The sequence below is a fragment of the Leguminivora glycinivorella genome, chromosome 1 (genome assembly GCF_023078275.1).
Source record: "Leguminivora glycinivorella isolate SPB_JAAS2020 chromosome 1, LegGlyc_1.1, whole genome shotgun sequence".
In the NCBI taxonomy this organism is placed as follows: domain Eukaryota; kingdom Metazoa; phylum Arthropoda; class Insecta; order Lepidoptera; family Tortricidae; genus Leguminivora; species Leguminivora glycinivorella.
In genome coordinates this window covers 21,984,158-22,056,246 of record NC_062971.1, presented here as the reverse complement: position 1 = coordinate 22,056,246, position 72,089 = coordinate 21,984,158, and the positions used below count along the sequence as shown (strand labels likewise).

The 72,089-nt window shown below is 37.8% G+C and overlaps 2 protein-coding genes across 2 annotated transcripts; both read right to left on the bottom strand.

Moving 5' to 3' along the window:
- Positions 1-17,672: 17,672 nt before the first annotated feature.
- On the bottom strand, positions 17,673-18,819 carry LOC125229657 (sodium-independent sulfate anion transporter-like). Its single transcript, XM_048134580.1, has one exon. The coding sequence runs from the start codon at positions 18,817-18,819 to the stop codon at positions 17,791-17,793; it is 1,029 nt and encodes a 342-aa protein (XP_047990537.1). The 3' UTR covers positions 17,673-17,790.
- A 20,699-nt stretch (positions 18,820-39,518) lies between these two features.
- LOC125228269 (cadherin-86C-like) lies at positions 39,519-68,344 on the bottom strand. The gene is made up of 12 exons (XM_048132770.1): positions 68,015-68,344; positions 62,288-62,371; positions 60,416-60,541; positions 59,990-60,254; positions 46,082-46,274; positions 45,528-45,771; positions 44,543-45,128; positions 44,095-44,446; positions 43,770-44,013; positions 43,506-43,633; positions 42,776-43,105; positions 39,519-42,399 (listed from the first exon to the last, which is right to left on the bottom strand). The coding sequence occupies exons 1-12, from the start codon at positions 68,252-68,254 to the stop codon at positions 39,921-39,923; spliced, it is 5,271 nt and encodes a 1,756-aa protein (XP_047988727.1). The 5' UTR covers positions 68,255-68,344; the 3' UTR covers positions 39,519-39,920.
- Positions 68,345-72,089: the final 3,745 nt, after the last annotated feature.

Below are 72,089 nucleotides of genomic sequence, written 5' to 3'. Positions count from 1 at the left end.
TAAGTGTTTTGTCAGGCGTTCTAAACCTGGGGTGGGTCGCGATCCGCGAAGGTGTCTCAATCAGCATAAAACAAAAGAAATCAATAGCGGCTCCCCTCACGGGCTGACAAAGAGCAAAGATTTCTTTTCACAATTAACCACCCCTGGCTCCGTGTTGGGTGCTGATAACCACGCCGATTGGGCTTAGCCGTTTGTTACTCTGTTTTTAAATTCTAACGCAGTTATTGTTATTTGTTTTGTGCAATTTGGAAAAGTGCAGCAATCCAAAAGTGTGAAGCCTATATATTATATGCTAAGTTGCATTCCATAAAGGGCCCGATTGGAACAATGCTTATAAAATGTCACACCTATAGGTAGGTATATAGTGTTAAATTGACGTTGTGATAAATTAGTACTATCATATTACATTACATTATATTCATTGTTCGAATCGGGACGTAGATTAAAATTCTTTTTCTACTCCCGTACTGTTATTCGTGAGTTACAAGGTCGTGCATAGAACTTAAAAACCCTACATAAAAGATGTCAGGACAAGTCTATCTAGTCTATACCCTGAAAACATTTAGTAGAAGTAGCACGATATAGCTGTTACAGTTCAGTAAATACATTGCTACCAACTTAACAAACCAATTCGCAGAGTCGAGACTCCTTCGTTTTCTGCTGCGTTCATTGGCGACGCGTCGAATCGCATTCAAATGTATGAGAACTCGATTCAACTCGGCTCGATTCGTCTTAGTGGCCAGGCTTCAAAGAACCATACCATAGACAGTTTTATTTTCATGTTTGCACTCAAACTGCATATTCAAAATGGTAGGCGTTCCACTAGATAACTAAGATGACTGAAAGTAGGTATTTGTTGATTTATAATTTTCTTTCAAAATAAGTGCTTGGTCGTAGAAAAAATATTGTATGCAACGGTGTTGAACTGAGTCAAAAAATGCTCGTGGCGTCTTTATTAACAATTTTCGGCTTCGCCTCAAATTGTTACCCACGCCACTCACCTTTTTTGACCTCTTTTAACCACCAGTTGCATAAAATACTATTATTTTCTCACACTGTCACCAAACTTTTGCAAGAACCTGAAAATATGAATATAACATTAAAATCGTAGGTTTTTGTTAAAATCGAAGCGTAAATAGGTAACGGGTTGATTTGAATACATTCGTGATTATTATTTGTTCATCTCCCTTTATTAATTAAGATCGTATATGCTGTAAACATCGCCCCATTAGTCAAAAGATAAACAAAAGGTCCAAGCGGGCAGTTATTATAATCTCTCGTCAACCCAAAGGGGATGTAAGCTTCTCAATTAGGTGGAATTCCTTTAATACATCTAATCTATTTGAATCATGCACACATGCGTACAAACTTTTAAAACGGAGTACGTTACCACGTTACTGGAAATTATTCTCGTGTAGACGTCTGGCCATTTAAACTTTTCTGAGCCCAGCTCGTTACCGAAGGATTATTAAATATTGAAGCAGTGTTTGCGAGATGAAAGCTTTCTAGACGACCGTGCAAATCCGCGGGAACAAAGGTTTTAACAAGGATCCGTTTCTATCAGTTCTCTTTTCTAATGTGAGTTGTATCTGCAAATTGTTACTCAATATTCAGCGACACGAACTGTCCGGTGTATACGCATTAAGCGTTGATCCCGTGCGCTCTCAGTGATTGAGGGATTAGAAAAGGTTGGGTGAAAAAGAAACATGCTCAGTTCATTAAAAAAAAATACTAACGGTATTCATACACTCAGTGCAAGCGCATGCTACGCGCTACGAGCGTAGCTGATAGCATTGGAAAACCTGTTTGTAGCGAAAAACGACTACGAACTGAGTAGATACCCGCCTTGCATGCTGGCTGTGGATATGTGAGCGACACAGCGCAGCGCTGTATAACAAGTGTATGTATCGATGCCCCACCTGGCCACCGAGATAATTGCGTCAGACGTTATAAAACTTATAACGTATAAGAATTTTTTAAACCACCAATGAACAGTTCGCTGGACTGCAAGGACCGCACAGTTGTTTGGCGCTGTCACTTTTTACTTCTGACAGACTGTTACCTTCCGGCGAACTGATTATCACTATGACCCCATGATTATCCAACCTCACGTAATTCATTACCTACATATCTTAATAAAGTGATTGAATAAAATAAAAATAGTTTCAATTTATTTGATTCACACACAAACCAATGGAATTTGTTGCCGCTGTCTGGCCTTACTAATTGCATATTTGTGGAAAAAGCAAATAAAACTGCTTGATAAGCAAAGGCAAAGTATCGGCAGTGATTAGGAGCCGAGCAGCAGACAGAGGTCAGCAATAAAGTGACCTCTGTCACGCTGCGTCACGTCTGACCGCGTCGACTGGAACCCTCGTTTGCGCGCGAATCACTTTTATTGACTCTTGCGGTTTCTGCACTCCTGGTGACATTTTGTGTATTTGAAAGTGAAAACGATTCGCTGCCGATTGTGGTGTACTGTATACGATACTGTGTACGATTGTATTGCTCATTTATGTGCTAACCATTCTAGACGTTACGAAGTAGAAATCATGAATAGGATAATTATCATTTATCAATTATCTTAATTTTAACCTCGCCTCGGTCTTGTGAGGCTCACTGGGGAATGGGGAATTGGGGATGTTCGTCGTACTTGAAAGTCAAGGATAACTAGTTTTAGGGTACGTAGCCGAATGGCACAAATGCTCACGAAAAGAAACACTCGTAGATATCTATCTCTATCGCTCGTGCGTATTGGCGCGACAGAGCCAGACTACCTTTCGCGGCGGCGGCGGCACAGTACGGCATCAGGTGTCTTGTCTCGAAAGGAGTGTCTAGTGTCCTGTCTCACCGGAGTGTTAAGTGTCTTATCTCACTTTAAATAATATCTTGTCTAACTTTAATAACAATCAATAAATTAAACCGGTCTGGCGGAGTCGGTAGTGAGCCTGTGCCTGCTAAGCCGATGGCTCTGGGTTCGAATCCCGGTAAGGGTATTTATTTGTGTAACAAGATATTTGTTTATGAGTCACGGATGTTTTCCATGTTTACACGTACATAAGTGTGTATTTCGTCGCCTAGGACCCATATAGTACAAGCTTTGCTCAGTTTTGTTGCTAGGTTGATTTGTGTATGTATCGCCAATATTTTTTTATTTACTTAAAAAAAATATCTGAGTTCCTAACTAGGTATGTCACATTTTACGAAAAAAAAGGTCAGGGGTGTCGTCAACAGAAAACATTCTAAATATGAAAAGAGCGTAACATACCAAATAAACAACCTCCTCATCGAGTTCTTCCACCCTCCGTCACGTTAGATGGTTACTAATATCATCCATATTTCAAAGTCGTTTGCATCTGGGCTGGCTGGGCTGGACAACGGCTATTAAGACTTTGGAACTAATTGGATCCTTTTTACTTCGACGTTTAGGTCTGCTCTGCATACATTGGTATGGATTGTTTAGAATAAAATTATAGGCGTACGCCGGTTTGATGGGTCTAACTTTTCTCCGAATATCTGGAATAGGTATATCTAGTAGAAGTAGGGTTAGTAAGCACGTAAGGGCCTCGATGCGCTTTCGATGAAATCGCATCTAATAGTATATGTATATATATTTTTGTTAGAATTTGAACAAATTGTGCATGCACTCAAACAGAGGAAATGATTTATTAATTTAATTCTTTAGTTTAGGTACTGGTTTTTGATCCGGATATATATAACAGCTTAGTCTTCAGTAATTAAAAAAATAAAGTCGTAACAAGGGTGTAGGACTGTCACATTCCCTTACCGCTCCCTTTGTGACGCCCATAAAATACAAATACGGCAATAAAAAGAACACCCCGAAAACATCCTTCCTGGACACTGACTCAATACAATGGCCGCCATTCATACTGGATTATTGTATTTTTCCAGCACTCCAATTTTTAAGAAAGGAATTAATGAATCTGGAAACATCTTCGCTAAAGAATTTTAGACTTTAAATCAGGAATATCTGGGATTTATTTGAAGGTAAGAATGGAAAACTGCGGCCAGATTCGTTTAACAATGAAGGCTCTAATTAGCTGTCACCGCTGCAGACTTGCGCGCAACGTGCGTCCGATGTCGGTCTCTGAAGAACAAATTATTCAAACGATGTTTTCACAGCTTTTTCTTTCGAAACTGACAATGAAAGAAAAAATAATGTTTTGGTTCATTGTCACTAAGCTAGGCGATGCGCAAATGAAGTCAGAGAAATACTAACATTTTTTAATATGATGAATAATAGTAAGATTTCTACTGTTCTCTGCAACATACTATCGATTAAAAAGATTAAAGGTGTTATCTTTTGAGTTTTGACATAAATATTATTTTAGTATTTTAACGGTACTATCAAGGATATATTTTTAAATTGTCTACTTGAATTAAGTAGCTATTCTTAAACTGTTTCATTAATTATTTGTGTCTTCTTCTAACGCTTATTTCAGATAAAATAATGTGTCAAATTGCTGTTTACTGTTTAGTATATTGTAGATAAAGAAGATAATAATAATATTTAAAATGAGTTCAACATAGGTAATTTTTATTACTACCTTATTTTGGTAATTATTGAAGTACAAATTAATAAAATTGGAATATGTAGCAACATTTCGTAATGTTACAACTTTTCGCCAAAATCACAGATAAATCATCCACAACACTAAACTACGGCACGCATTCAAAAACAATTACGAGGGCGCGAAATTTGGGAGCTTGCCTAATTGGTATGAGATTTGCAAGTGTTTCTAATTGCGTTGAAAATTCGCGAATCCGAGGCAATCAGTCAGAACGCCATCCGATTAATTAAACCATTTATCTGGTAAGTGGAAAAATTTCATACTTATTGCACATTTGTTCGCCACTCGTGAGTTATGTCGGTGTGCTTTGTGGAAAATTGTTGGCAAACGTAGATTTCGGAAAACCATTACTTACGACTCAATAAAACTTTAAAGTACGTCCAAAATTTGGTCAGCGTCAAAGTAATGTTCTTGACTTAAACGCTCATGACTGACGGACCTACTCGTAAGTACTTTTGATTGTATTTTCAATAGCCGCTGGGGCTCATTTGTTTCAATACAACATTGGTAACAAACAATCAAGTGGTACAGCTGCTGGTAAGTAACGCCGTGGCTTGCGTGGGCGACGGTCGCGCGATGGTCGCGCGACGGCGATGCGACGCATACGAAATCAAAACTTATCGATATGGAAGTATGAGACGCGACGGCGACGGTCGCGCGACACGACGTAAGCAGTCACTATCGCTTGTGGACGACTGGGCGTAATATGCACCTCTAAGATTATCGCTTGTTACGCGTTGCTGACACTTGAGGCCTATTTCGGTCAGTTCAGTTCAGTCGTCGTGTCATTAAATAAAAGTAAAAATACGCCTGTCATTAACAAAAAAAAACTTAGCAGTAGTACTTAATATTGATATTATTAAAAAAAAGTTATTTTAACTTGACACACTATAAAAAACTTTGATGTAGATGTTTTTGCGAAACTAAGCTTCAGGTCGTCGTAATAAAATTTAACCCTATGTTTATTTTGCCTGCCTAACCTTTGAGTATTTTAATGACTATTGATTTTTTTAAATATATTATTTCTGACATCAAGTATTTTCCCCACGATCAAGATCTTTCGGTCAGCGTACGCGAATACACGACAAGCTCCAGGAATTCGCGTCATTTTTTACAGAAAGGTTCATTTTCATTAACGCCATCAGCTCACATATTTGTCATAACCTGCCCCGGACTTGTTGTGACTGCTTCTTTTTCGTACGAATTTTAATTTGCGTTGTTTCCGTTTTGTTTTTTCACACTTTCTGTGGACGTTTAGCTGCTCAGTGTTTCAATTTATCCGGTTAGGGTGTTATGTTTTGAGGCTGAGCTACTAATGGAATATTTAACGGAAATGACTTATGATACATGTATAATTATTTCCAGTTCTCATGTATGCGTAGATGACAGAAACGGCCCCACTATTTGAGCTCTTTAAATAATCAAATATACGCCGCCGTTCGTCGCACAATGAAAATTTATGTTCGCCCTGCCGCGTCTAGACGATTCGGCACACGGACCCATCCCAGACTCTCTAATTCTCTCGCTATATTCAAAACCCATACTCGAGAATAATCGCGATTGACATTTTTAGATTCATCAATTATTTCAGATGCCGCGATCGATTTCACTACGATCTTTGCACTGCATTTTTTAGTGTTAATCTTCTTTTTCGATAAGTCAGGATGTCCAGGGCTTGCATTAGTTTATTTTTTATGTCTTCCGTATGATTTTTTTTTATAATATCCTATACTTGGCTTGTCAATTAATCTATTGAGAGATGATTGAACCGTATAATTTTATCAGAAATAAACAGCTTCAGTTTAATGAAATTTATTAACGATACGTTATAAAATGTATTTTCTGTAGCGAGCCATCGACGAAATTGCATCCGACCAAGCATAAATATCTATTAAGCCGCGAAGAGCTACATTTTTCAATGGAAGCGTTTCTAAATAAAGCAATTGTTATGTCTGAGGACAAATACAGCTCCTTGGTAAACAAGGGTTGTTTAAGGCGGACTAGTAAATGATAAAATGGAGATTCTGGTTTGTGTTTATCTTCATTAATAAACACCCTTAAGGTTTCTGAATTCTATATAAAGCGAGGCTTTTTTTAAAATTTCATAACACGTTTTTTCGCGTCGTTTTTCAAACCCTTGGGCGACGGTATTGGGAGTACGAGAGGTGCGAGGAAATGATATAGCTCCTAAGGTCCAATGTCAGACAATAGGTAGCATTCATACGGGCCGCGCGCGTCGAATACAAACAGCCTAATTATATAATCGCCAGGAACTCCAAGATGGCGGCGTTGCTTGAAGTTCCGGCTTCAAACTGTACTTTCAGCTCACACTTGAATGGTTTTTGTAACAGTTGTAACGATATAACAAACTTTGCGCAGTCTTTTTTCCAGTATGCGCCTACTTAATTACTATTCTTTTAATATTTTGAATCTTCTAATGATCTAGTCTTTATCTTATTTAAATTGTATGTCTTTTGGTGAAGCCTTTAAGATAAATAAAAAAATGCTATTTAAAGATAAGAAAGAGAAAGTCTAACTATATTATTGTGGTACGAGATGGAGTTCTCGGGCTTATCTAAAACAACCAAGATCAATAAATCGAAAGTAGCATCTTTATCGCGAAGGTAAGAAAGTAAATACGCATTTCCCTAAACTTAGACTCACTTCGAAACTTAATGGCGTTTCATTATATCGTTAGATAGGCCGGTTTCGCGGTGAGTTATGGTTATTTAAATTGTGCGAAACAAAATAAATTTACTGAACGTGCTCTATGCCGTTCTGCTCTTTGCATTTTTGAGTGCTTATTTCGAGTGGGATAAAAGTTTACGTTATTTATGGGACGCCTCTAAGATTTAATGTGAACTCAAACGGCGATAATGTGACTTTCGAATGAATGTTTTTATCGGAACGCGCCCCCGTGTTTAGACTTATGTTAATAAACGTTGGATTTGTATAATAGCGTGTATCGAGAATCTAAATTACAAATGCGAATGTTCATCAAATAACAAGCCTCATTTCCCGGGTCCGTAACATTGCTTTATTGTCCATAAGTAGCCGAATATCCTCTCGCATGTGACTAGGTTACTGCCGTTACTATTTCCTCCCCATCCGCTATCCGGGTTGCGTCCCGTTACCCGAACCATTTAGCGTAATGCGCGGTTTGTCCGGATTGACAGCCCGCTCCGCTCCGCTAACTACCACAGTCTTAACGATAGTTTGAATTTATATCCGAACAATATGCGTATTAATTAAATCAATTTAAATTTATTACTTGAACACCGATTGCTTACATTTAATATTAAACGACGATTGGACTTACGTTTGTTTATTGGTCTTGCAATTTGCATATTACCTTAAATTAATTTACTCTGTCTAAACAGTGTTAAGCTACCCCTTATAAACTACATTTATTTTGGGATAATAACCTTATAACCGGTAACGGAGAACAAGACATGTAGGGTTGGGCTGCTCATGTGTTGCGAAAAGGGCGGATTAAGTCGGCAGTAAAATTTGTTAAAGAGGAGTGTGTGATACGGGTACCTTTCGGCTATACAAGGTGGCCAGGTATAGTTGGTCTCTAATAGAAGAAACGTACGAGGCTTGTGCAGTTACTAAGTGAGAGGTACGGCGGGTCTTTTTAGAGTGGAGACAGGAACATCATACAAGCGGCCACGGACGGACGGCCAGGCTCGCAACTATCTCCCACTTGCAGACACGAACACTATAATCCCCGATAAAGCCCGCACATTTACATTCAATTCTAATTCAGGCCCACTGCTACTTGCTCTGATTGCCCGTTACTTGTCGTCGTTGATTAAAATTTAGTCAGAGATCCTATTTAATGCTACATGATAAACGTGTTTTGCGCATTAGATTGAGCTTGTTTAATTGAGAGGTCACGCATTGGACTAAGCTAAGACGATATTCACTTGTGTGAATTCGTATTTTTATCATTGTATGCTTCTTCCATACGTAATTGTACAAAAAAAGAAATAAAATAAAACAATCACAAAACACTAAATGTCATTCAGAGTAGGTACATAGGTATACGTGAACGGAAAATTAAACATTTCAAAGTCAAAGGGCACTTAATTGAGTTTGTTCAGGACAAAACAAAGAACAAGAACTTTTAAATTGAACGTCCACGAAGTGTTGGCAACATGTTGATCTTTGCCAACTGCGTTGCTTAGGGCTACCTGTGCAGTCCTGAGTTAATATTTTCTTTGCAGAAAGCCTTTTGGACACCTGTTAAAGCATTATATCTGTTGCTAAATTATTGACATTATAATTGCCAGCTGGTTCATTCGTGCTTTGTTTTTCTTCTATTCTATTCTTGCGTTGCTACCTAAAAATGGATTATTAAACATCCGTATCTGTATACTCTAGCAAACCTCAATATTCATATATTATAGTCGTTGTACTCGTTGCATGCTATAAAAAAAAATTAAAACTGTTTATTTCAAAAAGTAATTATTACAAATTCTTAAACCTAGTAATAATCTTTAATATCTAAGATTGTAATAATATTAAATACATATTTACGTGTATCTTTGAAAATCGTTAAATACGCACATATACTTACCTAAAACAAGTGTATGATTTGACTAAATACAATATACAATTCGACCTTAACACGTCAGTTTTTAAATTCACCAATAGAGCTATCAGCTGATATAGAGAACATGACTATCCATACTAATATAATAAATGGGAAAGTGTGTGTGTCTGTTTGTTTGTCCGTCTTTCACGACAAAACGGAGCTACGAATTTTCGTGATTTTTTTAAGTGGAGATAGTTGAAGGGATGGAGAGTGACATAGGCTACTTTTTGTCTCTTTCTAACGCGAGCGAAGCCGCGGGCAAAAGCTTGTGTAGTTATAAATCTGGAAGTGTATATGTATACCTTTTTGTATTATGTGACTTAGGGCCACTTGCACCAACAAAAATGGAGGGTTAACCCGAAGGTTAACCCGAAGGTTAACCCGAAGGTTAACCCACCATTTTATATAGAATTTGACAGATGACAGCCCACTAACCCTGAGTTAAGTGGTTGGTGCAAGTGGGCCTTATAGAAATAATTCAGTTTTATGATACGATTTCATCAATAACAAGCAATATTCATAAAGAACTAACTTTACAAATAACAGTATCCGTGAAACATCAACTTTTTATTGTCGCTTGATATTTCTATTACACCTATGATAAAATGTTATGAGCACAGAAATGAAAGGTAAGGGATGGGGAGCGCCGAGAATATTTTGTTTTCTTTTTATTTACAAAAGTTAAGTTGTGGTATGGGTACCATGTACCTACTATAGTATGTTGGTCATAAAATCAATCACCTATCCCTTTTTATTCCATAAATCGGCATACAACTGACAAGGTAGGCAAATTGAAATGGGAACAGCATTGATTTTGTTAAAAAAATTGGGGGCACGGTTTTCGCTCCAGCAACATCAACAATTTAATTAATTGATTAGCTAAAGGCTCTTTCTAAAACAAGCCTCAAGAAAAGCAAAGTAGCAAAGATTTATTTTACTTTTGGTAGCAATTAGCGTTGAAAGTGAAAAATCTTCGGAAACTTCCCGGCTTTCTTATTGCCGCTTTAAATTGGCAAATTTTTCTTCGCAGAAACTTCCTGATTTACCCCTTTCTTTGGAAACCAAACAATTGCTCCCCACGCACACGTTGACAAAATTTGTATAGATCTAATATCAATTCTGAAGTTAGGTATTACGAGAATTTATAACATAGGTAACACAAAAGCATCTTTTTTATATAAATAAGCCTACCTAAAAGATAACTAAGCTGATATTTTTTACACAAATGACAGATAAATTTAAAAATGACATGTTTGACACACCAAATGAACTTGAAACATCACATTAAAATGTCAAACCTTATCTTAATCTGTGATATTTTATCAAAACCATTTTAATATTACCGATATTGCGTTTAGTGAAGATGTATGTATCCAGTAATAACCTAACCACAAAATTAAAATTTTGAAAAAACCCCCGACTGCGACATAGTAGACCGATTTTCATGAAACATGGCTAAGAACACTCCCGACTAACTCAGCTTTCAGACAAAAAAACTAAATCTAAATCGGTTTATCCGTTCGGGAGCTACGATGCCACAGACAGACACACACACAGACAGACAGACAAACAGACAGACAGTCAGACAGACAGACAGACAGACAGACAGACAGACAGACAGACAGACGGACAGACAGACAGACAGACAGACAGACAGACACGTCAAACTTATAACACCCCTTCGTTTTTGCGTCGGGGGTTAAAAACTAGTTTTCCTTATCGCCGCAGTGAAAACGCGCTTTGGGCCCATTTACACAGTTTTATTAATAGCATGTGATATTTGTATAAGTTACATTGCGGACTGTTGAAATTACGTCTAATTCAGGCGGCTTATCAAATGCCGCATTTTATCGAAACACACATGTGACCTCAGATTTCGTACCTTGTAAAACAGCTCTTATTTAATTAATGCTTAGACTACATAATGAATTCCTGGACATACGATGGGTCACTTCTAAAAATAAAGTTGAAAGACTGATTAAAAACTTGTATTTATTTATTTAATTGTTACAATCAAAGGTAACATCAATAGTATAAATATACAGTGCTCCACAAAATTACGGTATAAGTTTGACTGTTTGATTTTTATTCACATTATTATTAACGAAAACAGCTACTACGAGATCACAAGGGCAATGATGTCCTCGAAAACACTGAAATAATCCCAAAACGATATATGATATTGTACAAATTACTAAGTACTTTAATGATACTAATTACTCATTTGTTTCTTCAAATAAGTTTTACTAAGCAGTAAAATATAAAAATTTTACCTTCCAATAAAATTATTATTATTTTGCCTGGTATATCCGAGGTCTTTATAGAGAGTACGTCGTAGACGTCGCATCGGACCGATAGATGGCGCCATCGTTCGTTGTAAGTCGCTCCGGCGTCACACCGCCGCGATGTTGGTAGTCCCGTTTTCCCCACCTGCAACATAAGGCTCCTCGCGCCCCGACCCGCCACCAGCCACCCTCATTGTTGAGGAGAAGTGCCGACGGTATATTAAGCCTACCAGGAAGGCATCACTCAGACCTCGGATATACCAGGCAAAATAATAATAATTTTATTGGAAGGTAAAATTTTTATATTATTTGTGCCGTTTGTATATCCGAGGTCTTTATAGAGACCTGTTTATTATCTCCTGGTGGCGAGTCAGCTGGCGCGCAAGCCTTTGGTAGCCCTATTGGCATTTTATTTTATTTTATTTTATTGGTATTGGCATAGCATAGAAGAATAAGTGAATCAGTTGTTGAACCGATTTGACAGATGTATCAGTCGAAATCGCCTTCGATCCGCGAATATCTCGGTGCCAGAAACGCCTAAAGAGATTTTCGTGATGACGTTTAGCTTTAGTCAGCGAATAGTTAGAGAAATGACATTATTATACATCGCAGATCAAAACCAAAAAAGATGTAGGCGAGGTTGACTTGAACAAGATACAAAAACTTTAGATACACTATTATTATTAACAGAGACGTTATTTTATCAGGTTATAAACCCAATTTCAGACACAAAGTGTGGAAATTAACTGTAAAAGTAGTGTAACTATCTGTACTGTAGCAGGGTAACGTAATTGATACTGCTTTTGTCAACCCTTCGTAAAAATTATCAAAATCAATATTAAGTAGCTTTGATATGACTATTTAAAGTCCAACGTCTTACATCCATATCAAACACAGAAAAAGGTCATCACTCACGCGCCCAAGGGCTATTTGTTTCAATACTGGTATTTTCGATCAGACTATTTCGCGTCAAGCGAGCACGGCTGCAAGCGAGACTCCTGAACTCTGAACTCTTTTTAGTGAGGGCATTTGAGGATACTGATCGCTCGGTAAAACTAGCCTAGAAGATGAAAAGTACGAGCGCTGTCGATTGCTACTACACTGGACGGAGGTATCAGTCGATTTCTTCAAGTCAGTCATTGACTCTTAGGGTAATCCATTACCTAATCCGAAACCCGATGCGACGGATTTTTACTTCGTGCAATGAAGGTCGACAGCGTAGACTGAGAGGTGACGTCCGTGTCGCATCGCTGGTGGTTGCTGAACACGTCGTGGTAGCAGGTCAAGGGATGAATTAAAACACCGCCACACATGCGCGCTTTGAGAGCGTAGGCGGAGCGCAATAATGGCGGTGCACCGCACAAACGCTGGCGTTGCACCCAGTGGGCGCTAGCGGGAACTAACGAGCGCGGATTGCGAGCGCAACGCGCGCGGGACGCGAGCGGAATGCGCGCGCATTCAGCGCGCTGATAGCGTAGCGTTAGCGAAGCGGAATGCGCTTTATGTGTGGTGGAGGCTTAATACGTACCGTTGTACGGCGTAATGCAGGGCTCTCGCAGACGAAGAGGAACGATGACGGGCGAAGCAGAAGAAGGCGAGGTCACCGAAGGTCACTTGGCTCCCAGGGGGTGCATACTGACCTCGTACGACAGTCTGTTGGAGTCAGCAGTTACTGTCGTAGTTACTCGTAACAGAAGAGATGTAGTCCTGCCATCGTACAGCATAACATAACATACAACCGAACTGTGCATAGCATATAGTGCTATGCGAACCTTAATCCGGCTGCATGTCACTTCAGTCGCCAGCGCCACCGCCTGTTGAAGATTATTTTCCATCGGAAGAGCTTTACTTCGTACAATGTTACGATTATTGAAGGTCTTATCGGGCTGCAGATGCAAGCAAAACAGGAGCGATTGGCCTACAGCTATCGGCAGCTGTACGAGGTAATGCTGGAAACTGCAGCGGTGCAACCTTCCTCTGTAGACTACGAAAGTTGTGAAATTGATGAAATCAGGTTCTACGATCGAATCAAGCACTATTAATTCAGTATAGTCGAGCCAGATGATAATGAAGTCCTCCTGAGTTCCTGGCCCCTTTCGCTTTGAGCTGGAATCTCAAGTTCACTAAGGCGAAGCGGGTTTATTTTTCCCAATTTGTTTATTAGAGGCTCGGCGAACAAGTTCATCTCTCGAATGGACAGGGGGCGCCACAAGCCTCCGGGAAATCTTCGTGTACTTGGAACCCCCGCGGCCAGATTACCGATCAGTTTTGGTGTCCGCCCGGTAAACAGACGCACGCTCAGGATGCAGGATGCTGGCTCGAATTCAGATCTGGACATTCTGAAAGAGATTTTTTTTTTTTTAATTCCGCAAACCTTTACGATGTCTTTGACCTACACAATGAGCGATGTACAGGAACCACAGGGTCGTCTCGCGAGGCGCCTCTCCGATTAGATAGCTCGCGAACATCGTCAGGACACCCTTGCAGCAGTGCGGCTCCTCGTCCGGTTATTGACGTCTTACCTCGTTCAACTAAGGGTGGCCAAGCCACGTTAGGACGTAGCATCTTTAGAATTTATCTGTTCTCACTTCGGCGACGGAGGAGTCCTTGGTCAAAATAGAGTGTAAATACTGTCAAAGTACTTTACGGGAACTGGAAAGAGAAGAGTGGATACCATAGTGTTCGGGATGTCAGCTGATAGCGGCGCCCGGCGTCACATTGGAGGGTAGTATCAGCCTGGTCAGCAACAGAGTCTGCAACGATACCGTAGCAGACGGAGCCTGGATAGTCGTGGTCGTGGCACCATTGTAGCGGAAGACAGTGTTCGCGGTGAGCGTGACATCAGGCGCGACGGCAGCCGCCGACGTCGGCGTGGCGGCCAGCGACACCAAGGGAGCACATCAGCAATCTTACCAGCTTGTCACTGCAGCAGACGGTGTTACGTTCGGCGGTGAGATTGAGACGGCCGTCGTCAGCTCGAAAGGCGTCTTCGATGCCCCTGTCGCGTCACGCAGTATCGTTCTCGGTGGCCCTCTCGAGGTCAGCGCGGGAGGCACCGGCGCCAGCGTGGCAGTCAGCTACATCGGTGAACAGCATCGACAGAGTTCGCGGCGTCGTCACGGCAAACGCGGCAGGAAAATTAGCGACGCCTTCGCGGCAGCCGCAGTATTGCGCTCGGTGGCGCGATGAAGGTCGCCGCGTCTGCAATCTTACCTCGTGCGATCGAGGCGACATCAAGGCGCCAGCATCAGCGTGGCGGCCGACGACACCGGTGGAAAACTTCAAGTAGCTTGCGGCGTTGTCACGGCAGACGCAGCAGAAGGATTGCGACGCCTGTGCAGCGGTTAACAGTATTACGCTCCGCATCACCACTGAGGCGCCAGCATAAGCGTGGCGGCCAGCAATACTGGTGGACAGCTTCGGCAGGGTCGCGGCGTTGTCACGGCAGATGAACGCTCTACATCACCATCGAGGCGTCAGTATAAGCGTGGCGGCCAGCGATACTGGTGGACAGCTTCAGCAGGATCGCGGCGTTGTCACGGCAGATGAGCGCGCTGCATCACCATCGAGGCGCCAGCATAAGCGTGGCGGCCAGCGATACTGGTGGCCAGCGATACTGGTGCACAGCTTCAGCAGGATCGCGGCGTTGTCACGGCAGATGAGCTCGCTGCGTCACCATCGAGGCGCCGGCATAAGCGTGGCGGCCAGCGATACTGGTGGACAGCTTCAGCGGGATCGCGGCGTTGTCACGGCAGACGAACGCTCTGCATCACCATCGAGGCGCCAGCATAAGCGTGGCGGCCAGCGATATTGGTGGACAGCTTCAGCAGGCTCGCGGCGTTGTCAAGGCAGACGCACGCTCTGCATCACCATGGAGGCGCCAGCATAAGCGTGGCGGCCAGCGATACTGGTGGACAGCTTCAGCAGGATCGCGGCGTTGTCACGGCAGACGAACGCTCTGCATCACCATCGAGGCGCCAGCATAAGCGTGGCGGCCAGCGATATTGGTGGACAGCTTCAGCAGGCTCGCGGCGTTGTCAAGGCAGACGCACGCTCTGCATCACCATCGAGGCGCCAGCATAAGCGTGGCGGCCAGCGATACTGGTGGACAGCTTCAGCAGGATCGCGGCGTTGTCACGGCAGACGAACGCTCTGCATCACCATCGAGGCGCCAGCATAAGCGTGGCGGCCAGCTATATTGGTGGACAGCTTCAGCAGGCTCGCGGCGGAGGTGGCCGCGCTGGTAGCCTGCGTATTGACGACTGATCACTAACGGCGCGGCGCTCGCGTCGGGGCAGCAGCAATACTTACAGCGTCGCACGCGACGCCTATGCGGCGGCCACAACGTTATTCGGCGGCACCGCAGAGGTCGTTAACGAGGAAGCAACTTCTACGCAACTTCGGCGGCGCCGATGTGGCGGACAACACTGCCGCGGTCAGTGGCGCTATCGCAGCGCTACCAGTAAGTTTCGGCGCCGACACGTGTCCGTCGTCCTCCGCACCGAATCGGAAACCGAACATGTTCTTTCTAAAATAATATGAAGCTGCTCACCCATTCGTCGGAGAAATTCAAACCTCCTTGGAGCGCGGTATTCCTTCCCCGCGCCCTCCGCCGCCGTCGCCGCAGCCCGCAGGTCGCGCAGCACGCGGTCGCGAAGCATGTGGTCCCCGGCGGAGCAACTTACCTACGTTACCGCTTATATTCTCGCGCGAAACTTTTAATACGCGGATAACACTTCCTACTTTAGTCTCGGAAATGCGAATAGTTTAAAAAAGAAAACTGATTAACGGTAACGATTTTTGCAGCATGGAACTTTCTTACAAAAAAGTGGGTAGAATCATAAAGCACCGCTCGTTCATTTCTATCGTGAGAACCCCGAAAGGCGAATAGTGATCGCTAGCGAGGCATAATATATCTCATTATTCAAGACGAACGAGCGTAAATTAAAAGGGAAGAAAGAATTGACGGATGAAATTGAAATTGAAAAATTTCATAATTCCGAAATGTTATAAGCCACTTTTTAAATAAAAACACGAATAACTCTGGTTTGACCAGAAGTAACGAGGAAATAGACGCTAAAAGATTAATTTCGAGACACCATGCTGTAAAAATGTTCGAACGGAATACGCGACAACCGGTCACTTCGGCGTTCGACGAAACAATGAGGGTGGCTGGTGGCGGGTCGGGGCGCGAGGAGCCTTATGTTGCAGGTGGGGAAAACGGGACTACCAACATCGCGGCGGTGTGACGCCGGAGCGACTTACAACGAACGATGGCGCCATCTATCGGTCCGATGCGACGTCTACGACGTACTCTCTATAAAGACCTCGGATATACAAACGGCACAAATAATATTGTACAAGAACTATATTTGTGACTATCTTCTGGAAATAATGCTTTAGGGGTGTGTGTATCTTGGAGATAAGAAAACTGGTGTATTTTATTCATTATCATCAAGAAATTCATCAACAGAATAATACTAGAATGTACAAAGTTACAATATACAAAATCATTTTGATAAAAGTACCTTGGAATAAAATGGAGATCTTAAACTGTAATTAAGAATCCATTACCTAGGTATGGAATAAATCGTCGTAACACAGGGTTTCCGGACTGGATGATAATATAAATTTATTAATATGTTTTTTGTTTATATCAAGACACAGCTTGACTATTTCGTTGGAAAAATTCAAAAAGTATATTTTTCGAGATGTTTTGTCTATGTCTTCTGCAACTGTCATCAGATTTGAAGCAACCGTCGAGTCCATGTTCCTCAAGTTACTTCCGTCAACGACTATGACGTTGTTAGAATTATTGTAGCTATTTGCAGCTTTCTGAAGTTTTCGTCGAATATGTTCTGCAGTGCAATATGACAATCTACCATTCAAGGGTATTCTGATAATTTGTCCTTTGTCAGTACTGACTGTGTTTATGTCAATTTTTGGCCTGGCTGTAAAGTAAAGCAAAATGGCTGCTTCTATTATTATTCCAACCACTATTCCGTATTCTAATCCAAAAAACATTGCCACTCCCATTGTGACAAGTAAGAAAAACAGTTCTATTCTATTATTTTTCCACAGTCTACCGAATATTCTGAAATCAATCATTGAGAACATGGCAGTCATAATCAAAGCGGCCAAAGAAGCTTTGGGTATAAAGTAAAATGTCGAGGTTAGCAAACTAAGCGCAAGAAGGATGATTAAACATGTAACTATGCCTCCTGCAGGAGTTTGTACGCCAGAAGCGTGGTTCAGTGCCGTTCGTGTAAATGACCCCGTTATTGGCATGCTTCCTACCAGTGAGCCAATTATATTACAAAGTCCAACAGCTATCATTTTGTGTGGCATCAACAGGTTTTCCCCCTGCAAATGCTTTTGATATTGCTACTGTTTCTATAATAGCGACGAAAGGGATGATTATTGATTGGGGCCCATATATCTGTAACATGTCCGCAAATGAGTAAGTTTCATTAGCGACTGTTGTGGTAAACGGTGGAAGTGTAACTTTAGGAATGCCTTTTCCAATTTCACCAATCAAAATTAATGGCTCGGTGTCAGTAACTTCTTTTAAAATGTATGCTATTATCATTCCGATGACGACAGCAATTGCATTACGACTTAAAGAAATTAACCATTTTATTTGTTTAACTGTGTCATCGTTGCGGCCACACCCTTCACTAAATCTTTTCAGAACTATTAGAAAACCAATAGACAAAAAGCCGAGTATGGGGTTCCACAGTTTGATAGTTTTGATATTTAGTACAAAGTTATACACTGAATCTCCAAAGTTATCTCCAGAACGTCCGTCAAGGCCAAACAAAGCTTTTAATTGTGCTGACGCAATCTGAAGAGCTGCTGCAGTTGTAAATCCACTTATAACTGGCATCGAAATAAATTCGATTAAGAATCCAAGGTGCAGTATACCAATAGTCAGTTCCACTGCTCCAGCTATAAAGGCCGCCAAAACAGCAAAATCAGATGAATAATTGTGTACGTATTTGGCAACCATTGCCGCCATAATAGCTGTTGGTCCAACAGTTACGTTCATGCAGCTTCCAAATATAAGGTACATGATTCCACTTGTCAGGCTCGCATACAGTCCATATTCAGGAGTTAAACCAGCTATAACGGCGTAAGCTATGCCTTGCGGGATAGCTGTTAGTGCTACCGTAATTCCAGCGATTGTATCCGGAATTATCTTTGTTTTATTGTATTTCGGTAGCCACTCAACTATTGGAAGTCGCTTCTTCACAGTCTTAGCACTGCACACATATCTCTTGCACTTTGTTCGGTTTCGTACGTGATTTAGATTTTCGCTGTGATTAACTGGTAAACTAGTCATTGTAAGTAATGTGATCTGATCTGAAGCAGGTTGCAAAGTGTACTGCATACATGTTGCTAAATCCTGCATCCGTGTATGAACGCTTATCATTATCTCTCGATACTTGAAAAATGGCACATTTATTTACAGATTACGTTGCATTGCGATGTGATGTCGTAATAACATATTACAACTAAAATGGAATTCATTGAAAACACTATACAAAATGTATTTATGTACCAAAGTTTTTGATTTCATGTTAAAAACTAGACCAATAATAAATTCCCAGGATTATCAGTATATTGTGACCTAATGTCGAATTTCACATATGTTATAATTATGTTAGTGGATAGCATCGAGATGTATGAGTATACAACAAGTTGTACTAGTATTTAATTCCTAACATTTCACACTTACCTACCTATATTTAGGTATAACGTATAGAAATTAGTATTTGAAACAGACATGTGAATCGAATCAAACATATTTTTTAGGAAAACTCCGAATACTTAACTATACTCTTATTTTTGACTTTTTTATTTTCAACCATCATCTTGAAAGTCCAATAGTCCACTATAATGATTAGATTTTTGCAAAAAAAGGACCAATTGAAATTATATATTTTGTTACAAGAGTGTAAGTAGCAAAAGTTTTCTTTAAAAATTCTTAAGAAATTGCCTCCGAGATTAGATAGATAGATAGATAAGTCATTTATTTGGCAGACTGCAAACACACACAATACAATACACAATTTAAAACACACAAATTAGGCGCAACATAAAAAAGAGACAGAACAGTAAAATACAATTGAGACAGTAAAAAAAAAAAACAATAACAAAAAAGAGAAAAGAAAAAGAAAATACAAACTGTGTGCGTTGCAGCAGGACAAAAGGGTCGCGGCTCAGTGATACGCTTCGCTCTTTCGACCGAAGCACTGATTTTCTGCCGGAACCCAGGTCACAATCACAATAGATAAATAATTACTTATATAATAACGATTTCTATAACATTAAAATGGAAACAAGTGTAAAGTGTATAGTGTGAATGTTATCTTATGTGCATATCGTGTGATGTTTTCTGGATAGTGTTAATGTTAAAATCGCAAGTATGTAAGTCTAGTTTGACTACTGTTCCCACCAGATTATATTCTGAAATCTGCAACCAAGTACCCGAATGGAATCCCATTTGTTTGCTTCTTGAGGAGAATATTTTTAAATCGAATCTTAAATGATTTTTTGGATTTTAGGTCTCTTAAAGGCGGGGGATATCATTCCAGCACTTGGTCGCAAGATATCGAAAACAACCTGTAAAGGCAATCGTCCTATGAGGATGTGATTCTAAGATGCAGCGTCGAGTAGATCTAGTGCCGTGTCGATGGTGAAAAGAAGATTGATTTATTTTAGAGTACAAATATTCAGGTGACTTGCAATTTATAACACTGAAGAGAAGACAAGCAAGGTGCAAATGTCTACGTGATGTCATGTTTAGAGTAGAATATTTGTTTAAGTATGGCGTGATATGGCTCCTTGGAGGAATTGTGTAGCAGTATCGATAACAAGCGTTCTGAACTCTTTGTATTAACCTACGAGTTTTCTGCTGCAGGCGGGGTCCGTACACCATACCGATTACCATAATGAAGTAAATTAATGAATTAACGGAATGAACTTCTTTATCTCGTTATTAATTCGTCTAAGGCAGTGGCAGCCAGACATCTTACAAATGAGAGTGCGGCAAATATTTGTGTAAAGCGAACCGATTCACTTAATTCAATCAAGCTAGCTTCGGCATTGTTATACTCTGAACTGAACTTGTAACCAGAATTAATAATCGACTCTCGATATAGCTGAGAGGAAGTTTTGGAATAGCTGAATGCTTTTATTTGAGGCATTGTGGGAAAATATAACAAATGAAAGCTTGTAAAAACTGATCAAATGTGAATAGGACTCGATCATAAGTGCGAGAGTTCTTTTCCGCAATTTATAAAAACGGTAAAAAAAACTTGTCTGTTGTATCGGAACCCCACTAAAATATGTTTTTTAAAAAAATTCAAAAACAGATGGACAGACGGACGGACGTAAGTACAGTAGAGTCAGTAATTTTGTCCCGTTTTACACTATGGGCACGGAACCCTAAAAAAACCACGATTAACACAACATAACGTGGCAAATATAAACCAAAAACTTGCTGAATTGATAACACAATGTACTCGTATATGAATATTAACACACTTAAATACGAGTCTTCAGACGTTAACAAATGTGCAAAGAAAACAGCATCACTCAGGGTCCGGAAGCCGTATGATTTGAATATAAAGGGAGTTCATGAGGTGTGGCCACAGGGTGTGGCTGAGGGCATGTGAGCCCGTCATTAGTCATCACCGAGGATCCTGGACGTGACCTGGATCCCGATGCCGTGCACTTAGGTGGCAATGACGCGCACGTGGCGTTGATGGCTTTTGTTTTTGGGACTGAGAAAAAGTCTTGCGGAGCGTTCGTCTAAGGTGCTGTGGAAGTATGAAAGTTATTTTATGGATTTATGTGAGGTTTTCAATTCTAGATTTAGCCAAAACATTTGGTAGAAAATAATAATATATGGAATGTACTGTATTTCCAGTAAAATGAGCAAAAAACTGAAATGTAGATTATATACCTCAAACGGAGTATTTGTTCAGCAACGAAGTAAGTGGTCAGTTTGAGAGGTAAAGCCTACATTTAATTTATTGCTACATTTAGTGCACCTACATACATATATGCACTCACAATGTATCGTTGCTTTGCAAAATTTCTTTGAAGCATTTGAAAATTATTAATAATTCAAAAAACGTATCACGAGTCTGGACCCCAAAAAAGGAAATATATAAAAAATGGATGTAAAGGAACCCCAATCCAATAACTGGATTACGAAGGTACAGAAAGTGACAATTGAAACATCGCGTAGGACCGGACCAAATTTAAATATACGATGCCCATGCATGAGTGGTCACGAATCTTGGCGGTTATTTAGATGAGCATCAATTTGTCGGATTTGTGTGGACACCTAAGTCCGTGGAGGATTGGGGCTGCCCAGATTTGACATTTGTTATCCTTTTATAATTCGAATCAGTGGTAGCTGAAATAAATAAAAAAAAATACTAAAACATGTTTCTACATTATTTCATCTTTTTATAATTCATTAAGAGTACAACAATGTATGCTGAGCCTAAAGCGATTCGAAGACAAAGCGCTACACGTAATGAAAACAAAGAAATAAAACGGGTCCTAAGTACACGCTGATGCATGGGGCCGTTGAAATAATATTATCGTTACCGTGTACTTATTCCAAAGAAAATCAACATAAAGTGAATAAAAGAAAATTATGAATCGCGCGAAAATAAATTACCCCGTGTTGGCGGCAAAATAACATCACATTTGAATGCCTTTTATGCTTTATGGGACTGTAACTATATGAAATAAGTCCCGGTGCCTCTTTATGGGACATGGGGGCACGTACGCGGCATAATTTTTGAGTTATTTGTTGCGAATACACAGCACTCATAGAAAAGTTGAAGTTAAGACGACTTTATTGCAAATCTATGCAAAGTGAAGGTACACATGCGTATGAGCTTTTATTTTTTTATTTGCCGTTGCGATTTTCTATTTTAAACAAAATGAATATAGATTTTTTTTAAGATCTGCCTGAAAGGTGCGGAATAAATTTCCAATAATTACATTATCGAAAAACCTCACCTCACCGCCAGCAAATTTTTCTCTGTCGCACCGCAAGCCCATAATTCCTAATGACATGCAATAACCGTACCCCCAATTTCCAACATAAACCCGCCATAACAATATCGACATCAGCGAAATTTTTTTAAGGCATTTTTTATTTGAGAATAAGTAACACTTTTCGGTGTAATCAAAATTTGCCCGGCCCCTCCGGCCGGGGTGTTTATCGGCCACTCAATTTGATTTTTACCACCGCACTGATTTCAACTCCTTCCACGGAATGCGTAGGGACTCGCAAGGAATTGTAATGAGGTGATATATGATACTGGTTATTTATTAGTCGTAGCTACTTATGTGCATTTCCATCGTTTTTCTATTGTTATATTTAATCTACTGCTATTTGCAGGCAAGCTTGGGTTAAAGCATGAAATAATTGTATGAAGCAACTTAACTCTGAAGTCTGTACTTACATTCTTCTTTGTAAAATTTAATAACATTAGGTATGGTTTGCAGAGAGTGAGAGAGAATAAAAATCCTACAGATACTTTCAATATGTATCTCAAAGTATTGACACATGTATTCTCCCTAAAGTTCAAGTCGTTCAATACAAAACGTTCCTCGCACGATGCGGGCGAGGGACGTTAAGCCGAATATTATGAGTCGATCGCCGACACAGGTGCCGCTAAACATCTGACTTCCGCTTGCCAAATATTTGTGAGACGTGCTTGACGAGTAATGTGGCAAATTCTAGATGTACGTGGTATTTTAAGAAGACACACTTCTACTGCTTGAACTATAAACTGAAATAAATGTCATATAGAAACATTGACTAAGGCTTCCAGTGTCAAGAGCTGAAATCGAACCGGTAATATTTTGTTTATTGGACAGATAGGATACTAAGATCGTTCGGCTTCGGTCATTAGGTCAAGGCGGCAAGAGTCGAAATTTTCAAGTCTATGACAATTTCCTGAAGCACTCCGGGACCGTGCCGTCCTTGAAACGTCGGAGGTTGGTGTTTAAGACATAGTGCTTAAAACATAGTAATTATTTATTATTATTTATTATTCAAATAAGTTACACAGCATAACAGTAAAACCAAGGCATTGTGAAACTAAAAAATAAAAACAATAGGTATAGCACATAAATAGTAAAAAACAGATTAAAAACAGACGAGAAAAAAAAACAATATTCTATTTAGGCGTCGACGTAACAGCGCAGTAATACGCGATTAAACCCCTTTGTAATTTTAAAAATTTCCTGAAGGCTTGTAGGTGGGTAGATTACAGCTCTGGATACTGCCTCTAGGTTAACCAAGAGAGTGAAAATGTAGGTAGTTACATACATACATTTTATATAGGTAGAAGTGATTTTGGATAATTATCTTATTTATGTTCACAATTTCATCAATTTATTGTGGATATATTTCAGTTGTTTATCTTGCTTTCATCTGGATCAAAATTCAACTGAAACAAAAGCTTAATACAAAGATATATTTCTATCAAAAGGTATGTTTGTCGATCTGATTACAGCGGGCACCGTCGTGGTCAGTTGTCCGAGATAATTCGGACCGGGCCGGACTGAATGCGCTCATTGGTGCATAAAATATTTCGCCCTCCTCCAAAATCATAAACGAGACCTTTATGAATCAGTTATTCGGTCTCGCTCTAGTATAAAGCATCTAAAAGGGACACCAATATAGGACGAAATTTAGTTTTATAAGGAATAAATAGGTTAGGAGTTGGGATGACAAACAAGCGACGTGGAAAGCGCAAACAGGAGAATTTCACGCCATTACACTTCTCACCTGCTGGTCAGTTCTTTAGGAAAAGGAATGGGAGAAAAATAATGCCAATAAAAAAGCTCGTAGTTTAAACGGGTCCTAAATCGCTTAATATTTTTACCGTTTCGATGACAATGAAAATGTGACGTCATCCATTTTCTCTGCTCATTCCATTCCGTTGATAGTTTTCCCATAAACGATCACCTCGGGCTACAGCAATAAAACCTCCTGTTATCTATGGACGGTTTCCAATACACTGGTCAGCGTTAGCCTTTTAGTTCTTTGACCAAAACATCCATACACTGTGATTTGTTATTGTCTCTTTCAGATTGATATAACTGAAGAAGGACAGCGTTATTGCTCACATGAAATTGTTATAGATACAAGTTCCTTTTGCCAACACAGCTAACAATTATCTAAATAGCCATCTACATTCTTACCCCCTTACATTTTATTATTACCGGTCAATTTATCCGATACTATGCGGTGTTCGCAAATCTCAGCAAATCCTTCGGATACATGTTTGCCTAGTAGATTTAACGATAAGAAAGCTGGAAACTGACCAAGGAAATAAAACAGGGGATTTGTGTTTGTAAGTTTAGTAAGTAAGCTGCCGATTTATGATTTCTACAGGCTTACTGATTTACTAACAAAGATCTTTTTTTCATTTAGATGGTTTCTAGTATTGTGTATAACACTAATTGTCGGTTTGGCCTGATGGGTTTACTCTTCTAGTGAGGACATGTTACTGACTGGGTTCAATTTCTAATAATGGCTTTTGTTGGTGTCATGAGAGCGAGTTATATTTTTTTATTCCTGAGTCATGGATTTTTTCTATCTATTTATTTGTCTTTATATAAGTACTCACAAAACGAGCTTTCTTGAACTTACCGTGAGACTTAGTCAATGTGTGTAGGAATGTCTTTATATTTATTTATTTGTGAAATAACTACTGTAATAATTATATAAAAAAGGGCTCTATTGGGGTCCTTGGGGTACGCCACAAATATTATGCTTCTATTGGGCATTACTGAGACACAATAGGTGGCAACTTAAATGGGACACCCCCGCCTGTAGTTAATGTGCTGGACAAGCTTATTTTGAACAAGGATCCGGAAACATTGCAAGGAAGACAGCACAAATTATTAAGATTGAGGTAAATGTTTGAATAAGTTTCCTATTTTCGGTGCTTCAAAATATAACTTAGGTTTTTCTATGTAATTAGAAAAGTAATTTGACTCTTGTTAGTGAATATTTTTTATAAAACGATTGTAACATAACATATGTTTTATTTAGTCCGAAGTTAAAAATTTTCTAAAACCAATTTTCCTCCAAAACCCAAATTTTAAAATGTTCGTACTACAAACAATAAGTGTAGTAAAATCTTCATAATGCAAATTAAATATATCAACAGAACTGTACCTAGCTTGACACAAACGTTCTCTAAGGCATTGGCCGCTGACAGTGCTGACTGCGACCATTCCCACATTGTCTCGCTGCCCCCCGTAGACAAAAGAATCGCATCACTCACTGCCCACAGTCCCCGCCGGTGGACATTCGGCACAATGATCATACCCTATTTATCTTCCGGATTAACTTGCTTATCGACTTTAAGATATTGGTTTCAAAGGACGCTGTTTGGTGGCGACTGGTTTCATTATCTTGGATCTAGTGAATGCTTCAGAATGTACTGCTTCGAAAGGAATATTGTGTTTCAAGTTAATAAGTATCAGGGACTAATTTTATTTATTTAGTGTTCTAATATTATTCATTTTCCAATAAGGGAAAGTAAATGTAACTTAGTCAAAATGGTTTTACAGTAAAACACTTAAATACATACAAATTACTACAATATTATAATTATGCCAGACGTGAAAAACTAAACTAAACCTATCTAAAAAATAAAAATACCTAAAATTCCTAAAAGTCTAAGACCTGGCTTCTCGGTAAGGTGCCCATCATGCAGGCAGCATTAGCATTCTCATGCTGTACCTATTGCAATAGCAATTTTAAACACCTAAATGGTTTTCAAATTATGAAAGTCTCGATATGTGAGTAAGGCACAAGCAAAAGATAAAGCGAAATCACATTACTCGCTCACCTAATGACCATCTTTATCCCCAAACTGTTGATCTAGCAAAAACTATACGCAATTAAGAGGTTAAATTATTCAGCTGACAGTCCCCAAGAGGGTGGACAAATGCCCGCTTTAGCACTTAAATAGTGCGAACGGTCCCCGAGCGGCGGTCAAGGCGCGCGGACAGCCCGGAGGCGGTCCACGAGCATTAGCGACACACGAACCCTCCCCTTCTCGGTAACCACAAATTAGCTTCATAAGAAAACCTACGCCCGATCTTTTCCTACCCCGCCTTCCAAATATTAATATTAGTCTCGCGTGCAAGGGGTAAGCTACGAATTCCAAATTAACATACGCTTGTACCTTTAGCAAACATCGCCGAGACACCGGTCCGTAATACAATGTTTGCTTCCGTGTAAGGGCCTTTCGATGAATCTTAATCTTCCTGAGTCAGGTTACCCTCTAACCCGCATGTGTATAACTTAATCGACACCCCTTCCCCATAACTTGCTTCTAATTGTTTGCTCTCGATATTGTCGACGTTCTCTTGTTATGGTTAAAATATACCTTTTAGCTCTAAGAGGTGTGTACACAATCCAATGCCGGTACCAATTTATGTACTATTCATCAATTTAATTATTCACTCGTGTTGCTAAACTAAACATTGCCAATTAGCAAATCTGCAAAAAATATTTACGCTACAGTTTACTAATAGGTACTCATTGTTTTTCTGTTATACAAATTACTTACACAGTCAGAACTGCATACTATCTCAGCATTCTGACATCTTACTTCTGAATTAAACACATTCTAAGTTAAACAAAATTCTCTCGATTCTCGAGTTTTATTGCATAGCTACATGCTTACGCAGCAGAGGTGTTCCTTTCCTCATTACCCCTCCTGCTCAATTGTCGTGACGAATCGAGTCATAAAGTGCCGTCATCTTCTACACGTCCCACGTCCCGGGTAACTGCTTCTTATAAACTTTTCGCGTAATTAAGAGGAAATACGCTTACGGGTACTTACATTGTTGTACTCTTAAGTTGCAGTAACAAGTTATGTTGCGTGTCATGTCACTTTATTTTACATTACATTAGTATATTGTACAGATAAATACAATTGCACAAAAAGCTCCTCTAGAATGTTTTGTGTATTTTAACGGTTTTAATCGCTGAGGCTGCTTGATAAAAGTTTTTCAGTAGCTTTTACACATTTACCTCGAGTAGCTAGTAGTTAGTATCTCTAAGATGAAGAAACGTAATAAACAACCAACTTATTCGTCTCAAATATACGATTGAAATGTAGCTCGTGTATATTCAGTTCGATCAGGATGTTTTGAATTCATTTGTCTGAACAAGTAGTTGCTCAAGTTGAGTCAGCATTTTCGGGGTTTTTCTAGCCTCCGTCCGTAGCAATTAAAAAGCAAACGGCGCGGCGTCTCGCGTCTCGTCCTGTACCGAAAATAAACACGGAGGCACGTTTGCATGTTTTCCTTTAATTAGCATATCACTGTTGTCTTGTACGCCCGGTTTGTTACATCATTTCCATATGGAAAAATGATTCGAATCTCGCCCTACTTGGAGCTCCCCATCGCAATATGTGCTTGGATGTCGCAAGAAGAGGGGTATGTGAAAATTATACGGCGGTGGAACGCATTAATTTGCCATATTAATTTCGCCGTAAAACTCTGCTCGCGACAAGCCGCCGGGGAGTTGCGGAGCTCGTCCCAGGCGGCCGCTTGTTCACACAATCGCTTGTTCAACACGGCTTTATGGGTCCTATTGAAGGAAATACCTCCGAGATGCCTCGTTACCTATGTTGTTAAACCCTTGCTATATTGTTTCATGTTACAGTGATGTGTAACTTTCAACTATTTAATTTGGTGCTTGTCTTATTAAGAAAGTTATCTTGTTAACATTTAGCTTGTATTATTTCGTTTGGGGTCGGTATGCTCAGTTAGGAGAGTAGTGAAAGAGTGATTTTTCATTTGAGATGCAACGAAGTGATTTATCTAAGTTGATAGAGGGCGACCATTTTGAACGGCATTGTTAAGGTGTCTGCGCCGACCCTCGAGGAAAGCTGGTAATCGAACTATAATTTATGATGGTCAAGAATGGGCTAATGCACTTAGGCACTTCGATTTAGAGATCGTGGGAAGGAGTACTGCCCTTATCGCCATATAAATAGTTAAGGAAATATTTAGTAGCATTTTACAGTACCTAACTCACTTGTTAAAGAAAGAACGAAAGACCGATCTTGCATGGTATTACCTATCTCAGAAAAAAATACGCATTTTTGAGTTTTTATGTGTTTTTGAATAAAGCTCGGGCTCCTAATATCATGGTCATGTATAGGTAGGTATTTAATGAAAAGTAACTGACAACTTGGACTGATCATGACTGTGTTCAGAAATATTACACAGCCTAATATTATGTATGTAGGTAAATAAATACAAAAAATATGCAGTAATTTACGAATTAATTGCTTTCGTTTTATAAAGATTAATATGTAATTTAATTTTTGAACAATATTTACGAATGTTAAAATCAATCATATCACATAAGCAATGTTAGTAGTACTAATCGTTTTTTTTTATGTTCATTTACGAGCATAAAATGTACTTTCTCTTAAGTTTCTCCGAACGTCCTTAGTCTGGGATTGGTCTGAAAACCAGCGCCGCTGAAGCTGAGACTGAAACCCTTTGCCCAGTACAATAAGCAATTTTTTATCATTTTCTTTTTTCTGTATATTTTATACCTAAGTCAATAATGTATTCTGACCTGTAATGGTATTTGATGTAAAGGCAATACACGATTTTTATTTTTATTCTTATAATTATATTTACTCAAAATTATTTACGTGAAATGTGTTTCTGCTTGAGTGCAAAAAGTAGCCAAATTACCAACTTACGAATCTCACGGCAATATGCTGCCCCATAACTCATCCCGTCGATCTTCGGCGCTATCTAAGCCTCGTGATAAGCGTTTTCTCATGACTTGCATATTCGACACCCTGGCATAGGGCTGCTACTGAGGGCCGACTAAAAAATTTGGGAGCAATTTGTTTTCTTGATGATCGATATTTATGTAAAAAAATATTGATCATCAATATTTGACTACTTAATATTAAAAACAGGGAAGTTTACCTCTTTAAACATCATTGTTGTTAATCATCGTCATATACCTACAGACGAAGTCGAGTGGCAAAGCTAGTGAGCATACTTGTGATTCGTTAAACGGAACTCTATATTAAATGCTGAAAAAGTTACATATTACCATGGAGTATTCTAAACATGTTGTAGATAAATACGAACTTTTGTTTATAATATATTATGTTTTCTCGTTGCTTGTACTTACATACAAAAAATTCAAGTAGTCATATTAATGTAATTACCTACAACTTAACAAGCAAATCAACTTTTATAGTTACTTTTTATAATTGAACTGTCGTGATTGACACGAAATATATATTGATGAGTTCTATCTTCGTAATAATTAGCATATTCGTAGATGCCTCTGAGATTAATTCGTCTACGTCGGCAACCCTATATCGGAGGGAGCGCGACCACGCGTGGCTCTAGCAATCGACATGTTTATCGCTTTAATATAAAATAAAGGGAATATAGGGTTAACGTTATATCGATAGATGAAAAACGTCGACATATGATCAGAGGACGGGAAATTGTATTCGTTTTTGCTTCAGTGCTTAGAAATCGGTAAATTTGGTAGGAGATAAAAGCCCAGATTTTTATCAGTTTAGGGATTTTATCGACGCGAGTTAGTAATAATATTATAATAGTTTCTAAATATGATTACGTTGATTTGAGTTTCATTTATCATAGGTTAAGACGTCTGAGGATAAGGTATAAATCGGGATTTTTAACCGTCGCCTCAAATCTCTCAAGAAGGACGGTTCTCAAGTCGTCTGTATGTTCAGAACAGTGACATTTGGTGCAGTGGAACTGCTGATGATGGTCAGAACCAAACTCCTCAAATCTGAACGGCACACTTATAGTGACTTTGGTATTTTTATAAGAACAGCATGCACTTACGTGCAGTGGAACTGCTGATGATGGTCAGAACCGAACTCTTCAAATCTGGATGGCACTGTCATAGTGACTTTTGTATTTTTATAAGAACAGCATGCATTTAAGTTCAGAACAGTGGCATTTATTTAGTTATGTTTGTTAAGCATATTGAGTTTTCAAGTCAAATTTTGTCAAGATTTGATTTCTTATAATCGGATTCATGAGGAATTGAGGAAACTCCTCAAACCTTAACATTATACGTATATTCATTTGTGTTGCCATCAAATAATTAAAGCTTTAAAAGCAGTTTTAAAAAATACCTAACATTTCTACATAATCCAACATTCGCAAGTAGCTTTCACCAGAAATCCAAAGGCGGCGGTTTTTTTTCTTAAAAATTATTAGTGGTACATCCTTAGTAATAATTATAATCATCCTTAGTACTAATAATCTTCTTAAGTGACATGACTGTAAGTGTAAGTGCGTTTTCACATTATCCGATCCGATATCGGATGTAGGACCGATATTCAATATATTTGAGCATTTACATCCAATATCGGATCGGATAATGTGAAAACGCACTTACACTTACAGTCATGTCACTTAAAAAGATTATACAAACTTCTAATAAAAAAAATCAGTCATTTTAAAGAACTTATAGCAATATCGTATAAAATATTGTGGAGAAGCTAATGCATCCAAATCATGACAAGATTCGAACACGTGTCTAAGTTTTTGAGAACAAGTTCATACAAATAAAATAAATACTGTCAGTATACAACAACTCAACACAAGTGTCTTCTCAAATTCGAGAGCAGTAGTATTTGTTTATAATTTTAATAACCCCGCTCTTGTGCCGCGCGAGGGGTGTGCATACATTTTTCACCGTCGTACAATAAGGAATATTGTCACTTTAGAATTTGCGGCGACGCGGGGGTGATATTTTATAGATTATCCAAGATTTTCTACTTGAAATATGCTATGTATGGTTGTAAATATATTTCGTATGCGTCGCTGAAAATAGTGATGTATTTTTGCAGGTTTCTTATTATATGTCACCTTTAAAGATAAGTTAATAAGGCACATAATTTGTACTACAAAATACCGATTTAGTTCGTTTCAAATATTGAGAGCTTAATAATTTAAACAATGAAGTAAATTAGTTCAAACTTGCAAGAATTAAATAAATCAGACAAATTACTATTACTTAGTGTACTTTTGGTGGCTTTGATTCATACCATCGATTTAAACTTCCCTAGATACACTATCGCCTACAAATTCGACACTCAAAAGTGTCCGATCGCTTAGTTGCAAATGTGTGCGTCTAGTTGACAAACGAAAACTTCGCAATGTAGTAAAAACTACTTTAATTTTTTTACAAAAACAACGTTATTTCTTAGTACTTAGAGTTCAATTTCAAATGCAAGCAATTGGCGGTTATGACATTAATGTATGTGATCATCGCGAAAGCCATAAAATTTTATGACCGCAGATCGCAGGTGTGCATATTTTTAAACAAATCTACGTCTTATTGCAACCAACATAAGTTTAATTTCGTTCGCGCTGCAACAATCTAAACGCCATTTTTAAATTGGGAACGAGGATGGACAGAGGCATCATGGGAGTCGCGCTATGAGATGAAAGGCGAGAATGAGGAAATTTGCGGTATTTTTGCGAAAAACTGTTTAAAAAAAAATATATATATATATATATATATATGTGTGTGTGTGTGTGTGTGTGTGTGTGTGTGTGTGTGTATGTATGTTTATAAATAAATAAATAGATATTGGGGACACCTTACACAGATCAACTTAGCCCCAAACTAAGCAAAGCTTGTACTATGGGTACTAAACGACGATATACATACTTAAATAGATAAATACATACTTATATACATAGGATACATCCATGACTCAGGAACAAATATCTGTGCTCATCACACAAATAAATGCCCTTACCGGGATTCGAACCCAGGACCGCGGCTTAGCAGGCAGGGTCACTACCGACTGAGCCAGACCGGTCGTCTAATATATATAAAATATGTGTGTGTGTGCGTGTAGTGAGTGTATGTGTAGCGATTATGTGAAGGTAAACAGTTGAGGGATTGTATGTGGTGTGTGTGAGGGATGGTGCACTTGGAGAATATGAATTAAGTAGCTATTAAAACAAAGAAGAATTGAATGATGACATTAATTTATTATTCTACGTAATTTCTTTCAAAGCTTTGTGTGGGTAAATCTTCTCTCCGCTCCTCAAATATAATCTTGCGCCATTTGTTCATCCTCATCTTTGCCTCATCTTGTTTTGGGAATCTGGAATAAAAACCTTTTTTATTACTTAAAAACGAATTTGCTATTCCCGGGTTGTTTCTTTTTATAATTAAAGTAATTTATAAGATATGTATTAATATTATTGAATTGAAATCATTTATTTCAGACTTATTGGTCCATAATAATAAATAAATACATACACTAATAATATGAAATAGGCTTCTTTTACAAAATATATAAATTAGCGACTCCATCATTCCATTTTTAACTATGTTCCACTTCATCCATCTTTTGTCGCCGTCCGCTCATTACTAGTATAGCGCGAGAGAAAGAGACAAACTACGTAAGACCAAATCAAGGAATTTACTTTAATTATTCTAGAAAATAAATGTTTTTAGTAAGTTAGGAAGCCATTTTGGCCACAAATGCATAACATTATAAAATTATTAACAATTACTTACCGGAAATACGATACGTCATCCTTTTTTAACGTATATAAGGTGTTATTTTTGCACTTTTTTACGGAGCACTTAGGCATGTTGCCGACACGGCGGATGAAGCGCTACTGACCGCCCAATTGTGCTTAGAACATTTTCAAGCACAATTTGCTGCGGACACATTCTAAGCCATGATGGTGCATCTAGGTAGTTTAGATCGATGATTCATACTATTAAAACGATCTATATTATGACATAATCTTAAAATAAAACCTGTTCAAAATTTGGACTTAGGTTCAGTTGGTTATGCTTTCATTTTTTATATAAAAAGAGACCATTTACCAGCGAATACGAAAATGAAATCCATATAAAAAGAACAAAAACCAACTGGCATACATACCATATAGCCATATATACCATAAAACTACACAATGCTCACGAAACGGTTCCGACTTATTTGGTGATAAGTAATATAGCTGGTTAACGCTGGTCTTCCGCCATATTGTACTCTACATAAGTTGGAAAACGAAATATAAATACCTCGATCTTTGATACCAAACAGTGTTTCTAAAGCCAGTTCCTAAGTCAACGCGCGAGATTTGAATCCCAAATTCAAAGTCGTGGTTATTTCCAATTCACCTTTCTGTTTTTCTTCATATTGTTTATCTTCTTTCTTTTATTTTGTTATCGGCGGCACCCGGGTTGAAATGTTTGGTTATGCATATGAGGACGATATTTTTTGTTTTGACATGCAGATATATTTTGAGGTTTATCAAATCAAGGTGGTGCTTGAATTTAATACATGGCCGCTTTCCATTTGTGTGTTTCATACACAAGTTTAACGTATACATAGATACACATAAAGCTAATCTATTTAAACGTATGTATCTTTAAGTGTTATGTAAACAGTAACATTTAGATAATTTTCTTCTTATAATTTTCACCAAAATCCCAAAGGAGCTTCTGAAGGACTTGCGCGAAGACCCTCTACATCGGGAGTGCATAAGTCGAGAACGGTCACCCCTGTTGTCTTAGTAAGCACTAAACGCAGGTCAAGTAAACACCCATAATGGATTCTACCCAACTCGGTAAATTATCATCTCGCCGGATATTGAATATATTACGCCAACATTGCCGTCTGATACAAAATGACATCTATATAATAGCTGTACGTACCCTGTGATGTTATGGTTACCTATGTAAATGAGAATTTCGATAATCATTCGAATTAATTTCATATCATTATCATTTCAGTCAGTTGTGTTGTAATTAGTTGCAAAGGGAAGGTAATTAGTTACGGCAAAATCAAAGTAAAATTCCGAAGATGGCGTCCAAGCAATAATGGCTGAGGAGATGAACCAGACCGGCCGAGCCCTGAATATTAATCGACTTCGGGAAATGGATTAAAAATTCCGTGTCTCGACAACTGCGGCCCCATCACGATCTCTTGTGTTTTCAAACAACTTTTTTTAAACATTCCAATCCTCATTTGCATTATTTTTTTATTTCCCTCGTGAATAATTTGAATCTTAAGAAATATCGCTTTCTTGTGGGGCAAGACGGGATCTTATCGAACTGTAAATATTCATTATACCGAACATTTATTTTTATTTGAGTGTTTTCAAAAAGTCACAAATAGTTATGTGAAATTGTAATGAAAGGTCAATTTTTGTTTCTTAAAAATGATATCAGTCTCACTGTAATTTAAAAGTCAGGGCTCAGATTCATAACGCCCACGGTGTCAGCTTTTTATTTCTGAGTAACCTAAATTGCATTACGCTGAGCGTAACAAAATTTAACGGATATTAAAAAGTTTAACTCGTCTTTGCGGAGTTAATATTGACGGGCGTAGCAGATGGGAAGAAAGGGGTTTCTTCAAAAGAATTCTAACGGTGACAAAAAGGCGTAAAGAATCGCGGGGGAAGGGGTGAAGTAACTTATGCGGCGAAGAAAGGGAATTAACAAAAATAAAAGGTGACGGCCGCGACGCTGTTTACGGGCCGGGGCGGCCCACCCTTAATTAAAGGCTTTCTCGGACTTTTCGCGATGCAATTTGCCTAAAAGACAAGAATTATTTTTATTGAAGTCATCACTAATTTCGACAGAAGGGGCGAAAGACCGCTATTGTTGTGCACAAATGGTGGTCTAATTGCTCGGTTTTTGGGTTCCATTTTGAAATAATAGCCTGTCGCGTGATTATCAATGATTACGAATTAGACTTTTTACTAACGTGGTCCAATTAATTTTAGCATAATAGAAATAGAACTGTCAAAAAGTAAATTCCAGTCGCGTTTATAATAAACTGTACACACATAATAATATATTTTCAGTATAAGTCTTTTATAAATCTATGCAGCTGAAAACATCATTAATATAATAATTAATATAAAACTAATAACTACTTGCAATCAGCGATCTCTGCTTATTCTGCATACCGCGAAATATAGTACAAAAAAAGTTAAAAAAAAAATAATATTCAAACTAATCCAACATTCGCTTTGACTCCCAATGTTTAAAATAAAGCGTTAGGAAAAAATCTAATTAAGTTTGAGAATACCGAAACAAAATTTAAGTAGTATTAATTATCTTTCCTTTTATTAATAAAAGTCGCAAAGTTCCAAAAAAATCCGAGTGGAGACAGTTGTTCGGCAGCCCAGACCCCAACTCGTATCGAAATGAATTCTCATCTGACGAATGAAAATATTTTGTCTCGTTTATTACTTTAGGTGATGATAGAGACGGGTAGAGTTTTTCATAATCCAGGTGGTATTAGAATAGGTGTTCGTTAGAATTAAAATCATAAGAAAATAATTAAAATCCGTAAGGAGGTTTTTGGACAGTCGCTGTGATTAATTGTTCCTGCGGAATAAATCCACCGAAAAGCAATAAGTGTCATTTGAGAGCGTTCGGGAAATTTGTTTTTAAAATTATGTTGTAATGAAAGATAGCGGACTGGCTTTATTGGAACCGACTATTGAATATTTAAACAATATTGGATGTTTGTTATGTTTGTATAAGTTTTTTTGTCGCTTGCCTCGGTGATGTGACAAACACATCGAGTGTCTATCTTAAAATCATTCCGTCTTTTCCTTTTGAGATACGACACTCTTCAAAAGAATAGTCATAAAGATTTTCATAAAACAAATGACCGAAACGAAAAACATTATTAATCAACCCTAAAATATCAAGTTATTAAAACCGCCAAGGACAAATGATACCAATTTAATAATTCAGTTACAGCAATCGCTTCTAATTTGGGGTTCAACTTGACCATTAATAAATGGGAATGATACTTCAAAGTTAACCCTTCAGCGAGGAATAATGGGCGATATCAGCCACCAGTCGTGCAGCTAAGCTGACGGCAACATCGTTCAAGATGCAATTGAAGGGTTATGGAATAATGAGAAGTTGAGCTCTGATTTTACTGTTACTGTCTTGATATTTGGGTCATGTAAATTAAGTACCTATGTTTTTCTTAAAAATGAATGATTTTGTAGTAATTTGACATTCAGAAATTCGGTTATTGTTAATAATGTTGATTTATGATGCGTGAAATTAAGAGCTTCACTAATTCTTCTCTTGCCCATAAGTCCCATAACAGTTATAAGCCCTAAAATACTTACATATTTATTTAATTATACATATAGTGAGTCGCGTAAAGATTGTTCAGTGTCAGTAGCCTAATTGGTCAGTGGTGAGCAATTTTATTGTTTGTTCTGCATAGAAACGCAAAACACTTTTAGTCATGTTACGCACTTAAAACCGCATAAAACATTGCTCGCCCTAACCTTTTTAATGGATTCGCCCCCTCGAGGAAAACAAAGAGCAGAAAAAAGTTTTCCCAAAAAAAGTAGTGTATATATAATATTTATTATTATATTAAAAGCAGATCTAGGGTCGGAACGCCGTCGGCGAGCGGGCGATTACGAGGCCACCGAATTTATGGTCAAACTTCTGTGAGAAGGCGACGGCGCGAGTTTTTATTATGATCAGACCAGTGGACCGTGAAAGCAAGTGCCGCGGGGAAGCGTAATTTCCATACCCACCTCATGTCTGTTCTGTCGCCTTGGTACTTTCTTAATAAAAGTTGACTTTTTGTTTGGATTTGTGGCTGCTCGTCTGGCTTACTACTTACTTGCAATTTAAATTTTATAGGCTATTAACGAAAATGTGCCTTATAACGGTTTTGACATTTATTTTGCTTCTAATCAATTGCTTCATGTCGGGCATACTGTGCAATGTACATAGGCTAGATATTTTTTTAATGGCATAAAATTTAAGACGATAGGTACAGGAGCGAAAATGCTAAAATGGAAAAGAGCCCTTATTTTATTTAGAATTTATAGTTAAATATACTTGTTAACTAGATTTATCGAAAAAAAAATTGTCCATTAAGAACAACTCAGTTAAAAATAGACATTGCGAAAAAATCTTTAAAACCGAGGTTTCGCTCTCGACTGTTTCCTCCTTCAAAACTTAATCAATCGGAACGAAATTTGAGAATCTTAATAACTATGAAACAATCTGTGTCGGTCCGTTTACTTTTTTTGGCTAATTGTTACCAATCTTGAATGCGCTACTCAATTTACCTTTTTTTGCACCATAATGAAAAAAGTCGTTTTTGGAAAATTTTGATTGGATCTAGCGTCTTAAAAATAAAAATATCAAAAAAATCAAAACGGTCCGACACAGATAAAAATAATAACAATCTGTGTTGAAAAAATCATTGCTCTATCTTCAAAAACCAGGGAGGAAATAGTCGAGAGCGTTTGTATAGAGAATTGACCCCTCCTGTATCGTCTTAAATAGCCTACACAAGATCAACGCATTTACCAATAAGTATAAAACTTACATTTTTGTTTTATCTGTTAGTGTATGTTGTTGGTTAATTCATAATAAATGAAATGAAATTTATTATCTTCTATAAAAAGTAAACGTATATAATTAACTACCGATGTAAGATAAACAAGACTTGAAGGTACAATTAGGCACCAGGAGAAAAAGAAAAATAAACATACCGCTTTTCCCCAGTCAGTCAGAAAACTTTAAGTAAGACGTGAAAAATGAAATGAAAAGAAATGATTTTCCGCCCGAGTCGTCTGTGCAAATGAGCTGAATGAGCTAGCTCAAGCGGATGATTGAGTGCTCGCGAAGTTTTGCGACGGCGAAACAATAATCGTTACGTTTTATGCATCTCTGAAACGAATATCCGATTTGCGTGTCAGTAAGGTTCAGTGCAAGACGCAATGCAATGCCTCAAGGAGATCAACCGGCCAAGTATGGTGGCGCTATAAAGACATTTTGCTAGTACGAGTAAAACTGACTAGATGGATGATCGAGTTCCAGAAGTCTCCCTGTTTTAAGTATATCACATACATAAGGTTGGCAAAATTTTCCAACCTTCCTCAGCAACTTGCCAGCTGGCACTTAATCGAGAGTCGCGGAGGTCCACGGTCGGCTATTTTATATGCTGACTGTATAATAATTAGTTAATTACTGACGTTGATTGAAGTAGCAAGATATCAAATCAGTAGATCAGTCAAGCTAAGATGACTATCGAACAGATCCTAGATCAGACAATTACACAGAACATAATCATGCAAAAATTTATTAGTCTCAATTAGCTCCTAGTGCTGCCATCTGTTAGCTGACTTTCAAAACTATTCAACAAGACGTGCTCGAATCTCACCTAATGTAGGGCGTTGTAACTCTTCTTTCCATGACTCGTCTGGTTTCCGTAAACCTATACTAGATGGCAGCACCCATTACTACGTTTTAACCTCTTCTCTCCTCATGTTTGCCTGATAACGGGTGCAAAACTAGAACCATGTAGCGCAGATTCAAACCTTGTAACCGAAGTAACGTTTTTAATGAAAATTATGTCTATAAAATATCGTTCTTTTAGTAAAAAGTGCGTTGTGAAACTTGTGAATGTTGTGATATTTATGATTGCTCAATGGTATGTCATGTCTTTATGTATATTCTACAAAAATAATCGACATTGTTGTTTTTTGTCATACTTTACGATACTATGATATTTAATACTCGTATTAAATAGTTTTTTTATAGGTTACGAGTAGTTATGTAGTTAGTTATGTATGTATATACTTCAGGTTTGAAAATCGGTTCTTTTTAACATGTATGATACTTGTATATTCTGTGATGATACATCATTATTCTCTTACTGTCATATGTTTCCCTAGTAACAATTTGTGCTCAGAACCATCTCACTGCTAAATTTATTTGCGTGGCGTTGCGTTTACATTTACCATACCTACGTCAGTATAAACTAACTTCTATTTACTAAAAGGGATTTTATAGAGGTATTAACGAAAATTTAAGGGACATGGAAAACTAGGTTCGACCAGAGAAAAGAGGTTTCCACTAAAGATAAAATAAATAATAATGAAAACAACAGTTTAATAGGTATATAACTTTATATTTTAACAAATATAGAATTACACACTGAATCAGTATGTTGCAAAAATGTGGGACGATTATATTATATGTACATTGAATAAAGTTAAAGCTAAGAGTAATTTAAATAATGTTTTTTTTATAACTATAATTTCAACATCATAGGTCTGTATGTGGTATTTACATTATACACTAAATTAAATTATTTTAAAGTATACCAGTCGTCAAAATAAAGGCAGTTGATTTATTTAAAACCTACATTTAAAAAATAATCAAGATAATACTAAACCGACTATGTACAATTAATACTTTATAACGTGTTTTTGGACGGAACCAAATAGTCTTTGAAGTGGAATAATACAAATCTTATCACAATAAGGCACAAAGACAAATCGTCATACGACATTTTGTTAGTAAGAAGTGGAACTGCTATCCGGTCGTAACTGTTTTGTTTGTACATCATCGTAGGCAATTGTAAAAATGCTTTTCTTCTCGGTTATCGGTAACCTTTTTATATTACCTGCTTGTTGCACAAGCGTATTCATAGCTATGCCAGAATCATTATCGTCTATCTTACTCACGTTTCTAAGACCTACGTCAGGAACACTATCTCCGCCAATGTTAATTTTAGAAACATGTACTTCTGGTGCACTTTTATGACTATCCTCATAATTTGTAGAAATAGAAATACTATGAGTCAATGCACTTTCAGAAAGCTCCTGCTTGGCATCTTTCTTTTTAACGTCATCTTGATTAACATAAATTGGTTGCTGCTCGACAGACTGCCTTCGAGGCATAGCATCTGGCTGTCCTCCTAGATACTTTGGAATATGTGTAGGTTGTATGTAACAAAGTGGATTTTGATTTTCATACTGATGCTCATATCTATGCTCTGAGTGTTGCAATAACGGGTGACTGTCCGGCAGTGGTCCTTCAGGAACAGGCGTTACTTTTTCTTCTTTTAGTAAACGAGGGTGCACAAACTCATTTTCTTTTCCTTTGGAGTTTTTTTTTACCTCTGGAGCATCTGATTGAGCATCTTTAGTAATAATTTTTCCATACCTACCCATTTTGTCTTTATCAATTTTTGTTTCCTTTTCAGTTTCATTTTTGGTTTTAGTTGCACGTTTGGGTTTGTTTGGGATTACTTTCTCTGAAGATTTCGATTCTGCTTTCGAAGCTATGCTTGATGTCTTTTTGTTGCCATACCATTGCATATATCTTGGTAAACTTTTTTGAGCCGGTTTAGATATATCTCCCTTAGATGATTCACCATCTGTTTTTTTACTGGTCGATTCTGTGTTACTCGTACTATCTTTTTTTGAAGGAGTTTCCGCTATATCGGGTGATATTAATTTGACCGGTGATACTCCTGCTCTTTCTCTGGCTTCGGTTGAAGATCCTTGTCTTGAAAATATTAAATTACGATGATTTGTGGCAGAGCTGGATCTGCTTTTACTCTCATTGCTCTGTTCCAAAGCGAGTAAATCATTAGCTTCCGTTGAGTCGTCAATAGCTATAGAGGATTGTCTATTCAATCTTTGCCGTTTATCATAAAGGTCAGATTCTACTTTTTCATCTAAAGAATCTGATATTTCCATGAGTAGCTCTTTTTTTAAGCCAGATTTACTATCATTTTCAGACAATTTTATTCGAGTTGAACATACAGTTTCATTTTTGGAAGTAGTCACCGTACTTTTAGTCATGTCACCGTAGTTCTTAACATGTTCCTCCCTTTCATTGGTTTTACTAATTTTAACATGTTTCTCACTTTCTAATGATGGTGACACTTCACTTTCTTCTATTATAGGTGTTTTGATTTTCCTTTTTATCTCATAAACTCTCATGCTTCTTCGGGGGTCTTTGTACTTTATTTTCTTCTTAGGCTTTTTCCTTTTAACCCAGGCTACTCTCTTAGTATCATCTTCAACCACCATTTCTGAATCGTCTTCACTATATGAATCGTTGTCACTTCTAGCTTTCCTTCTCGTAGGTTTGGAAACTTCAGGTTCAGTCTGGGTTCCGATATGGCATTCAGTCTGAGTGGCAATTACCGAATGTCCTGGCAAGCTTTGTGTTTCTAATTTGCTTTCTACTTGTGATGCTGTTTCATGATTCTGCATTAACCTTTCTCGTTCTATGAGTATTTGATGTAATAGTTCATTTTGTTTTCGAAGGGAAGATTCCAGTAGTTCTTGATGAATAGTCGATTTGTTTTGCATCTCTAAAAGAGCAGATTGCAAGTAGTTAGCTTTAAGTGGAATAGCTCCCGGAACATCAAGAGGCATATTCGAATAATCATGAAATTGATTGGGTATATCACTTCCTGCTTGTGACCTCTGACCAAAGCTTTTGCCATCCTTGTCGTGTGGCATGTCTAAATCAGTGACTTTTTCCATTCTTTCTCTTATGTTCTTTGCCTCTTCCCCTTGTTCTCTTATGAACCTTTCCATCAATAAATCTTTTCCACTGTCAACTACAACATATTGAGTATGTGGAATTAAAGTAACAGGCCGTTGTTGGTGTGTCGGAAGATTAACGTATCTTTCTTCTTCATTTTTTCCTCGTGTCACTAATCTTAATATCTCAGTATTACCTTCTTTTATAAAATACTGATCTCGACCGAGTGAAGATGGAGCGCGATTTTTTCCCTTACCATCAGATTTTTCCTGCATTTTTCTTTCATCAGCTTTGAGGAAAACGCCGACTTCAGATCCACGGTCTATTTCATGCCTACGTATTGAATCGTTGTCTTGTTCACGTCGCTGGTAATGTAATGTCGCGATTCTGTCGTATCCGTTCTCTAAATCTTCAATATATTCTTTATGTTTATTAGCAAACGTTTCCTGAAGCTGCATTTCCTTCGTGTAGATAATATTAGGTCCATCTCTGCAATCAGAAAAGTAATACTTTAAGTATAAACTGTAACTCAGCTTAAAAAGATTGAAGTACATAAAATTAAACATCTCTTTAATATAAAACAATTTTGTTTCATATCCTTTTTTGTTTAGTTAATAAGAATTTCAGAATCCAAGTTACCAACATGTAGGACTTTACAAAAAATGTTGATATACGATTTTACTGGTAAAAAATACCCTATCTTTAGCTACACATATTTGGTCAAAACGCAGAACGTTTAATGTTTAACAAAATATTAATTGACTCACTTGTATAACAGCAAACAGTTACGCATATACATATTTCATTCTGCCAATCCGTTGTTACAAATAAACCTAGGTATATTGAAAGTAGTTAATTTAGGTACCTTTGTCGGAAGGAATGTCTGCCATCATTGTATTTGTAGTCATTATCTGCGGCGGCTTGTATGAATTCTTGTCTCATGTCTCCCGGAGTTGACGCGGGTTTCGATTGCTCCTTAGATCCTCTATATTGTCTCTTATTAAATTTCCATTGAGTTGGCTTTGTCCTCAAGTCTGCTTGTTCGGCACTCCACGCTTCTCTTCTTCTCCATTCGGTCGCTTGTATAGACTTATTTTCTAAATTTTGCGTCGACTTGTTTTCCCTGCCAAGTCCTTTGTCGCGCACCACTAAATGCACGTCGTCCTCTGTGGAGTTGACACGTATCACTCTTTTCCTAGAATTTATTAATAAATATCTATGTACCTAGCTCTTCTTGTAAAACTTAAGTATACTATTTTCAATATTATAAATTAGTAAAATGAATAAACGAAACTCAATGACATGCATGAAAGAATGAATTATAAACAAAGATGTCTAAGTAGGTAACTAAAAAGATACAAGCAAAATCAAATTAGTGTAGAATGATAAATTGATGAAGTTTGTGTACCTACCATAAGCTGGGGTGATAGCATGCGTGGATTAGTTGGTGCATTTAATTCTGTTAATCAGAAAATAAATGAAATTAACGAAAGGACAATACCTATCATGTATTTAAATAATGATATGAAGTTAATTAACCATTTTAGCGATAAGATGAAAATATAAGTTCTTTAATTCAAATTTTAGATCTTTACCTCGGTGGCATGTAAAGAGGGCATCCTTCACAAATACAGCAGCATATTAACAACAGTAGCACTAAGGCTACTAATATTGCTAGCAAAATTAACAGCCAAAACAATAATCGGCTTTCTGCTTTATAAATCTGAAACAAATAATCACCTCATCATTCAGTCTATTGTTCTGTGCTAATCGAATTACTATTACTTTTGTACTGGGATCTAAATTAAATGGTTATAATTTCAGCAGTGTTATGCACCTAAAATGGCAACTATACTTACAGATTCATCATCATTAGATGAAGTTTGGTCTTTATGTCCTTGTCCTGAATTGACTCTACCATTTGAGTTAATAGATCCTGAATTACCACTTCCTGAATTAGTGCCTGTATTTGAACCAGTGCCCGTGTTGGAACCTGCTGATCCAGTGTTGTAAATTGTTTTGCTTTTTGCTAGTTGTTCTTCTAGCTTAGCAACATTAATAGCTGTACTTCCAGTCATTCGTACAACGGCTATAACTTCACTTCTGAAATTGACAAAACATTATGATTAGTAATAATTTTAACATTGTAAGTTAAACCATTTCAAATATATTTTAATTATTTACTTTTCTTGACTAGACGAATGTCCACTTGCATCGGTTACTCCACTGTCGTAACCTTTATAGGGTTTTATTTCAACAATAGTGACTTTTCCTCCTGACAGTGTACTTAAAAGCTCCTCTAGTTTCTGTCTATCAGGATTCGCTCCAGGAACAATGAATGACATCGTCTTGGTCTTGCTTTCTGGAGGATATATTTTCACTGTTGTGGATGACGATAACTTCGGGATGCCTAAGTCGTGTGCTCCGATCATTAGGACGTAATTTTCACTCTCTTGTTCATCACTCAACTGCCGTTTTTGGCGATAAACGTTTTGTTTCTTTGTTCTTTTTAACGCTCCCAGTAGATACATTTCACCTGTAACATAATATATGTATATATATAAAAAACCTTTAGTCAAGAACAATTGATTAAAAGCGTAATTTGACGTTAGATTTATGAACCAGTTATTACCTGTTTCTTCATTTACTGCAAATTTACCGTCGTTGTTGCCTTGCAATATTTCATATCTTACTACATTATTTGGTGGTTCCGCATCTTTGTCAATTGCCTTGACGAATGCCTTCGACGTGAAGTTATTAAGACTTGGCGACAATACGAATTCATATAAAGATCTTTCAAATTCTGGTGGGTTGTCATTTACATCTAGTAACTTAATAATTAATGGCACTGTTATTCTTAAACCTACGCCTTCATTATCTCTAGCCTCTACTAAAAAATGCAAGTCTGGCATCGCCTCTCGGTCGAAGCCATGATTGTTTGTCGCAACCGTAATAACTCCTGATATAGGGTCCAGGTTTAGCGACGTATTTAAATATCCTAATATGGCAGTGTATTGGATTTTCCCAAATGCTCCTGTATCTACGTCATCAGCAGCGACTTGTACAACACTTGTTCCAGCGGTCACGTTTTCATAGAGTTCCACTTCATATGATGCCGCTAGGAAAACTGGTGGGTTGTCGTTTACATCATTCAAGTAAACGGTAACGTTTGCTGTCGCTGATAAGTTAGTTGCTGGACCAAGTTCCTGTGCTACAATCTGAAAATTAAATAAGTTATTAAGGTCAAATATTTGAATTACAAATGGTCATTTGAAGTAATAAGTACTCGCATTATAAAGTGATGCCCTGGTTAATGACCCAATAGTTGGTTTTATAACACAATCAAGAATACACTTATCATTAAATATGCTAAATCTATACTAATATTATAAATGGGAAAGTGTGTGTCTGTTTGTTTGTCCGTCTTTCACGGCAAAACGGAGTGACGAATTGACGTGATTTTTTAAGTGGAGATAGTTGAAGGGATGTAAAGTGACATAGGCTACTTTTGTCTCTTTCTAACCCCCACTTCCCTAAAATGGGGGGTGGGGTGGAAGTTTGTATAGAACATTCCGCAAACTAGTCGCATATATTTTTGTAAACGGAAATAATCCTACCTGAAACACAACAGACTTGCGGGCCTCAAAATCCAACATTGTGTTATCCCGAACTTTTATGATGAACGGCGCATGTCGCTCGGCGACTGTCGGCGATATCTCAAAGGTTCCGTTGTTATTAACCAACGACAGCGAAAATACACCATTTTTGCCAGCATCATTGTCGTTCACTTGCGGGATGTATGGATCGTTGAATGTTAGAGCTGTCCCTTGTAGTGCGTTTTCGTCCAGGTATGTCACGTAACTGGAGATATAATAGTTTATTTTACAAGGGGGTAAAGTTAAAACACAGTGCTAAAATTGACACCTGCCCCTCTAGCACAACTTGTGCTAAGTTGTGCAAGTTGTGCTAAAGGGTCAGCAAGCAAAAGATTGAACGTTACGCTTTCAAAGTACGAAGGTTATACAAATTTTACTACCGAGTGAAACACAACTTTTTCAACATATCAACACGAGGAAAATGCTAACTGTAAAACATCAACGGAATCTAATACATCAGTTTTTTAAACGTCAATGATAAAAAAAAAAAATCTTAAACTAAACTTGATACTTACAACTGGTTTTCGAAGTACGGCGGGGAGTTTTCGCGCTCGGGCAGTATAAAGGCCAGCTGCACTGTTGAGGACATAGCCTCGGGCTCCTCTCTGGACAGTCGAACCTCTTCAGCCACCACAGTCAGTAGGATGGGTGCGCCCGCGTGAGAGATTGCTGCTATTTCTTCGATCGGGCGCTCTAAGGTTACCTCGCCTGGAAGTAAAAGTAAATACCTAGATTATTACGAGTTCACAGATAAACTGTGTACCTACACAAAATAATCCTCCTGAGTTAGAAATTGAAGTAAATTTAAAAAATATATATACTCGATATACTTAATAAGAAGAGGGACTAAGTAGTAATATCCTGCCAATTAATGTATGAAAATAAAACTTTAATATTCAAACGAACATGTGTGTGTTTTTAGACTAATTCAGCTTTCAAACAAAAAAAAACTAAATCTAAATAGGTTCATCCGCTTGGGAGCTACGATGCCAGAAATAGACACACACAGACAGACAGACAGACACGTCAAACTTATAACACCCCGTCGTTTTTGCGTCGGGGGTTAAAAATCAAGTACGAATCTTCATACAATGTATAAAAGAAAAAAACATCAGAATGCGCCATCTGTTTTCTAACTCGGGAATCACAGCGTCTATTGCTTCCCTAGAAGACCTTTTTTGGATTACCTAACAGTTAGCTTCATATATTACCCGGGCTTCATGCGGCGTAGTTAAGAAAATGATTCATAGATGGTAGCACCGACGATTCATTCAATTACATAAAGAGCTTCTATTATTACAAGTAGGGAACAAACCAAATTATTTTATTGAATATTTTTTTTTGATTTGTTCTTTTTTCAAGTAGTCACACTACTATAATTATATAAATTATAAATTTAAATAGATATCATTAGCCGCGTAAGCTGAAGACCCGGGTTCGATTCCCGGCTCGGCCACCAGTGGGCCTTGTCGTTTTTTCTTTCGTGTATGATATCTATTTAAATTTATAAGCTTCTATTATTTTTAAAATTTACAAAATAATATAAAAATCTTCAATTGATTACAATAAACAATATATAATTTCTGCCTTGGGAGTTAAGACTGATTTCAGCTTGCAGCCTTTTTAAATTGATTGTTAAGCTTAGAATCGTATGCGGAAGTTTCTGCTTCTTGAAATATGTTTATAAATAATAATATATGTAAGAACCAAACACAGGAAAACAAAATTAAGTCTCGGGATCGAGAAGCCACAATTATTTAAGCTCCTCCTTGAACGCTACAGATTGGGATTGCCTCACGGACACCGGTATCTCGATCCATAACTTAACGGCGTGGACCGTAAAGGATTTTTCCCCTCACTAGCTCGGAAACACGTGTTTTGTCCTTTAATACCAGCTGGTAAAAACGCATTTTATCCACTAGTGGGTAAAGTAATTTGACCTTGAATAAAGTCAAATTAACTGCTTTAAAATTGATAAAAGTTTGTGAATCTAGTAATAAAGATGATTTACCACCTGTGGAACTACTGGAAGCAGTGATAAACGCATTTTTTGCGTTGTAGTTTCCTCGCTATAGTGAGGGGAAAAGTTTTGTGTTACACTCGGGTGCAAATGTATTTTACTTCTCGTGTGTTAAAAAACTCGCAAGTTCAGGATTCTATTCTCGAACCACTCGCTTCGCTCGTGGTTCAACTATAGAATCCTTTCACTTGCTCGTTTTTCAATTCCACACGGCGTTAAAATACAACTTTGCCCCCTTGTATAACAAATAACTATTTCCCCTCACTAGCTCGGAAACACGTGTTTTGTCCTTTAATACCAGCGGGTAAAAACGCATTTTATCCACTAGTGGGTAAAGTAATTTGTCCTTGAATAAAGTCAAATTAACTGCTTTAAAATTGATAAAAGTAGGTGAATCTAGTAATAAAGATGATTTACCACCTGCGGAACTACTGGACGCAGTGATAATAGTTATTTGTTTTACAAGGGGGCAAAGTAGTTGTTTAACCGCACGTGCCAATATTGATACCTGACCTGAGCAAGCGAAAGATTCCAAAAAGTGGAATCTTGAGCGTTGCGAGGGTATCAAGGCACGAAGGTTAAACAAACTTTGTCACCGAGTGAAACACAACATTTTTCACCACACCAACACGAACAAAATACTGACTATAAAACATCAGAATAAATCAAATCCATCAATTTATTCAATATTTATGATTCAAAATCATCATTTATAGGTAAAATCTAGCAGCCAGATTAAGACATCGAGTTAAAATTTGTATGAAATTACTTTGCCCCCTTGTGGATAAAGTGCAATTTTGCTATCTGTTTTCGAATAGCAAAGAAAGCCTTTATCAGTTGGTGTGGTGAAAACGCATTTTTTGCGTTGTATTTTCCTCGCTATAGTGAGGGGAAAATTTTTGTGTTACACTCGGGTGCAAATGTATTTTACTTCTCGTGTGTTAAAAAACTCGCAATTTCAGGATTCTATTTTCGAACCACTCGCTTCGCTCGTGGTTCAACTATAGAATCCTTTCACTTGCTCGTTTTTCAATTCCACACTCGGCGTTAAAATACAACTTTGCCCCCTTGTATAACAAATAACTATTTTGTATGCGCACGTCTTATTGGATTGGTTTTGGTCTTATTTAGTCTTTTATGACTACCTAGCCATACTTAGGTATTAGATATAGCTATAGATAGAGGCAAACCTGCATATGAAACGATAATAGACTCTAGATAACGCTGGTAAGAATATGTAGGTATACCTACCGAGGTGGGTATTGATTGACAAAGATCATTTAGTTATCTGCATTTGTGAATAATCTTTTTCATGTGTTGTTTCCTCATCTCCCGCAAAGTGCGGCAGACTTTTTTTGTACGCAATGCAACAAGAAAGGTATTCCAGTCTATTTCCTACAAGATGTATACCTAACCCAGAGAAAAGTAATTCGAACAAAGCTGCTATTCAGGTGGCGTTTTGCGTTTCATTATACCAGCTAGTTGTCACTGAGAAGAATGTGGATCGCAATTAGCATACAAAAGTGCTTGCCATGATAACCTTTGGGCTTGTTTCTGACAACTGACGATGACACGTTGGTAATTTGATAATGAGTGGGCCGGTACAATGCCTTACTATTTGACATTTGCATACCGTGATACATAATTAGAAGTTTAGACCGAGAGAAACATTATATAGGTCGGTACGTAAGGCTTGCTTTATTATTTGTGACATAACTTACGTACCGGCTAAGTATTTAAATGACGAACGTCTTATTTGTAGATATGTCGCAGTAAGATAGATAAAACCGTTATATAGTTATAACCCTAGGAATATAATTATACGTCGTAACATAGTTAAACGAAAGCGATTTATTGCTATCTTACTAGGAATATAACTATAATACGTTACTAGTTTAGTCAAATAGTTATATGACTGGATTCAGTCTAGTGAAATTATTGTAGGCAGGAGTGCGGCGCTGCGGCAGAGGTATAGTTATAACCCTAGGGATATAATTATATGCCGTAACATAGCTAATCAAAAGCGATTCATAACCATCTTACTAGGAATATAATTATAATACGGTAGGTACTAGTTTAGTTATATAATTATATCACTGGATTAAACTTAGTCTAGGGATATAATTATAATACGTCTCTAAGTGGGACTGGAACCAGGAGTCCCGGTTCTTTATAGTTCTATACCAAAAAAAAATCAAAAGGAACCCTTATGTCCTTTTGACGACCGGTCTGGCGCAGTCGGTAGTGAGCCTGCCTGCTACGCCGCGGTCCCGGGTTCGAATCCCGGTAAGGGCATTTATTTGTGTGATGAGCACAGATATTTTTTCCTGAGTCATGGATGTTTTCTATGTATATAAGTATGTATTTATATATTATATATATCGTTTTCTGAGTACCCACAACACAAGCCTTCTTGAGCTTACCGTGGGCCTCAGTCAATATTATAGGACATTCTTAATGTCCTATAATATTTATTTATTTATTTATGTCGCGACTCTGTCCATCCGTCTATGTGTTTAGAGAGAATAAGCACATTGAATTGGAAATAATTAACAAATTCTTGCCCTAAACAATTCTTCACTGTGGTTTGTTTGTTTAACGCATATAATTATATCCCTAGGGTTATAACTATACCTCCGCCGCACCGCCACACTCCTGTCTACAATCATTTCACTAAACTGAATCCAGTCAAATAACTATTTGACTAAACTAGTAACGTATTATAGTTATATTCCTAGTAAGATAGCAATAAATCGCTTTCGTTTAACTATGTTACGACATATAATTATATCCCTAGGGTTATAACTATATAACGGCTTTATCTATCTTACTGCGACAGATATAAGTACAAGTAGTAGTTACGCGTCCCAGAAGGCGCAGCGAGGGTAGGCCCCCCACAAGGTGGACTGATGACCTGGTGAAGGTCGCAGGAGTCCGCTGGATGCGGGTGGCGCAGGACAGGTAATTGTAGCAATCTTTCGGGGAGGCCTATGCCCAGCAGAGGACGTTTTTCGGCTGATATGATGATGATGGTATGATGAGTAGTTACAAATCTTAAGACACTTTAATCGGACAATTAGTTTTGCTTTGAGAAGATGCTTTTGCACTCTCTAAATAAAAGAAATCTGTTATAGACATTTGGAATTAGATACTAATGCACATCGAGAAACGAAACACCAAAACCCACAACACTATTCAGCGCCATAACTTAAATCAACACACTAGTAATTAGAGCTACGGTAATTTGTGCGCTAACTTCCTAAATCCATTACCGTTACGCAAACGGCAGACAAAGTGCTTTGAATCTCGATTCCATTCAGTTCGTATAAGGTGTTCTGATTAATGTGATAAATTCGCGAGTCTTCCAATATCGGGTGAGTTCGAATAGGGCTGTTCTACCCATTGTCGGTTTGTCGCTGTTGTCACAGACTAGCAAAGTGCCGACGTCGGGTACAGTTTTACCCACTTCCAGCTTATAGATTTATGGCGTCAGTATTGTTTTATCACTGTATTCTAATTTCGTTGGTACTAGTGTTACGCTGTAGGTAACTATTTATGAATCAATTAAGGCTTCTAAAGTACATACTGGGACAATAAATACCAGTCGGCGAATAACTTTGAGTAATTATGTTAACTAGAGAGGGCACCTCAACTTGATTTTGTGTAACAACACTTAGAGCTGATCAGCACACACGCGCTTAGTCTGTGCCGAACGGCTGTGGTAGATTGACGTATCGCAATGAAAAATATTTCGTCTAAATAATGCCGTCATGTGTAGTGAGGTACTGCACAGACTGCTCAGGAAAATCTAACAAAAGCTAAGGAGTGACTTTTCATACGTAGGTTTACTGCATTTTTGTTTAAACACGCTTACTTTTAAAAAAATGTATCAATATAAACTCATGCCGAAGCGCCATGTTGCGGCGGCCATGTTTCGTTGAAACCAAAGAGTAAAAAATGCAACAAAAGCAGACGTGACAATATCGCAAGTTAGTTCAAGTTTCCTATCATACATTAAATTATATATATTTATCGACGCAAAAGAGGTTATTTAATTATTATTGTCAGAATTGCACAGTTTTCCGACATGTCGGTCTATAACAGATTCTCAATAAGTACGCGTGTCGAATTTCATGTGAGTATGTAAATGTAAGTGCAGTACCTAACCTGCCTGAATGAATTTGGGTAGGTAGACGGTCAAGCAAATTATGAGAGTATAAAAACGCGCGAAATTCAAATTTTCTATGGGACGATAAACCCGCGCCCCTACATACATGGATGTAGATAAAGTTATATGTGGATAATTAGGCATTAAAACACTCATGTTATCTTATTAACACAACAAAAACAACACTCATGTTTTAATGCCTACCATTATGCAAATGTCACATAAATAACTAATATCCAGTTGCGGCTACGTGTACACATGTACGCTCAGTCCGTATACAGCTTTAAAAAATGTGGGCATTTGAAAAAATTGGAACTCACAGAGTTGTTAAAAAAAAGTTAAATCGCTGTCGGTTTTGCAACGATAATTGGATGCTGATAAGCAACAATGTGTCAACCCACACGCCAACCATTTTGAGAAAATGGCGTCTAAAGATTTTTTCTCATTTTTTTGTGTTTCTCTTAAAAAAAAATGTTTTTATATAGATTGTTGTGTTTTTCAGCTATAATACGTTCAGTAGTAGTGATTATTGTAGCTTAATTTCAAAACAAACTTCAATTTGACGAAATAATGCCCTTTTCTTTTATTGCGAATTGTTCGACGACGTCAAACTTTTTCAAGACTGTGTTATGATACTTAACCCACTTTTGCTAATTGTTTAAAAATATCTATGAGTCTTAAATAAACATGTTAAAGCACATAAATTGTTGTTGTAAAATACTCTACCTATGCATATTTTTAACTTTATAAGTGTTAAGTAACATATCAGTCATGGTCACTTATGTTATTAGGTATGTAGGAATCAATACATTATTTATTAATCAAACCTTTTAATGATTTTTCTGCTCCCGAACTGTTATTCGTCATTTACAGGATTGTGCGTATCGAAAAAACTGAAAACGCATTGTTTGGTTCTGTAATCATGGCAACGCATTGCATTAACGATACTGCGTGCGTGCGCGGGAAGGCTTTGGGCAGCTGAGCTGACAGTGCAAACCTTTGCAATACAGGAAACAGTGTGAATTTCGCGAGAATTATTTAAAAAAACTATTAAAAACTAAGTGCATGGTCGTTGTAAAAGTATTGTATGCAATGGTGTTTAACTGACTCCAAAATACTCGTGGAAAGTACGCCACTCATATTTCTTGACCTCCTTTAAATGCCAGTTGAATAAAATACTATAAATTAACTATTAGAGTAATGATAATTTCTAGACACATATTTATCTGTGCTTTTTCAACAAAAAATCGTTACAAAAACCAAATAATCATCTTTAAAAAAAATAAACTACTTATCTAAAATATACAACAAAATATTTTTTTACGCTAAGAAATAGACTAAGTCATTTAAATTATGAATAACTCATGACTTGTACAAGAACAAAACATAAAATATCTTTAACAAAATAATAAACTACCATTCAGTAAGTATTCAAAAATTTAAACAATATTTTTATGCATACATTAACACGTCTTAATGTAATTAGTAATTATAAAAAAATAGTAGCTTATATTAGATTTTTATATAAACACGTACTTGTAAAAAATTTTTGCAAATTATAATAACGAATATGTATATTCATGACTTAAAATGTTCAATTTCGTACTGAATTTACCATTCATGTGCAAAAATATACTAATGGACTAAGTCATAACTTATTCAAACATAAATTAATATGAACAGTTATATTTTACAATATAGTGTCATGGTACTTACACCAAAAACGAACAATTTATGACCCGAATATAATTTAACAATAATGACTTATGTTTTATAACACGGGTCGTAGCATAAAACAACGAATAAAATATCATTTTGCAATAATCATTCAAGTCTCATAGTGGGTAACTATGTCATTTTTTGCGTTTTGCAAGAATGAGTCAAGTGTAAAAAAATCGTTGAGTCAACCCTCATAACACATTATTGTAATTTAAATATGTCTTCTGCCAATTACTATAATAAGTTAAGGTTCTTGACACATTAATGCAAAACAGGCAACACACGATAAAGGATTTGTGTTAACCTATTTTTTTACTTTTGGGATAGTGAAAATTTTCAAAATGAAAAGGTCATTTTTGCAAATAGAAGTTTAAAAATCCAGCTATAACATGGCATTAAAATCTCATTTTTTTAGTTTTTGTGGGTTGACACATTATTGCTTATCACCATCCAATTAAGCATGGAATTTCAATAAAAACATCGTGAATTATACTAAGCTATAATCTAAATTCAGAACGTGAAAAAAGTTTAGTTTTAAATACAGATTTCAAGCTTGATTATCATTACAAAACTAACAGCGATTTATGTTTTTTGTTAACAACTCACGCTAATTGAAAGTCATAAATTAAAAAATGCCCATGTAAACCCATGTCACTTCTATACTACGACTTCTAATCTATGCACTCTATGCAGGGCTCATCATCGCGACCGAAAGGTCGTAAGCGCCGAGTAAAATCGTAGCGCTTGCGACGTTACGGAGGCAGGCCATTGGTTCACACCCCGCCCCCTCGCCCCGCCTTCAGCTTACAGGCTGTGACACGTTCGTTGTTTGCTATAGCTCCTCTATACGAAGTAATAATTACTCAATGGCGAATAATTAGAGTTTGACAGTGTAAAGTGTTCATTGACAATATAGGTTTTGCAACTTAAGTGAACATACCTAATGAATAATGATATTTTGATCTAATGTGTGAGTCATGGTGTAGGTATAGATTAAGATAATGCATAAGAAAGAGCTTAGTATTGCTACTAATTCAAAGCTAAATCATAGCCTTTTTAAATGCAATATACGTAACTGTTCTTTTACAGTTTTATTGTGGGTGGATGAATTTTTAGACGAGTCAAATGGGCTTATGTGGATAAGTAAACTGGTTTAAAAGCATTATTTTACAGATTTGGTACTGAAGTAAAAGTAGAAAAAGTTAAGATACCGTGTATATCTATCTAGTCAATTAACAACACAGTAAAGATTTCTCCGAAGCGGCGAAATCGCACGGCACACCTCTGGTTTGCAATTCAATAATGTTGGAGCAGCCTTCTTTTTTAGATTTTCGGGCTGATGGCCGCTTTGTAAATCCAGTATTAGGACATTTTAAGATAAATTGGAATAAAAATTTACTACGACAGTGACTTTGACTCTCTTCCGCGTTTTCTTTAAGAAGTGTAGCATAGGGGTGAATGTTAAGTTTAACAAATTTGCTACCTACTTATTGCCATCGTTTAGTGATAAATGCATGAGTTGATTAAGAGGCCTTTCGTGTGAAAAACAGTGAAATCGCAACCGAGCGCTTGATCACACCGTGTGTAGTATCAAATTAAAGGGCTTTGCGAGTAGTTTACAAATATATATCATATTATAGGACTTTTTCTACTTGAATAAGAGTTTTGAATGATTCACGGTTATTTTCATTAGACTTAAATATTGACCGAGATATAGACCGTGATTACCTTTTTGATTTTTGTCGAGCTCCCGATATTTCGACGCAGTTGCATACATCATGATCACGGAAAACTCACTCTTTTTTCTACTTGGTCTAACAAAATATGAGAAAATGTCCAAAAGTGGTAACAATTGTACCGGTGAGGGCTCGTTTTCAAAAAATTGCCAAAAATAAATAATAGCAATTTATAATCACTAAGGCATAACAGCAATTTAAGTAAACGTTGCAGATTAATTAAGTACAAAAATTACTTCGATATGATGTAGATTTTCAAAGAAATTGTCACTTAATTTTAGGTAATTTCTGAAAAAAATTGAATTCGTCTTAGCCTCGTTTACTCTTTTTCAAAACCTTATAATAAAAATGTAGTCTGAGAAGATTGTAGTACAGGATATACAAATTATAAATTTACCTGTTTTAGTATTCAAAATTGTCCAAATTTTATAAATAAGATCGTCTAATTCAGCTCTATACGTGAGTTTTTCTAAACGTGCATTAGAGAAAAATTCATAATTAATTTAGTGAGTTGTTTTACAAAAATCCAGTCTTATAAAAATCAAGATAATAAGATACTCTAACTGAAACTTGCATTAAATAAATCTATTGGATATCGGAAAGTGTAGTATTTCTTTCTCCGACTAAAACTATCAATTTTACATTCTTTTGACGTTTTTTTGAAAGCACCCTTAATGTGTAGACAAACTCAATGCGAACATCAGCCACACTTACCAGTATGCCGTAATTATTACTATTTCAAAATAAACGACTTAAGTCTTCCTGATATTAAATCTTATACCTATGTGACGTTATCTGAGTAAAGGGACTTTATTGTCGATGGCGCTTACGGCGTTATGAGCGAAGTTCGTGTACAGATACGACGCCGCGGGACGTAAGCCACCGACAATAAGGTTCCTTTACCCAGAAAACGGCACATATGCTCTTAGTTAGATCTTAGTTTACATCCCTTGGGCGGAACCCCTATCTGACTGGATGGAGGTCATTAAAATAATGTGATCCAACTGAAACGGCGTGCGGTGAGTGGACCGATCTGCCGGGTAATTAGCTGAAAATCGAGCCGTGTAATCACCCTACAATGGCCAGTGAAGCGATATTGTCATGAGCAAATATACATTAAAAGCGCAATCAAAGGCAAAACGACGTCACTAAGCGGCTCGATAAAATCATTGCTCTTGAACGATGAAAAAATAGATTCTAACTACTTGGTCAAGCATCATGGTTGTCATCAATGACAAGAACATTCTATACAACGAAATTAGTATCACGTAAAAATTAAATAATATTTCGCGATTTACTATTTCCTTGAATATCCATCCAAGTGTGTACCTAAGCCTATTATGGGAATCGATATTTACTTACCCCAAATGTTTGAACTGTGCATTTATCATTTAAATACACAGATATAGGATGGTATAGATGGTGTTAAGCAAAAATGTGTCAACCCACATTGATTTCTCTATGTCAACTTTAATCGTAAAATTTTTGAGTTGACAACTTGACATCTTATTGCAAAATGCATGTGGGATGACACATTATTGCGTATCAGCATCCATATATAGTGCGAAATGATTTATTTTCCTTCGTAATTATTTTCAGATAATGTTACGAATTACGAACGTGTTATATTTCAGTCAGATTCGCCTAGTATATACAAAAGTACAAAAAGTTAGAAAATACGATAGAAAACTCTAAAAATTTCAGTGCTACTCAGAGGCTGAAAGAAAACGAAATCGTAATGTTGCAGTGACACGTTGCTAGCCTATCGCCCACACCTAAATTGAACGCTTCTACGACACCTACGGGAGGAAAGGGGGTGGGGAAATTCTTAACCGTTGGTTTTTTGTACGCGGAATCAACAAAAAACAGTTAGATGTAATGGAAACAAGCTAGACAAGTTATGAATTCCACGGACGCGAAGGCTCGGAAAAAAGGACTAGCCATTGGAAAATGCTTTCATTTTTAGTGAGAAGTCATTTTATATCAGGTTTGAGCCAGCGTGCAAAGAGGAAAACACCTTTTCGTTATTGAAGATAGCAAGAATAAAGATGAAACTTTACAAAGGACTGCGATCTAATTATCTCAACTACATCGACTAGACTGCACCGACAGTTGTGCTCTGCGAAGGGACGTTCAAAGGCCCTTTATTATGAATTAAAGCAGGGGCAAACAATGGGTAGAGGCGAGACGACGGGTTTGGTCTAATGAGCCATTATGCTGCAAGGCTGTGGCAGTAGCGGTGTTCTCTGCCGATTCAGGACGTTACTCGAATACCTATTATGTACTTATATGTATATCTAGATAATAGTATTAGTAATTTTGTCAGATGCAATTTTGTGGCCCAAGCGACTTTTATGCTAGTCAAATTAGATAAAAAATGCATTTTGTAGAATTACTTCCCAGTTTTGTTCCTAAAATATGTGTAATACGAGTTTACTTAATTCTATGAGTAACTACCCTAAAAATACATATCATTGCTCCTTTGCTCCTAATTAAAGAACAAATCAATTTAAGTAAAATAACGTGGGTAAAAGTACCTACTCGTATTATAATTTTCGAGGAAAATGTGTTCTTTAACTAAGTAAATGTTGTTGTATTTCGCATAAATTGTAAATATTTTAATTGTGACCTACTACTTGCTTCAATCTGGGTTAATTATTGTTTGTGTTTGGTATACACACTGTTTTAATTACGGAGCCAGGAAGTCAAACGAAAGTTTTAACGTAAAGCGTTGATTCTGAATCACTTTCAGGACTTCCCCTTAATGCTTTAACCATAATGACAACGGCTGCTATTTAGCTATTAATTGTCTGAGTAAATGATGAAAGTTTTCCTGCGAAAGTTGTAGCCGTAAAGAAGTTTTTGTTAAACGAGCGCGAACTTAATCTGATAGTGTTTAGTTAATAACGGCGAAGTGGGTCAGATGGCTACCAGGGCTGTAGCAAGGTTGTGGGAGTGGCGATAACAAAGTAGGAAATCCTACGGAAGCCGCCGGACGTAAGACGGACGCGCTGATGTTATCGGACTAAAAATGAAAACTACTCCAGATTGCAGGTGGTCTGACGGTATATATACCTATAGGTGTGGCGTCAAATACAAAACTAAGTAGGTATATACGACCAATACTTAAAACAGATTATTTGACCTGTAGGTACTTGAAATTTTGACAACGGAACCTAAATTTTATTGCGAAGTCAATGTAATGAATGATTTAAGCTGCCTAATGGTAAAATAACCACTTCAGAACACTAGCAGTTTTTTCAGGCCAAGATTGTAATAACTATGTCGTTTTTATTTCTGAATTCAGGGAAAACACAAAGGGTAAGGCAATAACGTCGTTAAAAAGGCAGTAACCCCCTTGCTTGCGTGAATGAAAAATTTCGCCTAAATACGTACGACCGAGCGGGGCAGAGCGTGGGTTAATAAATTCTTCTTACCCAGTTACGCAAATATTTGACCACCAAGAGGGTTCTAAAAACGGTGCACTTAGCCTTATACAGGGTGTAAACCTAATACGGGCGAACCTCTTAACGGTGGTGAGTATAGGACATAAAAAATGGAATTAGATAACTTTTACTTAAAATTGAAATATTTTTTTCCCCTCACTAGCTCGGAAACACGTGTTTTGTCCTTTAATACCAGCGGGTAAAAACGCATTTTATCCACTAGTGGGTAAAGTAATTTGACCTTGAATAAAGTCAAATTAACTGCTTTAAAGTTGATAAAAGTAGGTGAATCTAGTAATAAAGATGATTTACCACCTGTGGAACTACTGGAAGCAGTGATAAATGCATTTTTTGCGTTGTAGTTTCCTCGCTATAGTGAGGGGAAAAGTTTTGTGTTACACTCGGGTGCAAATGTATTTTACTTCTCGTGTGTTAAAAACCTCGCAAGTTCAGGATTCTATTCTCGAACCACTCGCTTCGCTCGTGGTTCAACTATAGAATCCTTTCACTTGCTCGTTTTTCAATTCCACACTCGGCGTTAAAATACAACTTTGCCCCCTTGTATAACAAATAACTATTTTATCCATACAAATTAATTCGGCCCGCAACGTAATGCAAACACACTCGCGTTTAACGCTCGTTGACAGTTGTCATTGATTGTCATCGCAACCACGTTTACAGTACATTGCTGCTGGGAAATTTTTCAAAAATTCTCTATACGGTGGAAATTAAGAGTAACTCAAAAACACCTCTTAATTAATGATAACAATATTGAATTATATGCCTGGTTTCATTTATCGCCCTTATTAGGTTTACGTGCTGTATATAATAAGTGTTTGCAAAGGTTCGCGTAATTTAAATAACGTGTGGCTTTTAGAAAGCTGTTATTATTATTAAATTCGCTGACTGCGGTTACTACTTAGTTATAACTTATAAAAGTTACGTAACATTTTACTTTTAACCTAACCAATTACATACTTTGTAGAGGTACAATGTAAAAATTGTACAAAGGTATTTGAGCATACCACAACGTACTCGTATTGCATATGAGTGAACCGTTGTCATTTTGCCTATTTAAGCCAAACATCCATTAGGCAGATGGCGGCAACGGCTTGCAAAATTCCTCTCTGCTTAGCTGCATTCTATACCTGCCTTTAAAAATGCCGTACTCCATTCCTTCACTATTTTACTAATGGACGTCGGGATTTATTCCGATTTACTGCGAAGCTTTCGACCCGAGTTAAATAACTGTTGACACTAATACCCTTGATTGCGTCCGACAGAAGTTGAGAGCTGCTGAATCCGAAAGTCAATTAGTGAGTTTATTTGCTTACCAGTAGTTTCGTTGATGTTGAAGAACGGTGTAAAGGGATTGCCCTCCGATACGAGGCCGTATCTGATCTGCCTCGGCGCGCCTTTGTCGCCGTCTTCAGCGCGCACCTTCACCACGACGTCGCCGGGGGTGACCTGGCGCGGCAGGTGCGTGATGGGGGGAGCCGACGTGAACACGGGAGGCATGTCTTGGACGTCCTGGACTACCACCACCACCTCCAAACTGGCTATATTACGCGTGTCCTTCCCGATCTCCGCGTATGGGTCCTGCAAGTCATGCGCAACATTACGACCAATTACTATAAATCCACATTTCATTTTGACACGAATGGTTTGTAAGTAGCTTAACGGAATAGGATTTAAAACGTAATTAAGCTTAACCAGGTGATTAAACTGAATGTTTTCGCATAGGTAATCGCATTCCTTACCACGGCTAATAGCGTCAGGTGATACATGGACTGCGCCTCGAAGTCCAGCGGCCCGACGAGGAATATCTGGCCCTCGGTGTTCTCGGTGGAGACGCGGCGCTGTCGAATCGCGAACAGAGGTGATCCCTGTGGGAAAAAGGATCGTTAAGAAAAAATAGGTGATTGCAACAAAAGAACGAGCCGGAGCCTGCCCAGATAATAGACGGACCGCTTTAAAATTACAGTACGTACACGTAAGGACACGTTCTCCATTATTATAGCATTTAAGTGGCCGATAAAGCGACCTCAGGTTACGGGTGCCTAGCCATTCTCCACGGACTGTGAGAAATTTAACACGCCTTGAGTCTTCTTAATGCCTGGTAATTGTGCAACATCATCAACTCGGCTGCCGCGCGGCTGTCCGACCCTTCTCATTGCACACAATGGAATCCTAGCGAATCCTTAAAATTGCCATGATTTAATGTAAATGAGGGTAATTTCAAACACTTTACTCCGTAATATCGAGTTGTTTGGTATCGCTTGTGCCATTGTAAAACAACTTTAAAAAAAAGTAAGGAATACGATGGTTATACATACATTATAAATCATGTAGAATACTTACTATTGTTACTTATCGTAATACATACATATTTTACATTACGTAATCTAATCTAATGAAAACCCATACCCATACATATCTAAAACTGGAAACCCGAATTTACTTTGAACCGTTTAACACGTACCTATAGCGTAATCCAAGTATCCAGTTGAATAGTTCCTAGAAGAGTGAATTGATTACGTCTACATGTGCAGCGGGTGCATACCTAATTTGCCTTACGTCGGCGCACGCCACACCACTAAAATTATAAAATGAAATTTGCGGGATCCGTCAGCGCGATACTGGAAACGAGCGTTCAGCGCGAAACCTCATTATGTGGTTATAGCGACGCGTATCAAACAAGGAACTGCGAAGCGAAAAAGTCATTAGACGCCTAATCGTCGCCTCGTATCACGTCTCATTATTTGCGTAATGAACCGAGTTAGTGTTCTCGGCTGTACCTAAGTGATTCGATGAAGTTGGAGTTTACACGAAACTGGCTAGCATAAGTTGCGGCTCGAGCGTGATTCCATACATCTTGCGCGGCTTCCTGATCAGTAGGTATGGACATGCACGCAGGAACGCAATTCTTGTTACACAGCCAAAAACAGTAATTGCTATTTAAGTATTAGTAAATACGCTATACTTACCCACAGTCCTACATAAATAATTTTAATAATACAACTATTAGGAAACAAATCAATTTATTTTATTGAATATTTTTCGATTTGTTCTTTTTTTTTCAAGTAGTCACACTACTATTATGTAAATTATAAGTTTAAATAGATATCATACACGAAAGAAAAAACGACAAGGCCCACTGGTGGCCGAGCCGGGAATCGAACCCGGGTCTTCAGCTTACGCGGCTAACGTCTTCACCACTAGACCCCCCGTTTGTCGTTTATTTTTTCTTTCGTGTGGGATATCTATTTAAATTTATAATTTTAATAATGTTCAAATATTTTGTGTAATGTGATATTTGGTAACTACACACCTAATTAATACCGCCCACTGGTTTGATGCAAGATCTTAAATTGTTTGCTAGTTTGAAAGAACAGAAAAGTACAAAACCCCGATAGAAAATTTCGTGTATTCCATGCAAACCCATGTGTATTCTGCAAAATACATTCGTAACACCCGTTTGTGCCTGAAGGGTTGCTTCCATGGTAAAATTTATTCCGATTAACCTTCAATAGCACGGTTATATAAATTCTAATTAACACCCAATACAGATACTCGCTTTTCATCATCCCACGAAAGGATTAATTACGATTAAAGGACCTTGTAGAACTTACCCATAATTCCAGTTCCAAAGGCTTCGGCGACAGAGGGTTCTTCCTTGCGATCACGAACTCCAGGTCCGTGCCTCGCTTTGCGTCCTGCAAAAGAGTTTTTCTTGAGGAAATAAATTACGAACGCAGTGACTAGGAGTCTCCATTTTTGTAGGATTAAATAGATTTCCGGGGCCAAAAGCAAAAGAAGTTGTTCGAAAAGGAAGATTTGAATGTAGATGGTTTAATAAAGAAGGGACTCCTTTTTAGTATAACGCGACATTCCGAAGTCAGTTATGTTGCAACAGTAAATCGACAGTGTTATAGCAGCTACTTTCAACAATTTCTTTGATAAAATGAGTGACGTCCGTTCCCTTATTACTGCCGCGATTTTGGGCATAATCCGAAAGATCATTAAAAATCTTGGTCAGAAGAGATTATATACGTACCTAATCTGGTATAGCGACCCAAATCGTGCGTATCACGCATGTCGCCGTTCGCTTATGGAATACAAATGGAAAATATAAATCAGATTTTCCAGCGTGTATTTATTTTAGCTTTACTATTTTCTGGCAGTACCTAATCAATTTTCCGCTAAAATGTGTTTTTAACCCCCGACGCAAAAACGACGGGGTGTTATAAGTTTGACGTATCTGTCTGTGGCATCATAGCTCCCGAACGGATGAATTTAGATTTAGTCCTTACTTGGTGGATATTCCACGAATCCGCACGAAGCGCTTTGTTTCTTCTTTTCTTATGCCCACTGCCAAGGAGTGGAATTCCTTGCCGGCGGCTATATTTCCGAGCTCATATAACCCGGCAACCTTCAAATCAAGAGTGAACAGGCATCTTCTGGGCGAGCTCACTCCATCGTAGGCCACGTCTTTGCCTTTGGCTAGTCTGTGGCCAAGAGTAAGCCCATTTATAATTTAAAAAAAAATATTTTTTTTTTGCTTGAAAGCTGGGTTAGTCGCGAGTGTTCTTATAGCCATGTTTCATGAAAATCGGTCCACTATGTAAGGGGTTTTATTCAAAATTTTAATTTTGTGGTTAGGTTATTATATAGGTACTATTATTTTGTTTTTCATTGGTGTTGCTGATTAACGGATTTTTGAGAACTCCTTATAAGTATCTTGCCTATCTTGGGATTGGTATGTTTATACTCGCATTATAGCATCTTTTGATTTTATTAAATTATGTACGTATTGTAATTTTTCATAATCCTTACCTCAACTTTTTAATCAGAGTTTGACTCAGCATAGTTTGCGTATTTTTTTTTTATGAGTGGTAACGTATTGTCTTCTTAAACTTAGCGCTTTGTACGATGCGTGACAGTTAATAGAGAGTTAATTTAAGGGGAGGGTGCGTTTCGTCATCATCATCAATCACATCACATCAGGCTGACGCCGGCTCATTTGAGCCACGCTCTCGTACGGTAATCGCGCCAGGTGCCTTTAACATTGCCACTAGATATGAGATGTAATATATGGTTGTCTATTGTTTGCCCGACAGTCATTTAACATAATATTCATTTGCCCGAATCTAACTTGCCTGAATTTCATTTGCCCGAATGATTTGTTTACCATAAAAATCATATGACATACTCGTTGTTTATCCGAATATTACCTTCCATAATCATACAATGCCATACTATTTGTTAGCCATATTATTAAGTGCAATAATATGGTTTCATAGAATATTCAAACGCCATAAGCAATTATTGCCATATTAATTGTTGCCCATATTATTACCTAACCTAACCTACTTTCTGATAGCAGTTTCATTTTCCAGGGGTCACAGTTCTAACCTAACCTAACCTACTTTTCCAGCAGTTTCATTCTCCAGGGGGTCACAGTTCTAACCTAACCTAACCTACTTTCTGATAGCAGTTTCATTTTCCAGGGGGTCACAGTTCTAACCTAACCTAACCTACTGTCTGATAGTATTTTCATTTTCCGGGGGGTCACAGTTCTAACCTAACCTAACCTACTTTTCAAGCAGTTTCCTTTTCCAGAGGTTCACAGTTCTAACCTAACCTAACCTACTTTCTGACAGCAGTTTCATTTTCCAGGGGTCACAGTTCTAATCTAACCTAACCTACTTTCTGATGGCAGTTTCATTCTCTAGTCCTTCTAGTACCTATTATAGTAGTTTTCGATTCTGCCAAAGCACATTATGGAAATTGACTTTTCTGGACGCTAATTTGTATGACAAATGATGGTATGGAATGTAGTAATTACGGATTTCGATGATTCTGACAAATGACATTATGGAAACTGACTTTATGGGAAACAAAGTTTCTGGCACTAGATTAATATAGTAAACAATGATTATGGCATAAGATGTTATGAGAAACAATATTATGATTGTTGAATAGGATGGCAAATAAAATTATGGCAAATGAAATTCTGGCAAATGGGGGTATCCCGTAATATATTATTAGTATTTCAATGTCAACAGGTAGACAATGCCGTTTCGAGAAATAATAATAGAATTCTGAAAAAAAAAAATATGATATAGTTTTTATAGTCCTATGAATATCATCCTGGTGAATATTTTTCAAAGGGCTACAATATGACGGTTAGGGTGGAGCGAAAAAACACTTTTCTGGAATTAGCAAACCTAATAGTTATCAATCAATGCCCCTAGGTCTATGAAGCCTTTGTGCAAATTTTCAGCTTTTTAAATCAACATCTTCTGCCTCCGCATTAGGGTTGAAATTTTGAAAATCTCATACAAACCTAAAAATTGAACTTTCAGATAAAAAAAAATTTTCGGAAGTTTAGTTGTTTAGTATATGTATATTTTATTGATACATATCATTATGAGAAACTACAAAAAGTTGCGACAGTAGCCTCAAGAATCGCCAAAGTTTGTCTAGTTTCAGTACATTCGCCAAAATAGCCGCTAAAATACTGAAAATTGGCGATTTTTAACGCTATTCTCGCAATTTTTGGTAGTTTCTTGTAATAATAAATGTATTCATTTGTTTCAATTAAAAATATAAATTATCAATTTCAATAAAAGCTAAAAATACCATGATGACATAAAACTAACTTAAAAACTATACTAACCTAAGTAACTATAAAAATAATATAATAAATACTTTATAAATAAAAAATCGGCTCTAAATCGGTTCCCTGTGGTAAGGTGCCAAGAAGGCTGGCGGCATTGCCACGTTGAACGGCAATGCCTATGCGTTGTGCTAGGTAAGTGCCAGCCTTCTTGTCTCCTGTCGCGTCGACGAGGCGCTTGGCAAGCTCCTTAAAGATACTGTGAGCACCTGAACCCCACGGCCCAAGCGTTTCCACCCCAAACGGCTCAAACATGAAACTGGAATCAATTCCTGCATATTTGCGCCGTTTGAGGTGTTCCGCGGAGTTGGCGGCAGCACCAGCTCTGTTTGAAGTCCCTGGGAGATGGGACGCCGCAAGGGTATCCACACATGTGGCATCCCAAACTAAAGGGCGTCCCATCTTCCAAGGCACGAGGGTCATGCCGTCCGGCCTCTTTCCGTCGTCGCGAGCCAATCCAGGCGGTTCTAGAACCGCTGGGGCTCCCGCCGTAACGAGAGCTCGGCGGAGAATGTCGTTCAGGCTCGCGTGACGTGAAAGACGGCCGACGCTCCTGGAACAGGATAGGCCATGGAGACCAAACCGCGAGACGCTTGTGCCACACTGGCATTGGTGAGGGGCCACGCAAGCAACACCCAAACGCAAACATAAAGAAAATCTAAGGGTGTTCGTTGACAGCAAGGTGCCTAGATTCTTAGGGCTTGCAGCCAGGAGCCGGATTCCCAACTCGCAGCAGCAAGGAGACGAGCGCGCTCTGTGGTGCTGGTAGACGTTTCAATGAGATTATCCCGTACCAGCCGACAGAGCGGCTCGTCCCATTGGTGCTGCGAATGGCGAATGATGGGAAGGTCTGCATTTGGGCAGGCTGTTTTCCAGCTCGTCATCGCTTCCTGCAAGAAAGGGACGACCGAGTCAGCTCTAAGAATTTTCTTGAACAGATTTTCAATTTTATGACCAGAAGAAATAAATGCCGGAAGAGCAACCGCGGAGATTTGTCTTATGCCAATACCACCGTGCCTGATAATAATATGTATCAATAATGTATACTGAACATAATACTGCCGAAAAACATTTTTTATCTAAAAAGTTGGATTTTCAGGTTTCTATGAGATTTTTTAACATTTCAAACCTAATGCGGAGGCAGAAGATGTTGATTTAAAAAGCTGAAAATTTACACAAAGGCTTCTTAGACTTGGGCATTGATTGATAACTATTAGGTTTGCTAATTCCAGAAAAGTGTTTTTTTGCTCCACCCTAATGACGGTTTAATAACCTAACCACAAAATAAAAATTTTGAAAAAACCCCCGACCGCGACATAGCAGACCGATTTTCATGAAACATACCTAAGAATACTCCCGACTAACTTAGCTTTCAGACAAAAGAAACTATATCCAAATTGGTTCATCCGTTCGGGAGCTACGATGCCACAGACAGACACACACACAGACAGATAAACAGACAGACAGACACGTCAAACTTATAACACCCCGTCGTTTTTGCGTCGGGTGTTAAAAAGGGTCTGAATTGGACTACTTGTCACGGGCGTGCTACGAGCATAAACAATTAGGTACTTAAATAATATTGGGTTTACTCGACACCTAACCGATTCAATTTTGTTCATTCCAGTACATATAAATGTGTTGTCGCGTATAAATTTTACTTAAAATTAATTATAAATGTCATCACTATAACTTAGCAATTTCTGAAACTAATTTGACGTGAACCATTTCGTAATTGTATCTAGGGTAACCCTTATAATCTCATTATTCACTCTGTCTGCGGCTCTTTTAATTTACATCAACGCAGACCAAATTAAATAAGCTTTGAACTTACCTCGACAACCGGGATTAAGGAAAATATAATAAAAAGGCAGGTCGTATCTTGGCAAAAAAAAAGTAATTTTACAAGGAACTGAAGGAAAAATGTACATTTATTTTAATTGAAATTATTTTGTTTAATCAAATGAATAGGCTACTTGACGCTTTTTTAAAGTCGGTCTTATATGATTAAGTACTGTTCAATTAACCGAAATAAAATATTCCCATATTTTATTATAACTTAAAAACAGCGAAAAATATTTTTAAAATATACGTAATCAGACGAAAACAGCAGTCATGTTAATCTATAGATTATCTGTGTATCGGGTCATTCTATTCGAAAACAACATTTTCTGACTTTTTAAGTGTGAAGGCATAATGTTCAATATGTCAGTGATTGTTTTGACATGCAGCCCGTTCGATGACGTCACTACATCGCTGACAGCGTTTTCGGTGGCCAAAATAATTATAAGATTACACACATTTTTAATCGAAAATACGTCAGTGATTATACACTTTTAATACCCAAAATCTATAAATATTGTTGTTTTATGTCAAATACTACAGAACAAAATCATTTATTGTGATTTGTGCCCAATTCGATATGAGTCTAGTAGCCTATTGACTCAGTATTAAATTCAGCCCCTTTGAGTATATTTTCAAATTTTAAAGTACGCACAAAATGCTTAAAATAAAGTACCTTTTTGCTACAGATTACCGTCAGACACCGAGACGTGGCTGGTCCCCCGAAAATGGAGTCTTTCGGGGTGGTCGCGTTCGTCCCAGTTATGGAGCGGGTGATCCTGCTACTGTGGCCCCTAGTATTTCTGACGGACAGCTTGAAGTCGTAGCGATATACCTCAGGCACCAAGACGATAGGTGGCTGGTGCGGGAATATGGTGTCCCTCGGTGTGGTCGCGTTGGTCCCGGTGATGGAACAAGCGATCCTGCTGCTGCGGCCCCTGGTATTTCTGACGGACAGCCTGAAGTCCACGTAGCGGCCGGGCTCGAGGCGCCGCAGGAGGATCACGTTGGCTTGGCACACGGAGTTGTAGCGGGTGCAGGGCAACGTCTCGACGCCGACGTCCAAACGACCCATTTGACCTGCGATTTAAAATATGAGATGTAAGTCACCAAGAACACATTTAATATGCTGTATGAGTATAGTTTGAGGTATCCAGAATATAACTTTAAAGTTATCAAGTTTTTTTTCTTGACATTATTTTAAGTGCATCTTATTCGTACAGCATCAATAGTAACGGATGAAACAGTGCGCCAAAGTTGCGTTGCGCCAGTGCCAACCTTAATTACTTTTTAACAACAAAACTTTAATAGCCTGTTTTAGAACACCGCTTTTGTGCCAATTACTCTTGATGCTGACTATGCATTGCGATAAATGTCAGGTAAATATCAAATCCAGTTGAGATTTTATCGTTCAAATGTCGTTTTCAATGGACGACCTGCTCTGGCGTGACGCTGACACTTTCGTTGATAGTGCGCCACAACAAAATTAGGAGTAGATAACTGGAATTGAGTAGAAAGCGGTCGGTTGCCGAATAACGGGGGAAACAAAGGTTTGATTGATAGTAATTGAAAGTGCTTTGTTTTAACTGTTTGATAACGTTTTCTGGTTCAAGTAACTGGGAAATTATTTAGTTTACGGGATGTTTAAAGCGTGACAGATTCGATAAAACGGTATTTATACAAGAGATGTTCCGAAACCAGTCCCGAATTAGCTGGTATTATTGGAAAAAGGGTTCAAGTAACGATCAATCTAAGCAGCGTAATCTTTTCATTGATTAAGATTTACGATCCACCTACGGACGGCTTAGCCTATGTCGGAGGGTGCAGCCCACTCATCTCACACTCTTGATCTAGACTTTCTGCTTCATTCAGAGTCAGTTACTTACATTGCGTTTATATAACGATAATTTTCTTGGCTGACCTTTAGTCCTCAATGTCACAAGTGCCAGATAAGTGTATGTAAATTTATTTTAAACATATGTGGATACTCGTGACAGTAGGTAGCCATAAGTTTAAAATAAATTTGACTGGACCAAACACATCTGCTGTGTGGTGAGAGACCTTAAGGTAGGTCAAGAAAAGTATTAAATCAAAGACTTACCTATCAGCTCAAAGTGTAACGGATAATCGAAGTCGGGGTCGGAAGCGCGCACTCTGTAGATGACGGAGCCGACGGCCGCGTCCGCCGGCACTAGCACGAGCCGCATCAGCGTCGTCGGATCGAACACCGGCTCGCCGCCCAGCGCGCCCCATGCTAGGCACGTCAACACCAGTGCCAGGCGCCAGGTCATCCTGCGGACAAGGTGAAGGTTTTGTTGATAAACTGAGCATTTAATATAACGGTACTACTCTATTTTATTATGTACAGTATTAGTGAACATTAGGTAATTGGACAAGGATATGGTTCCAGTAGGAGGAATCCGGGAGACTGTACGTGAAAGTATACTTGAACGTATTCATTTTTAGCATGCAGTGTAAGATTATCATGTTTTTTTTTTATATACCACGTCGGTGGCAAACAGGTGTACGGTCCGCCTGATGGAAAGCGGTCACCGTAACATATGGACGCCTGCAACTCAAGGGGTATCACATGCGCGTTGCCGACCCATTAGAAACTTGTACACTCCTTTTTTGAAGAACCCTATACTGTAGTTGATGTTCCTTGTAATTCTTTATTTTGGCAATTTTTATTGAGTCTTGAACTTGCTTTTATGTTGTCAGTCGGGCACTCAATAAATATCTGGTTTACAACAAACAGTCTAAGAATATTTTCACATTGTATCCTCGTTTAATTTAATATGTTCTAACTTTTTACGAGAAAACTTTGGTCAAAGCAAACGAATGGCATAATTTGTACATAAACAAAGTAGAATTCCAAACAAGATTATCCTGTCGCTCTTCAGTCGATGGTACTAACATTCAGACAACAAGAATTAAAAAAGTAATGCTGACGACATGGATCTAATGGATTTCAAAGAAGAAAATGATCTAATGTTTGTTCCAATTTTGTTACGACGTGATTAGTGTATGCTTCAATGCACGCTTCAACGAGAGTTTGGAGTTTTGTATATACCTATTTAGTTCTGATATAGATTTATTTTATTTATTATTATTTACTTATTAACACACAAATAAACAGTTTACATTAGAACAGTGTCCCACAAAACAGTTTTCACGGTTTGACTGTGGGATCGAGCAGTCTCTACTCTCTTACATTATCACTATTATCATGTACTAGATTTTGCCCGCGGCTTCGCTCGCATTAGAAAGAGACAAAAAGTAACCTATGTCACTCTCCATCCCTTCAACTATCTCCACTTAAAAAATCACGTCAATTCGTCGTTCCGTTTTTCCGTGAAGGACGGACAAACAAACAGACACACACACTTTCCCATTTATAATATTAGTATGGAAGTATACATGGATATATAATCAACATATAACTATATTATCAGATGCGGTAGCATTTTTGTGATTTCATTTTTAAATCATAATGCAAATATCAAAACCTCCAGATTTTAGATTAATAATATTGAAATATAACTTTAAGCGTTTATTTGTATGCAGCTCAAGATGAACCGTTATTTTACGATTGCGATAAATTTATCAGAAGCTCACTGTTGCACCAATCTCTTGCACAATGAAACTTGGCATCTCACCAGATTACCAATCTCTGCTTCACATCTAGGTGTTGATTATAAAACTAAACATACGAAGTGTGAATTCATTCAATGGCCTATAAAAGTTCACAATATAAGTGACACATAACATATACATGTTTTATAGATTCATATATTCTCATATTCAACTAAACCATTTATATTAGTTATTGTCGATAATATTTTAAATTATATAAAAAGATTAGTAAGTATTACCAAAGACATACCTATATAACTCCGTATAGACAGATAAAGTCTAAGAAAAAAACGTACCTCACTACCATACAGAAAAAGGTACGGTGGCCTAGATGGCATTACACCTTTGGGGTACGCTCAGCTAGATGGCACTAATATGAATATTTGACATTTTAAAACATATCAAGCTAACAATATGGGTCAAATTGTCAAAACTGAGGTTCAAAAGTTTTATGCCTGTGTCAAGAGATGGCAGTCTATGCACTGTGATTACACATTATACTTCGACAGTAACTCTCTATAATACTCGATCCTCTGTGGTATTACCTTTATATCTAGGTGAACTTCAGAAAATTTCATTTGGGATTTTAGTGTTTGAACATGAGCAGAAATACACTCTTCGTGTATATATTGAAAACAAAAAAATTAAATGTGCTTAATATATCTTCATAGATTTAATGAAAGTGTTATTTAGTTAGTTTGCAGAATTCTGTTTAAAGAAAAAGTAACCAAGTAAACCAAGATTATTCATAAAATCAAAGTTTATTCTCCTAAGAAACTAATCCTCAAACTCGGACTCGCGAAAGCGAAAATTGTTATGAAATCATAGCTCGGCTTCTGTCCGCTACGAGCAGGAAGCGTCGCTTTATAGCTTCGCGGGTAATAACTGGTTTGAGCATAACTCAATTTCAATTTCATGTCGGTTCATATATACGAGTTTATTTTTAATGTAACCTTCTAGGGATGAGAGGCGGTTCAGTAATGCGAGTTGTTGGTGCTTAAGGAACTTAATTTACTACTTACATCGGTACTAGCTGCTGCGATAATAACGTTGGGGTAACATGCCTAGCCTTAATTTTATTGGATTGTTACACGGAAAGAACCACATCATTACCTACAGATACAGGAGTGTAGTCATCGAATAGTTACCTACTTATATGTCGAATAGTAAGCAATATTACGAGTAACCTGTGCTAATTATACATAAAGAGTTTTAATGCGTTTATTTTGGGTTTTTTTTTTACTGTCGACGTTGCTCCATTTTATCTTCATATA

Coding starts and splice junctions, on each gene's coding strand:
- LOC125229657 (XM_048134580.1), bottom strand. CDS start 18,819: ATGACTAGTTTACCAGTTAATCACAGCGAAAATCTAAATCACGTACGA.
- LOC125228269 (XM_048132770.1), bottom strand. CDS start 68,254: ATGGGTCGTTTGGACGTCGGCGTCGAGACGTTGCCCTGCACCCGCTAC. Junction 46,275..59,989: donor CAACATCAACGAAACTACTG/GTAAGCAAATAA, acceptor TTTTACTTCCAG/GCGAGGTAACCTTAGAGCGC. Junction 44,014..44,094: donor CATTCGTCTAGTCAAGAAAA/GTAAATAATTAA, acceptor TGTCAATTTCAG/AAGTGAAGTTATAGCCGTTG.